This window comes from Polyodon spathula, chromosome 29 (assembly GCF_017654505.1).
Source record: "Polyodon spathula isolate WHYD16114869_AA chromosome 29, ASM1765450v1, whole genome shotgun sequence".
NCBI lineage: Eukaryota > Metazoa > Chordata > Actinopteri > Acipenseriformes > Polyodontidae > Polyodon > Polyodon spathula.
Genome location: NC_054562.1, coordinates 2722582 through 2794670, shown reverse-complemented (window position 1 = coordinate 2794670; position 72089 = coordinate 2722582). Strand labels below are relative to the sequence as shown.

General features: G+C 41.9%; 2 protein-coding genes across 6 annotated transcripts; one reads left to right on the top strand and one right to left on the bottom strand.

The window, feature by feature from the left end:
• The first annotated feature begins 12701 nt into the window (after positions 1 to 12701).
• On the top strand, positions 12702 to 40126 carry LOC121302147 (voltage-dependent calcium channel gamma-4 subunit-like). Its single transcript, XM_041231968.1, has 9 exons — positions 12702 to 12982; positions 13558 to 13654; positions 20386 to 20644; positions 29323 to 29586; positions 32938 to 33015; positions 33967 to 34107; positions 34321 to 35084; positions 35879 to 35975; positions 39993 to 40126. The coding sequence occupies exons 4-9, from the start codon at positions 29361 to 29363 to the stop codon at positions 40124 to 40126; spliced, it is 1440 nt and encodes a 479-aa protein (XP_041087902.1). The 5' UTR covers positions 12702 to 12982; positions 13558 to 13654; positions 20386 to 20644; positions 29323 to 29360.
• Positions 40127 to 45102: 4976 nt separating this feature from the next.
• On the bottom strand, positions 45103 to 67654 carry LOC121302388 (voltage-dependent calcium channel gamma-6 subunit-like). 5 transcript variants are annotated; one of them, XM_041232329.1, is made up of 7 exons: positions 61591 to 61787; positions 61383 to 61458; positions 57645 to 59104; positions 53110 to 53184; positions 52731 to 52868; positions 51914 to 52188; positions 45103 to 45189 (listed from the first exon to the last, which is right to left on the bottom strand). In XM_041232329.1, exons 3-6 carry the CDS (start codon positions 58000 to 58002, stop codon positions 51968 to 51970), a joined length of 792 nt encoding a protein of 263 aa, XP_041088263.1. In that variant the 5' UTR covers positions 58003 to 59104; positions 61383 to 61458; positions 61591 to 61787; the 3' UTR covers positions 45103 to 45189; positions 51914 to 51967. The 5 variants fall into 5 exon arrangements, with proteins under 5 accessions (XP_041088263.1, XP_041088262.1, XP_041088260.1 ...); XM_041232328.1 differs by lacking the exons at positions 61383 to 61458; positions 61591 to 61787 and adding an exon at positions 67453 to 67654; XM_041232326.1 differs by lacking the exon at positions 61383 to 61458.
• Positions 67655 to 72089: the final 4435 nt, after the last annotated feature.

Below are 72089 nucleotides of genomic sequence, written 5' to 3'. Positions count from 1 at the left end.
CTCTTTCAGAGCAAAATCAACACCATTGATTCTACACTCTCCTGCCACAAACCCAGTATAGTACCTGACCACCTTGACTCTCCTCTGATTGCCCCTCCTGCTCTCTCTTCCTTCTCTCCTCTCTCCATTACTGATGTCTCCAGCCTATTGTTGAAATGAACTACTGCCACGTGCCCCTTGGACCCCTGGCCCACAAATCTCGTCCGTCTGTGCTTCTGATCTTGCTCCTTCCATTATGTACATTCAAAACCTATCCCTAGTTTCAGGCCTGGTTCCTGCTGCCCTCAAGACTGCCCGAGTAACGCCAGTGCCCAAAAAACCCTCCCTTGAACCTTGGAAACTGTCTGCTGTTGCCTTCCCCAATAATATGAAGCCTTGTTGTACTTCTGGATAGTAACCTCTCCTTTGATGCCCAAATCTCCTCTGTGGTCAAATCCTCCTTCTACCACCTCCGAACCATCTCAAAGGTCAGCCCCTATCTTTCCCTCCTGGATGCAGAGATACTTTGTCATGCATTCATCTCCTCTCGACTCGACTACTGCAACTCTCTCTATGGTGGTCTTCCAACACATGCCAAAAACCAATTGCAGCTGGTTCAAAATGCCGCTGCTAAGATCCTTACCAGATGTAAAAAACATGATCACATCACTCCGTCTTGCCCAGCTGCACTGGCTACCTATAAAGTTCTGGATTACTTTCAAAATTCTCACAGGTCCAGAGTATCTCTCCAAGCTGCTGACCCGCTATGTCCCTGCCCGCAAGTTGAGGTCCTCTGACTCTGTCTTGCTTGTTATAACCAATGCATCCATGTTTAGAATTCACATCATAGCCTTGTATTTAATGTAATATGTCTATTTAATGTATTTGCATAGTTTTTTTATGGTTTGTATTTAATGTATTATGCCTGTATTTAATGTAATTTGCCCTGTATTTCACTGTATTTAATGTATTATGCATTGTTCCTCACTATCTTGTAAAGCAGTTTGTGATGGTGGTCCACTATGAAAGGCGCTATATAAAATAGATTGATTGATTTATTAATTGATAATAATCCATGTTACAAAATAAGTAATTTTCATTATTTTCAGCTAAAAAGAAAGGGTTCTTCATCACTAATATGTTTAAAAAAAATAGCAGAAATATTTCACACAGAACACATAGCACCATAAACCCTTCAGCCACCTATAATTAGTTATAAAATCCCAGCTGTTTGTCTAAATAAAATCATCAATATAGTTAAAATGCACATTTATACTAAGAGGTCAATTGTATTTTGAATAACCATAACCTAAAAGTTATTGTAGCTGCTGTTTCATAAACACATGCAAACAAACTTGATAATTGATCTGTTGTCCCTGTCAGAGAGTGATGTGTAGCCACAGGTAGATGTTAGCAGACAGGCAGGAAAAAGTCAACAGGCAAGATGTTGCAAATGAAAGAGTTTTTATTACCACCACACCTAGTGTGCAGCAGCAGAACACTTGACAGGAGCGTTCAATGACTGACAAGGACACAACTTGACAATTATAATACTATAGACACTACAAAACAATAAAAGTTGAGGAGGTATATTGTAATAACTGCTCCAGAAATACACAAACTAGTGTCCTCCTTTTTACTGCAGTCCCTAAACAACCTGTCTTAAACTAAATATTTTATTGCAAACATGGTTATTTGACTCAATGTCACCAGAACTAGAACACATAATAGTTAATTCCATTAATCATTTAAGGTAATGAATACATATATATATATATATATATATATATATATATATATATATATATATATATATATATATATATATATATTTTTTTTTTTTTTTTCTTTAAAATGTAGTCGTCTCCAATTTAGTGTGCCTAGTTATTATTTGTATCCCCGGCTCACCGCTTGCAACCCTCCCCACCAACTCGGGGACCAGAGGCTGGAGCACACGTCCTCCCAAACGTGCTCCTGCCAATCCCTCATTATTCGCACCGTCGATCCACTTCCTCCAACCTACAGTGTCGGAGGACAACACAGATCTGGAGGCTCCACTGCAGAACCACAGGCGCCCTATCGGCCACAGGGGTGCGCTGCTGCGTGGTGAGCTGTGGATTCCCCTGCCAACCTAAGCCAACCTCCCTACCCGGGCAGCGCTCGGCCAATTGTGCACCACCCCCTAGGAACTCCCAGTCATGGTCAGCTGTGACACAGCCTGGACTCGAACCTGAGCCATAATACTAATTCGAATTATATAACATCTGGTTATATTATTATGGAGTTTACTTCCCCATAGACTTGTATTATGCGTGCGCCCTTCTGCATAGTAACAGCGTTCTACACGCACCCCAAATTGGCGTACCCATCTTGCAGCAACATCCCATGCAATTCCAGTGCTCCAGGACATTGTACATGATATTTTAACCCCATTATATTTTAACAGTCTCCGTTAGATAAACATCAGCATCCTTTACTTGAATTAAATATAAAAATGTAACTGTCGTGATATAGCATTTAAATAAGCTTTAGTTTCACTTCTTCACTTTCAGGTTTTCCCTCCATATCTATCTCACCAACATACCTGTAGGTACATTAACGTTCCCTTTTCTCTGTGCACAGGTTAACATACATTATAAAACCGGAATGCTGAACCGGCACAAAGCAAAGTAGTAATCAACGGTCTCTGAATTGTTTATTTTAAGTGGTCCCAAGACGGGTTTTGTAGGTGATACAGTCTTTGCACTGTTTATTTTAGACAGTTCATCTAACGCAGGGGTGCCCAATCCTGGTCCTGGAGGGCCGTTGTCCTCCTGGCTTTTATTCCAACTGTCCTCTAAATTACTTAATTGGACGAATCAAGCACTAATTAGAAGCTTAATTGGTCCAATTAAGCAATTTAGTGCACAGATGGATTTAAAACCGGGAGGGACACCGGCCCTCCAGGACCAGGATTGGGCACCCCTGATCTAAGGGGTTCCTTCCATAAGGATGCATATTTGACTTCATCACACACCCACTATGACAAAATCCACAGACCACTTGTTAAAAATTCATTGAAAACAATGCAGTTCCGTCCTCAACCTCCTTTGGTCTGGCAATGATTGTGCCTATTCCCAAAACCATGCTGCTGTGATCTGGGCTGCCCATTTTCGTTTTTATGAATTTATTCTTTAAAAAAGAAAGAAAAAAAAAAATTTAACCAAACTAACTCTATCCAGCATGCAAATCTTGATTTATTAAATGAATTAAACACGTCTACAGCTGACTTGCTCAATTCGGGAATTCTGGAAAACAAAGACGATCGTGCAACAGCTTCATTGATCATTTGTGTCTTGTGCTGCCAGTGATTGTAGGAGGCTAGGGGAGTGTAAAGAAATAAATACAATTAGCTTCAGAGGGTCGTTTGTGTTCATTTCTTGTACAGTGCATTGTTATGTTAAAATGTGTGTTCTGATAAGATAGTAGAAATAATAACACAGGATTTGAAAAGATTCAGGTTATGTTTGATAGTATAAACACTATCCAATCGGACCAGGCAAACCTCATTACCACACGTTTTAACCCATGTGTACTGTCTGGCTTTGCCATTAAAATCCCTCCGTACATCAATCAGTTCGGAATGTTCTAAAATTCTTAAAAACTCTCTAGCAGGAGGCTTAATGTGATTTCTATCTAACCCAGTACTTACTACACTTTTAAAATTACCACCTAAATAAGAACTTCTTCTAGTCCACAGTCTGCTAAATACTTTCTAAACACTGGAGAAACAAAACTTGCTCCTACCATTAGTGGGTGCATAAGAATTGATTTAAGTAAAAACCCTGCCCTCACTACAAGCCTGAACTTTCAACAGCTGACCCGTCACTACTTCATCACAATCACTGAGCTGAAATTTTCTAAAACAGAATGGCCACCCCAGCACTTATATTTGTCTCATTACTAAAAATACATTTCCTCTCCAGTCTTTTTCCGAATCAATCTGATTTTCTGACTCAATATGCATTTGTTGTGAAAAAAAAAAAAAAGTGTTTATATAGTCTGATAGGGCAGCTTTCTTAATATTTCTACAATCATTAATGTTAAGACTCCCTGTTTGTATCTGAGTCACTGCAGAGATGGAAAGAAAAGAACAATGACACACAAGAAACTCCAGATTTGTTAAACCCCTTAGTCTACTCCCTCTCCCACTTCCGTCTGTGCATTTTCTGACACGCTGTTCTCTGCAACCACATTTTTATTTCCTGCCGCCTCTGCTGTCCCTGCTACTGCAGCATTATTTTTAAACTCTCTCAGCCTGCCTGGATTCAGCACTGATCAGCTGGTTGCATTCTGTCTGATACAGCGTTACCATCTGTAACCTCTCCTGTAACTTGATCTTCTCCTCACCTGCTGACTCTATATTCAATCCACTTTCATTATCAGCCTGCCTGTCGGCAGTAGAAGGACCTGCCTGTTGACCACTGTGACCCCCTTGTTTGCTCCCCATCAGTCTGTCTGTCAGCATTAGACTTTAATTTTTAATACTATGTCCCTCACTCCCACATTTAAAGCACTTCATCAAGTCTGAAGTGGCAAAAACAACATAATCAGTACCCCCAATCTTAAATTTAAGAACAAGATTTAACTCTTCATTTACGTCGATAAGCACCATAAGTACCTGTCTTCTAAATTTCACTACATGCTTAACCCTTAGTGGTCCATTTATTCAGCACTTGTCAGGCCCGTCAGGTCCAATTTATTTTCACACGCGCTGTTTATTTTACACACGCTGTTTAAAATATTTTTTTTCTGAGTAAAACAGGTTAAAAAGGCACTGCATGGCAAAAGGACATCAGTATTCCATTTCCAGCCAAGCCCCACCCCTTGTTCACTGTATTTTTCACATACCTCTTTATAGACGTGCATACTGGTAAATCCTTTCCCGATCACTCGTTTTATCACCAAACTCCTCAATAATGCGATCCTAGTCATTATTTTATTATTGTAACATCTCAAAAAGCTCTGCAGATGTCTGTGATATTCTTTGAGCGCTGGTGTGGAAGCAGCTATCTCCTTTGTTTGTGTCCGTGTTATCTCTGTGGTGCAGGGGCTATCTTCATTCATCTCCTATCGGTCTCACTGAGCCATTGAAAGGTTTTCTCGGCTTTTTCCGGAGAAAAAACGGCTTTACATCATTTTGATGATGTCGAACAGGGTCCGACATCGGACTGGAAAGAGAAAATTGTAATATCGGACCTGGGACGACACAAGACCGCAAAGGGTTAAGCTGGGGAGATTTACAGCCCAAAGGGATTCGCTTTACTTTCTTACTTACTTATTGTGACAAAGACGGCTATAATGGGGACGTCAGACCAGAGGAAACACACAGTACTGCGAGACGAAATGAAAACGTGGTTCATTATTATAAAATAAAACAGTATAAAAAACAGGACACGGCACTGGCAGCCAAAACAAAGAGACAAACAAAAACGAACTACACAGACAAACACAGTGAGCTGAAATTCTGATTTACATTTTGTTATTATTTTCTCCTCTCCACTCACCGAAAACACAACCCCGAGTGAGTGAAAACATGCTGCTTTTATGCAGCTGTACCAAGACTTGATTGCTAATCAGTCATTTAAGTGCAATTCCCCGTGCTCACATATTATTACATTTTACTTGCATGTGAAGTGCTGTGCAATCCTTGTGCCTAAATACAAATATACATTTTAAACACTCGTGTTACACAGATCCGTTTATATCCCATGTACCAATGACTATACACCAACATTAACACACTACACGTAACATACAACTCAAATAAATACCCCAGGAGCGGGGCGCTTTGCCACACTTATTTACTACCTATTACACCTCTGGCAGCGATGAAGTTCCTCCGCTCCTGTCTGTTTCTGGCAAGTCTTTCAATGGTTCCCCAGCTGTGCCCCAGGTTTTTCAGCTCAGCTTCGATTTGAGATTGTTCTGGGGCAAAAGATATGGAGGATTTTTCTAAGGCAGGTTGTATGGAATGAAAACGGTTTGGACATGTCATACTCTGTCACTGTCCAGCATTCGGCACCATAGAGTAGCGTTGAAGGTACGAAGCTCTGATAAATCTTGAGTTTAGTTTTAGTGTTATATTTTGATGATTTCCAAACTGCATTTAAGCTCTAAAGGTGTTTCTGGTTTTATTGATTCTGTTCCGGACATCCTGGCTGATGGTGCTGCCCAGGTATTTGAATGTTTCTGTGTTGGAAGTAACGTGATCTTCTATCCGTACTGGTGATGCATTAAGAGTCTTGTTTTGGTTGATTTTCAGTCCAATTTGCTGGCTGAATGTGTTGAGACGGGCTGTTTGTTCTTGTATGTGGTGTTGGGTATGTGACAGGAGAGCGCGATCACCTGCAAAGTCTTTGAGGGATGTGAAGGGTGTCCATCTGATGCCTCTTGGCATATCTTCTGTTGTATGCTGCATGACCCAGTCGATGGCAATGCTAAAGAGTATTACAGACATGACACACCCCTGACGCACTCCTGTTCTGACTTCAAAACTGAGCTCACTGTGATCAGCACTGCATGGAAACTTAGAGTAGAAGCTTTTGATGATGTTGATTATACAGAGAGGGATTCCTTATGCCCACGGAATATGCCATAGGCTGGTTCTGTGAATGCTGTCAAAAGCCTTCTCAAAGTCTATAAAGTTTATGTAGAGCTGCCCTTGCCATTCTGCCATTGTTCTATTATGCTACGTAGAGCCAAAATCTGGTCTTATGCATCCACTCCCTTTCTGAAAGCCAGCTTGCTCTTTTCTGAGAAGGTATTATCAACTGCCTTTGATATACGCTGGACTATGATCTTACACAGTACCTTGCTTGGCACAGACAGTGTGATACCACACCAATTATTACAATCACTGAGTGCTCTTTTCTTTGGTATCTTTACTATAAACCCATTGACTGATGTAAATAGGGGGGCAGGATCGATGTTGTTAACTCAAGATTTACTCTGAACAATTCTGCATTCAAGCTGTCCTTGCCAGGAGCTTTCCCATTTTTGAAGTATTTGATAGCTTGTATGATCTCTTCCTTTGTTGGGGTATCTGTATTGATATCAAGATCTTCTTCTGCCTCCCAGATGTTTGCTTCCTCTTTAGGTGGCTCCCTGTTCAGCAGATCTTTGAAGTGCTCTGTCCAGTGCATTTCTTATTTTTTGGTTGTCAGTAGGTGACCTTGTTTGTCCTTGATGAGTGTGTTTGTTGGTGTCTGCCATTTGCCACTAATAAGCTGCGTCATTTTTCAGACCTTTCCTTGTTTGCCATGGGCAGCTGCATCCTCTGCTTGTGTTGCCAGGTTATCAATATAGCATTATTTGTCCACTCTTACAAGACGCTTGACCTCCTGGTGTGCCTCGCTGTACTGCTCATGGTATTTGTCTTTTAACCTCTGGGATTTTGTGTTAGAACCTTTTTCTTCAGAGCTCGTCTGGTTTCTATGGCGTTCCATGTGCTGAGTGTGATCCACTCCTTTTTTCTCTTCTGCTTGTAGCCTAAACATGCTTCACTGCTCTGTTTATAGATTGTTGTTACTTTGCCTCACTTCTTGTTAATTTCCTCATCTGCATTCCCCTCCTCTTCATCAAGGTCTACCTGAAGTGCTTGAAACCTGTTCCTTTACTGCAGAAAGAAGGCTTTCTGTGTTTCAGGGGATTTAGCTTGTCAACTTCATAGCGTCTATGTTCCTTGTTTGGTGGACCCACACTTCTTAGCTTAATGGAGGTTGTCACAAGACGGTGGTCACTTCCAACATCTGCTGCCCTTCTAACTTGTGTATGTGTCAGTGAGCATTGCCATTAGCCATTTACATTCAGGGTGCTACAACCATGTCTGCCCATTGCTCTATCATTGTTTGTATTGCCGACCTTGGCATTCAGGTCTCCCATGACGATAGTTCAGTTGTGGCTTGGTACTCTCTCCAGCTCTGCCTGTAGTGTGAGGTAGAATTTTCTTCCCCATCACTGTCATTTGTTGGAGCATAGCACTGAATCACGGTGATGTTGTTATGTTTCCCTTTCAGTCTGACTCTCATAAGTCTGCTGCTGATGGGCTTCCACTCAAGCAGGGACCGCTCCACTCCCTTCTTCAAAAGGATGGCAACACCCTTGTGGTGTTGTCTATCCTCCCATCCAGAATACAGCAGAGCTTCTCCTGAGGCTCTTGTTAGTCTTCCTGATCCTGTCCATCTGCTCTCACTCACACCCAGGATGTGTAAGCTGTAGCGTCTCATCTCTCTATGACCTGAGCTAGCGTCTCATCTCTCTATGACCTGAGCTTTTTTTTTTTGGTGCCTTTCCATTTTTTTCAGGACCGAGCTTGTTTGTGTTCACAATGCAGTTTGCAAGCGCACTCGGACTGTTTATATGGTGTGTGACCTGGATGTTTACAATATCCTGCAAGACATATTGAAAAATGAAAGCTATTGCTCCAGTTTTTAATACAGCATATTTTAGATTCTTACATATTGCTGTGGAAGAAAGCACTGGGGAGCACTTCGCTAATTTAATGAATGCATTTCTTGAATGCCTACAGTACGAGAATGCAGTTTACACAGTTCTGCACTGTTGTCCTGATGTCATAAAAAAGTAATGTATGTAAAAGTAAAAGTAAGTATGTTTTACTATTTTTGTGAGTTTTGTCCAGTTCGGCAAGATTTTGGTGTCTGACCAAATGTTCTACCAGAGCTTCAGTTTCCCACACTGTCCATTAGGATTACCAGATTTCCACAGCGAAAAACAGGGATTTTTTTTTTAAATGTAATTTACTGACGCCGTAGCAACTCTGAAGCCAAAAATAACAGTATATAAAATCTATGAAAAAGACCTAGGAGTTTTTGTTGACTCCTAGGTCTTCATCTAGACAATGTGGGGAAGCTATAGAAAAGGCTAACAAGATGCTCGGATACATTGTGAAAAGTGTTGAATTTAAATCAAGGGAAGTAATGTTAAAACTGTACAATGCACTAGTAAGACCTCATCTTGAATACTGTGTTCAGTTCTGGTCACCTTACTACAAAAAGGATATTGTATAAAGAGTTCAAAGAAGAGCGACCAGAATTATCCCGGGTTTAAAAGGCATGTCATTTGCAGACAGACTAAAAGAACTGAATCTATTCAGTCTTGAACAAAGAAGACTACGTGGCGACCTGATTCAAGCATTCAAAATTCTAAAAGATATGGACACTGTCAACCCAAGGGACTTTTTCAACCTGAAAAAAGAAACAAGGACCAGGGGTCACAAATTGAGATTAGCAAAGGGACATTCAGAACAGAAAATAGGAGGCACTTTTTTACACAGAGAATCATGAGGGTCTGGAATCAACTCCCCAGTAATGGTGTTGAAGCCGACACCCTGGGATCCTTCAAGAAGCTGCTTGAAGAGATTCTGGGATCAATAAGCTACTAACAACTAAATGAGCAAGAATGGCCTCCTCTCGTTTGTAAATTTTCTTATGTTCTTATGTTCTAATAGTTTAAAAATTAAACATCGGGTGAATTTATTGCAGATGATAAAAACTTATTATTTTCTTTATATTGTCATCTAATTAAAACATGTTCAATGTACAAAAACGCAGATTGAAAAAAATAGATAAGCTATTGCCATTTAAACATATGGTATACACCTAATCAGAATGATTAAAGAAATAATCCAGAAGATTGTTTATCTTATTTTGAATGGTGCTAACACACAATCTAATACGTTACTCTGCTATTACAGCAGACAGTGGACAGTGAGAATGGTGTGCAGGAGGCTCCACTGCAGAGCTCCTGCTACAGCGGTGTAGAGATGTTATTCTGCATAAAGTATTAATAATGTATTTGCTTATAATTTTGTCATTTTTATTATAAAGTTTATATTCAAAGTTTTATGCTAAGCTATAGATTTGTGGCTTTCTTTACATAAGCAAATCAGACACCTGCATCCTGTCACAGTCTCAGAAGTCACAATAAGATGTCTGGGCAGACAGCCAAAAGCAACAGGTGTCTAGTTTAGATACAAAGACAGATAGGTAAGGTGTCATCAAGGTAGACAAGCACAAAGAGCAAACTTGTTTGAATTGGCTTTGACAGCAACAAAAGTAGAACAGTAGTTTAAATAAGTTTATGAAGTGTCTAAATGTGAGGCACTATGGAATGTTCTAGAAGCTTTGGGCAGATTCCCTCTGAACATGAGCTGTGTTAAAGGTGTGAGCTGACAGGGTGGGTACCTCAGCGATTGGATATTGAATAAGAAGATGGGAGGGGAATCACTCATGTTTGTGTAGAAATATATGTGTCCTTCCTGTTATAACTTGTTCTGTTCATTTCCTTGAACTGAACCCAGGGATATCTGTGTGCTAACACAAACATATACATTGTGTCCCCCTGGGTATTTTCATTTATTTATTTATTTACTTATTAACAGTTTTGAAAAAATAAAAAAAATGCAGTCCTGACTTGGAGGCTGTGGTTTATCCCACTCAGGACACCGTATGTGGCTGTCTGGCTGATGGTTGACGTCAGAACCAGGAAACACAACCCTAAAACATAAGAACATAAGAAAGTTTACAAACGAGAGGAGGCCATTCGGCCCATCTTGCTCGTTTGGTTGTTAGTAGCTTATTGATCCCAGAATCTCATCAAGCAGCTTCTTGAAGGAGCCCAGGGTGTCAGCAAAACAAAGGATGGTGGTGAAACTGAGGTGCTACAGTGCTCAGTAGTTTATTAAACAGAAAACAAAAGATTTATACGAACAAAACAAACACTTAAACAAAAGGGCACGTTGGCCAAACAAATAGAAACAAACAAAACCATGGATACGAGTACCTTCAGGATACTCAGAAAGTAAGTAGCATCAGTTCTTTTTATTTTTCACAGACTTACGTCTCTCCTGTGACACTCCCCGTCCACATTCCGAGAGAGAGATCTTATATAGCAGGTAGTCAGGAGCTAATGAGACAACTGCCAATCATTTATCTCCTGACTAGCTGCATTCCACATGTGAAGACAGGGAGAGGGAGTTAACCCACTCCTTGCTGAATCAACACAATATAAAATAGAAGACGGTTTTCGTCTACCTGCATACATTTAAACAATATAATAATAATAATAATAATAATAATAATAATAATAATAATAATAATAATAATAATAATAATGAAAAACATACAAAAATACCCAGGGGTGGGCACTTTGCCACCCTCCCCTCTTCCTATACTTTCTGTGTACTCGTGGCAGCTTTCCAATTCTGCCTCTGGAGGGTGTCAGGGAGTTCCAGCATTGTTATAGCCCATCCAGCACTTCCTTCTCCTTTTCAGGGATCCTCAGCAGAGCCTCCAGGAAATGCTGTGTCTCCTCAGACTGCCCTCCAGCCTCTGCTGTGAACAGTCCTGAGTAGAGATCCACAGCATATCGTCGGATCTCCCTGGGGCTGCCTCAACTCTTCTTCTGCCACTCAGTGGATAACTTTTCACTGTGCACTCTTTTTTTTTCAACCCCAAAAAAAGTGTAGGTGCATCGATCTCTTTGAGGTACTGCTCTCGGGACCTCACCAGCGCCCTGCACTTCGACATTCAGTAGCTCAGTCAGCTGCTGTTTTTTTTCTTTTTGAGGTCTTGAATCAACCTGCTATTGGGACTGGACTGTAGAGCTCCCTGAAGCTCCAACATATCCCTGTCCAGCGCTTGTCAGTGCTGCTGATAGAACAAAATCCCACCACTGAGCCAAGGAAGTTAAAGCAGGCAGCTGCTCTCTCCATCTTTCTCAGAAAAGAGCCGTGCATTTCTTAAAATGGATTCCTTTTAGTAAAATGCCAGGAGGACTGTCCTGGTTTTGGAGAGGGTATCAATACATTTGTGGTTGAAAGTGAATGGTCAGCTAAACCAGGTTTTTAAAAGTATAAAAACAGTCTAACCTGGCCAGAGACACTTAATTAATGTTATATTTAACCCATGTATGTTGTTTATTTGAGCCAATAAAAGTTTCCCACACATCAGTCATGTTTGTTTAAAATCAGTGAAATCTCTCTGGCAGACTGAGGGTGTGGCTCTGGATCGTTGTGATCCTCCAGCGGTTAAAGTACTGTTAAAATACCTACTAAAAACAGCCACTCATCCCCATTACAGCCATCTAGAACATGATCTAAAATCTTTAACAAAGTGAACCCACTCTCTGCCATCATCTGGGGCACATACATTAATAAAAACAAACAACTTTTCCACAATTTTCACTTTAACTTCGAGCAGTCGTCCTTTCATCACCTCAATAACAGAAGAATCTTGATTAAAACCTTCTGAAAATAACAGGGCCGCCCCAGCACTTGCATTGGAACCCTGAACACACAGCTCCCGACTGCTTACTTTTAGATGTGTTGCAAAAAAAACAACTTAACACTTAAGTATCACAAAAAATAAATATATACATAAACATAAAATAGTAAAAAAGACGTTGACCTAATGGCAGCAAACACCTCTCGCCTCTCCCAGCAGCACACACTCACTCCTCGCACTCTCATGACCGCTGCTGGACACGAAAGATTGACACATTCGTTCAATGTGGCATCTTGTCTCCCGACCAGAGACACCAAATCACATTCATTATGAATTCAGCCGAAATACAAGATCGACACTGAGCCGAGAGGGCACAGCTGACGGAAACAGCCGAAGTCGTTTGCTTGGCTCCTCGCTGGTCTGCCTGCCTGCATTGCATTCTGTTCGATCAAAGCGGAGAGCGGCGCTGCAGCGCGCATGCATTATACACACCACAGTCCTGCGATACTGAAGTGAACCGGACCGGACTGGGCTAGCCCCACCGAACACAGCAGCACTTGACAGAACGTAGGGCTGCAACGAAGCATACAGTTCTAGCTTATTATAATATATCGCCTCGTCAAGGTGTACGGGTATTTTCACAAGACACCGGTAAGACACAAGACAGACAGACAGATCGACAGACGCACTGCCGAATAGGTGATCCTATACATATATTGGTATGGTATATATACATACATATGTATATTTAAACACACACACACGCAATAGCGATGTGTGTTTGCAATAGCTGAATTAAACCCGGTATTGTTGTATAATATATTTTTTAGATGAAAAGACGCATTTTTCGTTCTTTTTTTTTTATTTTAAGGAAGTAAGCACGCTTGTGTATCATATAAGCGAACGCCATTGCTTTGTGTGATTTTACTGCAGAGCAGAGCCGGTATAGCGCTGCAATTAGAGGCTGGCATTTTATTCAAGGTATATATTGATCGCTATATTGTGTTTGACTTTAGACACACGCCGTCTATTTGATCATATATAGATTGGACTGCGAAACATATTTGAATGAGCTGTAATTTACATTTTGGCGTTATGATATATATATGGGGGGGGGGGCAGCGGTTTAGTATTTATTTCATAATGTATTTATTTGGTGCCCGATCTTGTTTACTTCCGAATTGGTATAAAAAAAAAAAAAAAACAGTTTGGACTGATATGTATGAGGATATCTGTGTTCGCTGTTTTACATGTATTTATTTATTTAGTTATTTATTTATTTATTTTCGTTAAGAATCTCAGGAATAAGGAAGCGCTCAACCGCGAGTCTCCGCACTCTGCGAGGACCGGACCTGCTACATGCCGCTGTGTGAAAACGAATAGATGCAGAGGTAAGGAGGCGAGGATCCACGATTATTATTATTATTATTACTATTATTATTAATATTATTATTATTATTATTATAGATGGACGCGATGTGTAGAATTATGTAGTTTCGCGATGGATATGTAAGCATGTATATCTATATATCTTTCTGCCTGTCTGTCTGTTTCGTTTTCGTTGTTTATTTTAATTTTCATTTCTTTTAATTTATAATCATAAGAAAACTTATGTAATATATATATATATAGATATATTAAATATATCTATATATATATATAATATATATATTATATATGTGTGTGTGTGTGTGTGTGTGTGTGTGTGTGTGTGTGTGTGTGTGTGTCTGTCGGTGGACACGTCTATTTAACAGATATGCCTACACACTGACATATACATGTATATAGGAGTAACGCAGTTATATACATAAATGTGTGTGTGTGTGTGTGTGTGTGTGTGTGTGTGTGTGTGTGTGTGTGTGTGTGTGCGCGCTCCTGTGTGTGTCCATATAGGAATTACTCTGTAAATGTAGTACAGTTATAGATACAGTATATTAAGAAGGAAAGTAATTAATAAACTGAAAACCCACTATTTCAATAATTTCAATAACACACACACACACAGAGTACATACTGGTACTGCAAATGTGTATAGGAGTATATTATAAAGTACTAGATAGATAGATAGATTTTTTGTTTTAAAAATGATCTTTATTGGTCAGTGTTGTTCAACAATCATATTCAGCAATCATAGTAAAATATTACATTTTAAAAACCAGAGCAATCTATCCATCAAAAAATAGATTGATAGATAGGTAGATAGATACTTTATACAAAGTGGATTGATTGATGGATGTATTTTATTTTAGAGCTGTAAATTCTTCATTTAAATGTGTTTGTGTGTGTGTGTGTGTGTGTGTGTGTGTGTGTGTGTGTGTGTGTGTGTGTGTGTCTGTGTGTTTCAGTGTGTGTGTCTCAGTGTGTGTATCTACCAATGTGCAGTGTGTGGGTGTGTCAGTGTGTGTGTGTGTCAGTGTGTGTGTCTCAGTGTGTGTATCTCACATGTGCAGTTACACGTCACACACACACAGTCACACAGTAGGAGTCATCTCCACAAGGTGGTTTGCAGTGTGTGTGTGTGTCAGTGTGTGTGTCTCAGTAGGTGTATCTCTCAATGTGCAGTGTGTGTGTGTCAGTGTGTGTGTGTCAGTGTGTGTGTGTGTGCCTGTGTGTTTGTGGTTGTTTGTGTGTGTCTCAGTGTGTGTGTGTGTGTGTGTGTCAGTGTCAGTGTGTGTATCTCTCAATGTGCTGTGTGTGGGTGTCAGTGTGTGTGTATCTCTCAATGTGCAGTGTGTGTGTGTCAGTGTGTGTGTCTCAGTATGTGTATCTCTCAATGTGCAGTGTGTGTGTCTCAGTGTGTGTGTGTGTGTGTGTCAGTGTCTCAGTGTGTGTATCTCTCAATGTGTAGTGTGTGGGTGTCAGTGTGTGTGTGTGTCAGTGTGTGTTTCAGTGTGTGTGTCAGTGTGTGTGTATCTCTCAATGTGCAGTATGTGGGTGTCAGTGTGTGTGTCTCAGTGTGTGTAACTCTCAATGAGCAGTGTGTGTGTGTCAGTGTGTGTGCCTCTCGATGTGCAGTGTGTGGGTGTCAGTGTGTGTGTCTCAATGTGTGTATCTCTCAGTGTGTAGTGTGTGGGTGTCAGTGTGTGTGTCTCAGTGTGTGTATCTCTCAATGTGCAGTGTATGGGTGTCAGTGTGTGTGTGTGTGTCAGTGTGTGTGTCTCAGTGTGTGTATCTCTCAATGTGCAGTGTGTGTGTGTGTGCCAGTGTGTTTGTGGTTGTCAGTGTGTGTGTCTCAGTGTGTGTGTGTGTGTGTGTGTGTCAGTGTCTCAGTGTGTGTGTCTCAGTGTGTGTATCTCTCAATGTGCAGTGTGTGGGTGTCAGTGTGTGTGTGTCTCAGTGTCAGAGAGTGTGAGCTGAGCGGGGAGCAGAGTGAGCCAATTCTATATGGAGCAGGGGAGCGGAGCGAGGTAGCTGCTGGAGCGGAGCGGACTTTTCCAGCCCGCTCATTCAAAACACTGAGAAGAACTGAGCACAGTTTGATTTTTCAAAAATACGTGTTCGACCATGGAGTTTGCCCAAAAAAAAATAAAGAAAGAAGGTGCCAAATCCAGGTGCAGTCACTGTACAGTATTTCCCATCATGCTTGTGCCTGGTAACTAACCATTCATTTTCCATTCAAACAAAAAAAAAAAAAGAGTTGCATTTTTTTAAAAGCTTTATAATTCACTATGGAGTGAAATATATATATTCTTCCAGTTGTGGAGCTGCATTTGTGCCATATAGAAATGTGAGAAACGTTATGTCCGTCTGTCTGCAGGTCATTACACAGCCTGTATTGTTCTTACATAGTTCTACGGTTATGCCCCAATACAGTGAACACGGGTTATATTTTCTCCACTCTTACACTCCAGGGTCGTCCGTTAGCCCCGGTGAGACTCACTCACATGTGTTCCTGGGTTGCTCTGAGCTCCCTGTGAGATATTCAGATACAAACAAGCCCAGTATGAAGCTAATTTGATATGAATCAGATGCAAAGTTTGAAATAGATGAGAACACCGTGCACAGTATCGTAGGAACCTGTTCATTGCAAGATGATATTTCCTAACTTTCACTTTATTTTCAATGTATGCTTTTTTCAGAACCAGTCAGTTATATTGAGAAAGCATCATTTAATTCAATTAGGTAACTTTTCTGAGCTCTTTATGTTGTTTTTTTCTTTGCTGATCACATGCCAGTGATAATAATTAAATCCCACTGTTGTTAATGATCATTTTAATTAACATTCAAACACCCGTGGGAATATGGAACACAAAATGATGCAATATGGATCACAGGCATAAAAAAAGCTTCAGTCCCAGGCAGTAAAGTAGAAAAGCTTTAGCAAGTGCAGAATATAACATCCACTGAGGTTAATGGGTCAGTGGTTTTGTTAGTTTACCAGAAAGTCCATCAGCTAATATATACAATAGCAGCAGAATTACATATATATATATATATATATATATATATATATATATATATATATATATATATATATTCCAAACTGTGTTTTGCTGATTGCTTCTATTGCATTCAATAGAACAAAACAATGTAATTCAACAAAAGAAGGGAAACTTGTCTGTCCTTTACTTCTTTTTGGGTTTGCTGTTGTATAGAGTGAAACTTTAGATTTAAAGCTTGCTGGCTGAAGACATCCCCATTCGAATGTCCTTCAGTCTCTCACATTGTACACATTTAATCTGTGTGTGTGTGTGTGTGTGTCAGTATGTGTGTGTCAGTATGTGTGTGTCAGTATGTGTCTGTCAGTGTGTGTGTGTGTGTGTGTGTGTGTGTGTGTGTCAGAAAACAGAAAGTACTGATTGAGGAGAAACCTCAGAATGGAGTGTGGTAACCAGTGGTGTACCACAGGGATCAGTATTAGGTCCTCTGCTATTCCTAATCTACATTAATGATTTAGATTCTGGTATAGTAAGCAAACTTGTTAAATTTGCAGACGACACAAAAGTAGGAGGAGTGGCAAACACTGTTTCAGCAGTAAAGGTCATTCAAAATGATCTAGACAAGATTCAGAACTGGGCAGACACATGGCAAATGACATTTAATAGAGAAAAGTGTCAGGTACTGCACGCAGGAAATAAAAATGTACATTATAAATATCATATGGGAGATACTGAAATTGGAGAAGGAATCTATGAAAAAGACCTAGGAGTTTTTGTTGACTCAGAAATGTCTTCATCTAGACAATGTGGGGAAGCTATAAAAAAGGCTAACAAGATGCTCGGATACATTGTGAAAAGTGTTGAATTTAAATCAAGGGAAGTAATGTTAAAACTGTACAATGCACTAGTAAGACCTCATTTTGAATATTGTGTGCAGTGCTGGTCACCTTGCTATAAAAAAGATATTGCTGCTCTAGAAAGAGTGCAAAGAAGAGCGACCAGAATTATTCCGGGCTTAAAAGGCATGTCATATGCAGACAGGCTAAAAGAATTTAATCTGTTCAGTCTTGAACAAAGAAGACTACGTAGCGACCTAATTCAAGCATTCAAAATTCTAAAAGGTATTGACATTGTCGACCCAAGGGACTTTTTCAGCCTGAAAAAAGAAACAAGGACCAGGGGTCACAAATGGAGATTAGACAAAGGGGCATTCAGAACAGAAAATAGGAGGCACTTTTTTACATAGAGAATTGTGAGGGTCTGGAACCAACTCCCCAGTAATGTTGTTGAAGCCGACACCCTGGGATCCTTCAAGAAGCTGCTTGATGAGATTTTGGGATCAATAAGCTACTAACAACCAAACGAGCAAGATGGGCCGAATGGCCTCCTCTCGTTTGTAAACTTTCTTATGTTCTTATGTTATGTTCTTATGTGTCTCAGTGTGTGTGTGTGTGTGAGTGGGTGTGTGTGTGTGAGTGTGTGTGTGTCAATGTCTGTTAGTGAGTGTGAGTGGGCGTGTCAGTGTCTGCCAGTGAGTGTGAGTGGGCGTGTCAGTGTCTGTCAGTGAGTGTGAGTGGGCGTGTCAGTGTCTGTCAGTGAGTGTGAGTGGGCGTTACAGTGTCTGTCAGTGAGTGTGAGTGGGCGTGTCAGTGTCTGTCAGTGAGTGTGAGCGGGCGTTACAGTGTCTGTCAGTGAGTGTGAGTGGGCGTGTCAGTGTCTGTCAGTGAGTGTGAGTGGGCGTGTCAGTGTCTGTCAGTGAGTGTGAGTGGGCGTGTCAGTGTCTGTCAGTGAGTGTGAGTGGGCGTGTCAGTGTCTGTCAGTGAGTATTGGCGCTGGTGCTCTGGTTGGTTCAGCGAGGGGACGAGTGTGAGACAGCACTCTGAATCACTGGAAATGAATTATGTCGCAATTAATATAATGCAGTGGAGTGTAGCGAGAGGAGTTCAACCTGAAATAATTTAACTAGAGAACAAATACAAGCTTCAGCATTATTATTATTATTATTATTATTATTATTATTATTATTATTATTAGTAGTAGTAGTAGTAGTAGTAAATCCATAGACAATGTACTTGCTTCTATTATTCCTAATACAAATCCTTCCCTCTTTATTTTGCTATCTGACTTAACCATCAGCAAATGTGAAATATATAAAACATTGAATTGGCAAAGAGCCCTTAGACAGAACGATACAGGAGTCGAGCAGTTTACTGTCAACATGGCGTCACAGTGACTTAACCAGACTAGTGATTTACCATACAGTGAAATATTGAGGGAGCGCTGTATTACTAAAATACACTGTCTGAGTCACTCTGCTCTATGCATCTCACACTCTCACAGTCACTCTGCCATCTCACGCTCTCACAGTCACTCTGCTATATGCATCTCACACTCTGTCACTCTGCTATATGCATCTCACACTCTCAGTCACTCTGCTATATGCATCTCACACTCTCACAGTCACTCTGCTATATGCATCTCACACTCTTAGTCACTCTGCTATATGCATCTCACACTCTCACACTCTGCCATCTCACACTCTCACAGTCACTCTGCTATGTGCATCTCACACTCTCACAGTCACTCTGCCATCTCACACTCACAGACACTCTGCTATATGCATCTCACACTCTCAGTCACTCTGCTATATGCATCTCACACTCTCACAGTTACTCTGCTATATGCATCTCACACTCTCAGTCACTCTGCTATATGCATCTCACACTCTCACAGACACTCTGCTATATGCATCTCACACTCTCAGTCACTCTGCTATATGCATCTCACACTCTCAGTCACTCTGCCATCTCACACTCTCACAGTCACTCTGCTATGTGCATCTCACACTCTCACAGTCACTCTGCCATCTCACACTCTCACACTCTGCCATCTCACTCTCACAGTCACTCTGCTATATGCATCTCACACTCTCACACACTCTGCTATATGCATCTCACACTCTCACAGACACTCTGCTATATGCATCTCACACTCTCACAGTCACTCTGCTATATGCATCTCACACTGTCAGTCACTCTGCTATATGCATCTCACACTGTATACTTCACTCTTGTTGTCTCTTTCTCTCCCTCCTCTTCCATATTCTCTTCCCTCTCCCCATTCTCCTCTCTATCTCTCTCATCCCCTCACTCATCTCTCTCCCCTTTCACTCTTCCCTCGCTCTGCTCCTTCTCTCTATTCCCCTTCACTTGCCTTCTTAACCTCTCACTCTCCTTCCTTTCTATGTCTCTCCCCCTCCCCCTCCTCTCCTCTCTCTCTGACTTGAATGTAATCAGGAGATTCAGCATTGCCATGGAGACTGCCGCATGAAAGAGAGGCAGCTGCAACTGCGCCTCTCTCTCTCTCTCTCTCTCCCTCTCTCACCTTCATCCCCATCACTCTCTCCTCTCCATTCTGACCTGTCCTGCACTCACCTTCACCACGCAGCTCGCAAATGCCCAGTTCTGAAATATGTTGGAGCAAAACATGAATTTCCATGTTGTTGCTACTACACTATAGGAGTACCACAATAAAAGCACAGCAAGGTGTAATAAAGCATGGTAATGCATCGGGTAGCACGGCACAGCAGAGACAGGCATGGTAAAGCATATTAAAATGAACAAACCATGGTAACTAGCCTTTATTAAAGTACGGTATGGTAAAGCATTGAAAAAATAGAAAAAAACAAAACATTGGTACGTTTACTGTGAACTCATTATTAAAAAACAGATTTTGGATTTCAGGAAACAAACTGGAGTCCGAAACGAGCAGCAAGAAAAACTGACAGAACGAGAAAGAGGGAGAGAGCGAGCGAGAGACACCTTAGATGGAAGGAGGTCGGACTGAAGGGAATAACAAAGTACCTGCCCGAGAGAAAGAGAGAGCGAGGGAGCAAGCAACACAGGTTGAAAGAGGAGAAGAGCTCCACTCCTCCATTGAGCGGCAACACGTTCTGTCCATCCCTTCTCCTCTGCTAGCATCCTTGTCGATCACTCTCTTCAGGTAAACAAAGGGAGTCAGTTTGTGTGTGTCTGTTTGAGTGTGTGGGGGTGTGTGTGTTTGAGTGTGTGTGTGCGAGTGTGTGTGTCTGTTTGAGTGTGTGGGGATGGGGGGGTGTGTTTGAGTGTGTGTGTGTCTGTTTGAGTGTGTGGGTGTGTGTGTGTGTGTGTGTGTTTGAGTGTATGTGTGAGTGTGTGTGTGTGTTTGAGTGTGTGGGGGGGGTGGGTGTTTGAGTGTGTGTGTGCGTGTGTGTGTGTGTGTGTGTGTGTGTGTGTGGGTGTGTGTTTGTGTGTGTGTTTGTGTGTGTGTGTGTGCGAGTGTGTGTGTGTGTTTGAGTGTGTGGGGGTGGGGGGTGTATTTGAGTATGTGTGTGTGTGTGTGTGTGTGTATGTGGTGTGTGTGTGTGTGTGTGTGGGGGTGGGGGTGTGTGTGTTTGAGTGTGTGTGTCTGTTTGAGTATGTGGGGGGGGGTGTGTGTGTGTTTGAACTCACACACCCACCCACCACACACTACAAACTCACACCCACACCACCCCACACACACAAATTCACACCACACACACACAAACTCATACACCCCCACCACACACACACCACAAAAACCCCACACAACCCCACCAAAACTCCACAACACACACAAACTCAGTACACCCCACCCACACACCACACAAAACACACACACACCAAACTCACACACCACCCCCACCCCCATGCACAAACTCACACAAAAACACAGGACAAACTAGTGTGTGTGTGTTTGTGTGTGTGTGTTTGGGTGTGTGGTGGTTTGTGTACAAACACACACAAACCACAGACACAAAACTCATACCGGTGTGTGTGTGTGTGTGTGTGTGTTTGAGTGTGTGGGGGTGTGTGGGGTGTGTTTGAGTGTGTGTGTGTCTGTTTGAGTATGTGGGGGTGTGTGTGTGTGTGGGGGTGGGGGTGTGTGTTTTGAGTGTGTGTGTGTCTGTTTGAGTATGTGGGGGTGGGTGTGTGTGTGTTTTGAGTGTGTGTGTTTGAGTGTGTGGGGGTGGGGGGGTCTGTCTGCAGACTAAGATTTGTTCAGCTTCTTCGATGTGGAACAGGAACAAGTTTTAGTTTTTTTCGCGAAAATCAGTTTGTTCTGTTTTTCTGTTCTAGCATCATGGGTGACAGCGATTTGAATTTGCTGTTGTTCGAGCTTTGTGATGATTTTTCTCAGTCAGAAAGTTCCAAGCAGTATTTATATCATAAGTACAGTAATAAACTGTAACATTAATAATACTGTTATATATGTTATATAATAATATAATAATACTGTTATATATGAAGAGTTGTGATCTCCGATAGAGCTTGGTGAAGTTTACAGTGTTATTACTACCATGTAAGTGTGTATAATAAGAATGTGATGTCACTGCCGTGGCATTGATGTCATCGCCCAGTCACAATTACAAACTAACTGAGACGCTCTGCAAAACAACAGTTTCTCAGAAAAAGGGGAAAGGGAAATGCTGTTCACCGGGCTCACTCTCACAGATAACGAATAAATTATCAGGAGCTCTCGAACTGGCAGACCCGGCAGCGGTCCTGAAAATTGTATTTTTTCAAAACGGTCTCCATTTCACGCCAAGGAGTCACACGATCTCAAGTGGGGAAACATGCCTCTGAATACCGACGAGAAAAACAAGTTTCTACACTATTCAGAGAGACTAACCAAGACGCAGTCTGGGGACAGCACAAGCAGATATCACCTGAAACCACGAATGTACAGCAACTCCAGGCAGCTTTGCAATGAGTGTTTGTTAAAAAAACAATTCTTTCAGCTTTACAGTATTTGTGTTCGGTCGATTACAACTCTCCATATATAATAAAGAAGACGTAGGGGTAAGAGTGTGTAATCAAGCCTGTTACGGGCTTCTCTGGGTTTTGAGTAGGGACTGTGATGGAGAGAATGCTGAGCATAACTTGTGCTCCATCACATATATGTGAACCCTGACTAAAGGACATTACTTTATCTCTGCTACTTGTTTATTGTTGAATATATTTTGTGTATCGCAAATAACTAATTATCAAAATAATCTTGCATGAATACATAAGTGTAACCATAACGGGTTAAAAATTAGAATATTTTTTACTTACTTAAAACGGGGGTGTTTCCAGCACGGAGTGGATAAAGAATGAAATGTGTATGCTGTTTTGAAGTTTAGCTGTGGCTGTGGGTGGTTATGGCCAAGAATAGACGCACATATTCATGGCAATTATACAGGCTGCTATAAACACATTTTTGTATTATTTCAGCTTTTTGCCGGTGTATGGGTTGCAGGGTGCCACCATCTTGCCACCAATCATTGCCTGAAAGAAGGGGCCCAAATTATATTTTTATTTTTAATATATTTGAGTCTTGAGCTAGTCCAGGGGAGTGGCTAGGTGGAGGAAAGTATATACAGCTCTGGAAAAAATTAAGAGACCACTGCAAAATTATCAGTTTCTCTGGTTTTACTATGTATAGGTATGTGTTTGGGTAAAATGAACATTTTTGTTTTATTCTATAAACTACTGACATTTCTCCCAAATTCCAAATAAAAATATTGTCATTTAGAGCATTTATTTGCAGAAAATGACAACTGGTAAAAATAACAAAAAAGATGCAGTGTTGTCAGACCTCGAATAATGCAAAGAAAATAAGTTCATATTCATTTTTAAACAACACAATACTAATGTTTTAACTTAGGAAGAGTTCAGAAATCAATATTTGGTGGAATAACCCTGATTTTCAATCACAGCTTTCATGTGTCTTGGCATGCTCTCCACCAGTCTTTCACATTGATGTTGGGTGACTTTATGCCACTCCTGGTGCAAAAATTCAAGCTGCTTGGCTTTGTTTGATGGCTTGTGACCATCCGTCTTCCTCTTGATCACATTCCAGAGGTTTTCAATGGGGTTCAGGTCTGGAGATTGGGCTGGCCATGACAGGGTCTTGATCTAGTGGTCCTCCATCCACACCTTGACTGACCTGGCTGTGTGGCATGGAGCACTGTCCTGCTGGAAAAACCAATCCTCAGAGTTGGGGAACATTGTCAGAGCAGAAGGAAGCAAGTTTTCTTCCAGGACAACCTTGTACTTGGCTTGATTCATGCATCCTTCACAAAGACAAATCTGCCCGATTCCAGCCTTGCTGAAGCGCTCCCAGATCATCACCGATCCTCCACCACATTTCACAGTGGGTGCGAGACACTGTGGCTTGTAGGCCTCTCCAGGTCTCCATCTAACCATTAGATGACCAGGTGTTGGGCAAAGCTGAAAATTGGACTCATCAGAGAAGATGACCTTACTCCAGTCCTCTACGGTCCAATCCTTATGGTCTTTTGCAAACCTCAGCCTGGCTCTTCTTTGCTTCTCATTGATGAAGGGCTTTTTTCTAGCTTTGCACGACTTCAGCCCTGCCCCTAGGAGCCTGTTTCGAACCGTCCTCACCGTGCACTTCACCCCAGCTGCCGTTTGCCATTCTTTTTGTAGGTCACTTGATGTCATCCTACGGTTGCTGAGTGACATTCGAATGAGTTGGCGGTCATCCCGGTCAGTGGAGAGTCGTTTTCGCCCTCTGCCGGTCTGTAGCTTTGTTGTCCCCAATGTGTGCTGCTTGACCTTGTTCTTATGAACCGCCGTCTTTGAAATTTTAAGGATGGAAGCAACCCGAAGCTCACTGTATCACTCTGCAACTAAAGCCAGAATTGAACCCTTCTTTTCCTCACTCAAAACTTTCCTTTTCAACTCTTTGGGCATGGTCAATAGTTATTTTTTTATTCCAATTACTTTTGAGGTACTACTAGCACTGTTTTGCCATCCAGCTGGTCCTATTGCAAGAGGATAGTGATGACCACAGGAGTGGTTTTTATACTTTTCCTCGTTAAATAAGATTTGGTTCAGGTGATCCCCTAATCAGTACCTCATTCAGTAGAATGAGGTGTGCCTGTGTTGGAATTCAACAGACACTGGAATGGAATGGCTGCCATACATGTAGAGATGCTGATTTAAGAAAAATTTGCAGTGGTCTCTTAATTTTTTCCAGAGCTGTATATATATATATATATATATATATATATATATATATATATATATATATATATATATATATATATATATATATGTGTGTGTGTGTGTGTGTGTGTGTGTGTATGTGTATATATATATATATATATATATATATATATATATATATATATATATATATATATATATATATATATACAGAGAGAGAGAGAGAGAGGTGGCAGGCTCTAGTTTTTTCGGAGTCTGGACAGTAGCTGTGTGTTCTGAAACTGTTTCTTTCTTGCTTAAGTTTTTTTTTTGCTTTCTGATTGAAGTTCAACAATAAATACTTGCATTTTATTACTCCTGTCTGTTTCCTGCATAACATCAGCCACTTGACCTCACTATCTTACATTTGGTGGCAGCAGTGGAATCAGTGGCCAGCAGGGGGCATTGCAGCTCAGAAGCGGAGTAAAATGCCACCCAAGAAAACACGAGATGACAGGCAAGAAGCCACAGAGGGTGATGCGGTGGTAGCTGGGGCAACCCAGGTAGTGCTCAGGTGTGAGTTTCAACTGGAAGAGGTGGCGAGAGTGACTGAACTCAGAGCCATGTTAAGACCTTCCTAATCACACAACGAGGTGGAACAGAGCAAGAGAGAGCAACAGCCAACACATACTACCTTTACTCCAAGCCCAGTCCAGACAAGGGAGCAGTCAGGAAGGGGACAGTCTATGGGATGGAAAGGCCCGAAGCTTCCAAAGTATGCTGAAGGTGAGGATATTGTAAATGGCCATATACTTGCTGCCATTCTTGACGGGCAAAGCCAGGATTGCCTATTTTTCCATGGATGTGAGCAATACATTAGAGAATGAAAAAGTCAAAGAGGCAATTCTGCAAAAATGTGAAATTTATATAGATTTATAGACAAAGTTTTCAGTCAGTCACTGTCCTTTCCAATGAAATGCCTAAAGAACTCTGCACTCTTAAGGACCTGTTTGAGAAATGGGTCAGACCAAAAGACCAAAGCAAAGAGAGCATAGCTGAGATGCTAACTATGGAACAATTCTTGTGGATGGTCAACCCAGAGGTTCGAGTGTGGATACGGGAGCATGGCCCAAGAAGCTGCCCAACTAGCTGGTGCATTCATCTCTGCCAGACGAGGCCCCAAGGGTTACCGCTTTACCAAGGAGTCTGGTACATTAGCCCATGGAAAGGTGGTGTTGGTCAGCATAATAGTCTAATGGTACAGAATGCCCCAGTAAAACAAGAGAAAGGAGAGGTCATTTGTTATAGTTGTGGTCATGAAGGGCATATAAAGTCAGGGTGTCCATTGAGAAAGTCTAGGGTGACTAACTTATGCTATGTTCCGAGGCCCAGTCAGCAGTGTGTTCGTGGAGGTCAGCTGGACTCCGTGATTACAGTAGGGATTAATGGGGGAAACTTGGAAGCCTTAATTTATACGGGTAGTGGTCAGACCTTGGTGCAGGACGGGGGTATGTCCAGGGGGTTATGGAACCCAGAGGAAAATGGGATGAGCAATTACACCCTACTGCAGACATATTTAGACATAGAGGGTCAATCTTACCTGGTCACTGTAGAGTTGGTGGATAAGTTGACATACCCAGTGGTGTTGGGTCAAGATATTCCAGTCTTAACAGACTTGCTACAAAATACCACAGCATGTAATGTAGTCATCACTAGGGCACAGGCTGCTGAGAGGCCAGAGCCAGAAGCTGATTGGTTGGGAGAGTTGCCGTTCGCAAGAGAGGAGAGAAAGGGTTAGAGAAGGTAGCCAAGAGAAAAAGTCAAAAGTAGAGGGACAAGTTTCGGGGAACCCCGAGAGTAGAAGAGGTAATAGAACCACCAGCATTGGAAGAGGGTGACTTTGCACCTAATAGGGGAGAGTCAGAAGGAGGACAGTAGTTTAGAGGGGCTGTTTAAAAAGGGTGAGCAATTGGAGGTGGTTTGGATGAGCAATATGTAATCAAGGGGGAAGTGCTGTATAGAGTGAGCTCAGAAGGGGAACAGCTCTTGTTTCTGTCTGCTTTGAAGACATGAGTATTGGAACTAGGACATTCATTACCATGGGCAGGCATTTAGGACAGAATAAAACATTAGCTAGAGTAGCCCAAAGGTTTTATTGGCCTAAAATGTACCAAGATGTATTACAATATTTAAGACATGCCCAGAGTGCCAACTTATAGCTCCAGGGAAGAAAGGCATGCAAGCCTCTCTCTCATATCTCTGCTGATTATAGACATTCCCTTTATGCATATAGTGATGGAGTGAAGTAGAATTGTCAATTGTCAATCATTTTATTTTGGTGGTCTGCTACTACACAATAAGGTACCCAGAGGCATTCCCATTAAGATATATAAAGGCCAGACATATTGCAGGGAGATTGTTTGTGTTATTTTCAAAAGTAGGGATTCCTGTTGAGATTCTTACTGACCAAGGTACATATTTTACCTGTCGACTGATAGCGCAGGTGTACCAGTTGTTGAGTAATAAAGGGATTAAAACCATACCATACCACCCCCAGACTGACAGGTTGGTGGAAAGGTTCAAACAAACCATTAAGAACATGCTGCAAAAGTTTGTTTCCGTTTTGGTTCAGACTGGGATCAATGGCTACCCTATATCTTGTTTGCCTATCAGGAGGTGCCCAAAGTGTTGAATGGATTCTCGAGTTGCTGTATGGAAGGCAAGTGACAGGGCCACTTGATGTTCTTAAAGAAGCATGGGAGGGAGAACATCCACAACAAAAACTGAATGTACTGTCCTATGTTCTCCAAATGAGAGACAGTTGGAGCACATGTGAAGAAAGCATAGCAAAGACAGAAAAGCTGGTATTGCCAGACAGCAAGACGAAGAACAATCTCAACATCTCAAAAAGTGTTGCTTTTGTTGCCTACAAGGAAAGCTGTCTGTTGGCTGTCTGTTGGCATACGAGGTGCTTCGGAAAATGAGGCCTGTCACCTACGAAATAGCCGTGCCAGAAAGGTCTAAGAAAAAGCAGCAGTACCATGTTAATCTGTTGAGAGAGTGGAACCCACAAAGCATGACAACTATAGAGCAGCTTTTCGCCAGAGTAATAGAGGAAGAAGAGCTAATGAAACAATATTTTCCCGTCCGGACAGATGTCCAAACAGTGGACCTTGCCCATCTCAATGAGAAACAGCAGCAGGAGCTGGCAGCTTCTATTCCACCAGGGTTGTTGTGGGAAGTACCAGGCTCTACTGACTTAACCCAGTATCATATCACTTTGAACTTTCCTGGGCCGGTAAGACAAGCAAATTACCGGGTACCAGCACGATTACTATCAGCACTTAAGCAAGACATGGAAGTGGTGAAAGACATGGGAGTAATTGGGCGTCATATGGGTCTATGACAATTTATCATCAACAATTTATCACCAACAATTCATCACCAGTAGTTCATCACCAGCACTTCATCACCAGGTACAATTCATCACCAGCGACATGTCATCATGGAGGATACCTTATCATATCACAGCTGTTTAAAACACTACAGGTGAAAACGACCGGTGTGGAGCTTGTAGGTAATTCAAAATTTCTGCGCTTCTAGTGTTAAAATAAAAGTTTGAAAAGCAAACTTGTTATTTTTGTTTTGCTTGTTTGTTAGTTGGGTGGTCATGAACTACTAAAGTTAGTACATTATGGGTTTTATTTATGTAATTTGTAAGTGAAAATGTACTGTATCTGTTATTTATGATTTATTACAGCTCGATTTGTTTTTAGCACAGCTTTTATGATATATTGTGGCCTTAATTGGTGAGTTATTGTCCATGATGAATTGTCGCTGGTGATTAATTGTTGGTGATGAGAAGTTTGTGATGAATTGCACTATGGAACACAATTTTTGTTCCTGGGTAGTAAGTGTTATTTCCTAATTGCTTATGCCTCAAAAGTATAGAAAATGGCCATTATTCCCCACAAACGTTGCTTTTGTGACCAGGACAGGTAAATTTCAAAATATCACTATTTCCAATGAGAAAACGGGCGAATTTGTATCTTTCCGTTCACATAAAGTCAGAAAAAAACAACATATGAATCCAAATTAACATGTATTTATACTAAAGTAATACAAAAATGACTACAAAAGATTTAGAAGTGAGTAATTTTTCGAGATTTACGATTATACTGTAAATTTAAATGGGTCTCAATCCTAAAATTGTAGTTGATTCAAAACTTTTTGCCACACTGTCCCATGCTTCACTGTGTGGCACTGCGCGTCGAGGAGACCGGGCTCTTCCTCCAAACAAGCAGAACACATTCCACGGCAGGAAGGTGGAACGCTTTCACCAAATCAGATTGACCAGTTCTGTTGGGTCTGTTCAGTTACACAAAATCTTGACAGCTACGCAAAAAACAGCTACAACTCTTAGTGCTTGAAACTCTATCTTCTCTCCATTTGATCTCTATTTCCATGTGGTGTGAGAGGGGGATTTAGATCTGAAACTGGCCACATTGTGGCTCTAACAAGGAGCCAGATCCCTATAGTAAGTAATTGAGTTTTTGAGTCAAGATGGCGGCACTGGAGCACAGTTTCTTAACTACTTCTAAACTGTCTCGTCTTGCTGTGTGCCGGATAATGAAACTGACCCCCTTTTTCTGTCTGAACTCTTGGTAACCCTCTCCCTCTCCCCAGTCTCGCTGTGCACCAGGGAATGGTGCTTCGTGCTCGCGATGGTCTGGTGTGAGAAGGGAATCCAGATCTTGCTCACCACAGTGGGAGCATTCGCCGCGTTCGGTCTGATGACGGTGGCGATCGGCACCGACTACTGGCTCTATGCAAGAGCCTTCATCTGCAACAGCACAGCCAACTCCAGCACTGACGACACCCACAGCAAAGACAAGAAGGACCCTGGCGCACTCACTCATTCTGGACTGTGGAGGATCTGCTGCTTAGAGGGTGAGGGAGAGCGTGTGAGTGTGTGAAAGTGAGTGTGAGTGAGTGACAGTGTGTGAGTGGTGTCTGTGTGTATGTGTGTGTGTGTCTACCAGCTTGTCTGTCTGTCTCTGTTAGCTTGTCTATCTGTCTCACACTCCAGGCTGTGGAGAATCTGCTGTTTTGATGGTGATGGAGAAAGTAGAAATATCTAACTTTGTATAATATCTGGGTGTGTGACTATCTATCTATCTATCTATCTATCTATCTATCTATCTATCTATCTATTTATTTAGTAATTATGTCTAGGACAGCTGTCTTAGTTATATATTGATGTCAGACCCACACAAACACGGACGGCGGACGGACGGCCTGCCTGTCTCTCTGCCTGTCTGTCTGTGTGTCTCCAGCTCTCTATCTCTCTACAGGCTCAGGGAGAAAGTGAAAATTCCTGCAGAGTTCCATCCATCCTCCATCTCTCACCACGTCCATCCCTCCGTCCATCATCCGGCTGTCCATCCCCAGTCCATCCCTCAGAGGTGTGCTACCGAACCCCTTCATTATTCTGTATGTTTTTGTCCTGAAAGCTGTTTATTATTTTTTATGTTTCAATGGTGTTGCTGACTCAATACAACAGACAGATTCAGTTTAATACTTGCAGAAAGACACAGCTAGCAGCATGCAGCTCTCTTCAATAGGAGAGACATAGCTACCAGCCCCAGAGACCAGCGTGCAGCTCTCTTCAATAGGAGAAACAGAGCTACCAGCCCCAGAGACCAGCGTGCAGCTCTCTTCAATAGGAGAGACACAGCTACCAGCCCCAGAGACCAGCGTGCAGCTCTCTTTAATAGGAGAGACATAGCTACCAGCCCCAGAGACCAGCGTGCAGCTCTCTTCAATAGGAGAGACACAGCTACCTGCCCCAGAGACCAGCGTGCAGCTCTCTTTAATAGGAGAGACATAGCTACCAGCCCCAGAGACCAGCGTGCAGCTCTCTTCAATAGGAGAGACACAGCTACCAGCCCCAGAGACCAGCGTGCAGCTCTCTTCAATAGGAGAGACACAGCTACCAGCCCCAGAGACCAGCGTGCAGCTCTCTTCAATAGGAGAGACATAGCTACCAGCCCCAGAGACTAGCATGCAGCTCTCTTCAATAGGAGAGACACAGCTACCAGCCCCAGAGACCAGCGTGCAGCTCTCTTCAATAGGAGAGACACAGCTACCAACCCCAGAGACCAGTGTGCAGCTCTCTTAATTTCTTTCTCTGATGTAACCACGAATCACATAGCCATGACTGCACTGCAGTAAGTGTACAAGAGGTGGTAAAAAGAACAGCAATGATGTCATCATAGATTCTTATCTGGCTCAAGGTTTTCACCCACAACTAATATTAATACTAACTCCTTCTGTCCCAGTTAGAAGTAGCAGAGTAGTAAAGTTTACATTGTGTATTATCAGCGTGCACGCTGAACATGATTACATCATGGTCTCGACCAGCCTTTAAGAGCAAGTAGCGGGGTTCCAAAATATATAGCGTTACATGCTCCCCCGTGTTACTACAACTGTTTAAATAACGTACATGTCATTTTTCTTTTCATTTTCATTACACTTGCAACTTCATTACACTTCTAACTTTAAAATCTGTTTCAAAGGTATTTTCAAAATGTCTGCTGCAGTGCACTTATCAGGATTATTGTCCACATTGTCAAACTGGTAACAGCGATAACGATCCATGATGTGGTACGGAACTGAAAAGCCAGAGCACTTGTTGTTATGTTTTGTGTTTTCTTTTAATCGCTCTTCCTGCAATGATTTAACAGACAGATCTCAAACCCTAGTGCACTAGGGCGGACATTCTGAAACGAGCTTTGAAACAGACTGTATTGTAAGTGTAAAAAATTGTCAGGATGTTAACAATGAAATGAAAAATGAAAGCTGTGTTATTTAAACAGTTGTAACAACATGTTTGGAGGTATGACGCTCTATTTATTGGAACCCCACTAATTACTGTTTAAGTTCAGACACACAGAATCATGCTGCACAGCAACACAGACAACGACAGTCTGTCTTCCATATTATAGCAGTCATGTGAGTATTATTATCTGCGGTTAATGTTGAATGCCAGAATTCCTTTTTTGAAAAAGAACTCCATAAACATCACATAAAAAAGTTTTCTTGTTCCATGAATTGAATGGCAAAACTGTACTGTACTGATATATTTTAGGATGCGTTGTGTCTGAATAAGATCACTACTATTTGTACAACCCTTACGATGCAACAGCAAAGAGCCAGCACTCTCGACAGCAGCAGTGTCGTCGCTTCTGTTCATCAGATGAGCCGCTTTGCCGCTGGTGTTGCTCAACAAGGCGAGGCAAAGGTGGGCAATGCAGCTCCCGACACCAACAAGGAGGCACTTGTCAATGGAGAGCTTCAAGCCACACTCTTCCAGTCTGCTCAGGACTTTGAGTAGCCTGGTTTCATGTTCCTCCAACGTCTTTCCAAAAACAATAAGGTCGTCAAGGTAACAAGGACCTCAAGTAAATTCATGTCTCCAACAGCTTTCTCCATGATTTGTTGAAAGGTTGAAAGAGCTCCTGTTATACCCTGGGACATGCACTCAAACTGGAAAAACCCCCGGGGACAGATAAATGCTGTTTTTCTCTATATTCTTCCCCCATCGGGCTCTGGTAATGTCCACTTGGAAGAGGGATAGCATTTTTGTTCTAGACATTGCTTTAAAGCAGCTCCTGTAACTGCTTCAGTCTGGTTGTGGATCTGGGGGGTTCTGTCTTATTGTTGGTGTCGGTATTGTTACAGTATAGTTTTGTTGTTCATTTCATGGAATAGGAAATTATTTTTTCCATGTTATGGCTCATCATTTTAAAAATGTACAATTCTTACCTGTCACCGAATCTGGATCCAGCATAAATGAACCGCTGCTTCTTAGTAACTTTCCTCTCTTATACTTAGACTGCAGTCCAACATGCTGCAGTGAAACCGCTCCACATGGCTGAAACAGACAGCCAGCTTCCTGCAGAAAACTGCAGAGTACTTCAGCCAACAAGGACGTTAGTTTCTAAATAACAAAAAGCAATTCTTTATTTGAATGAAAACGTGATTTGCATGTTTAGAAATGTCTGTCTGTCTGTCACACTCATATTTCCACACATCTCCAGAGAACCACTTGTCCAATTGTGAGGAAACCTACTAAGGACCTTTTTAGCGGAATTTATTGAGTGTCAGAATCTGGGGTGTATGGAGTCTGTTTGTCACACATTTTCCCATGTGTACACACTAGATGTTACTGACATCTATGGGTTTTTTTGTTTTGTTTTTTACAGGCTTGTTCATGTTTTCCTCTTTTTGTATTTGTAGGTTTGAAACGTGGCGTTTGTGCGCAGATTAATCACTTCCCCGACGACGCAGACTTTGACCAAAATGAATATGTCCTGCGTGAGTTACAACACAATGACATGTAAACCTGTCTACAGCACAGCAGGCAATGCCAGCGCACTAGATTCCAGCTTTATATAGACACCATGTTGGGTAGCTGCTGTAGTTCTGTGCAGGGTTGTGTATCAGGGTTATACAGTGTGGTCCTGCTTGCATTGCCCTGTGTACAGTACAGCACAGCCAGGCTCTGCCCAGCACACAGCAGGCAATGCCAGCGCACTAGATTCCAGCTTTATATGGACACCATGTTGGGTAGCTGCTGTAGTTCTGTGCAGGGTTGTGTATCAGGGTTATACAGTGTGGTCCTGCTTGCATTGCCCTGTGTACAGTACAGCACAGCCAGGCTCTGCCCAGCACACAGCAGGCAATGCCAGCGCACTAGATTCCAGCTTTATATGGACACCATGTTGGGTAGCTGCTGTAGTTCTGTGCAGGGTTGTGTATCAGGGTTATACAGTGTGGTCCTGCTTGCATTGTCCTGTGTACAGTACAGCACAGCCAGGCTCTGCCCAGCACACAGCAGGCAATGCCAGCGCACTAGATTCCAGCTTTATATGGACACCATGTTGGGTAGCTGCTGTAGTTCTGTGCAGGGTTGTGTATCAGGGTTATACAGTGTGGTCCTGCTTGCATTGCCCTGTGTACAGTACAGCACAGCCAGGCTCTGCCCAGCACACAGCAGGCAATGCCAGCGCACTAGATTCCAGCTTTATATGGACACCATGTTGGGTAACTGCTGTAGTTCTGTGCAGGGTTTTATATTAGTGTTATATAGTGTGGTCACACTAGCATTGCCTTGTTATAACAAACATAGATATTCTTATCTGTTACTAAACTAAACTAAAGAAATCCCTGTTTGCACAAGCTTGGCTGCTTTCAGATAATGTTACACTTCCTTGGTGAACAAAAAGCAAAGTATTTCTAAATCCTCTCTCCTCCCCCCTTCTCTAGGAGTGGTCCGGGCCTCCAGTCTCTTCCCTATCCTCAGCGCTATACTGCTCCTGCTGGGGGGAGTGTGTATTGCAGCAAGTCGTTTCTACAAGAGCAAAAGAAACATCATCCTGGGGGCAGGGATACTGTTTGTAGCAGCAGGTGAGAAAGTGTGAGTGTGAGAGTGAGTGTGAGAGAGTGTGTGTGTGAGTGATAGTGAGTGTGTGTTTGTGTATGTGTGTGAGAGTGAGTGTGTGTGAGAGTGAGAGGGAGAGTGAGTGTGTGTGTGTGTGTATGAGTGAGTGTGTGTGACACACACACACACAGATACACACACAGAGACACACTGTTTCACTCTTTCTTTCTCCTCTCCAGGCCTCAGTAACATCATTGGGGTGATCGTGTACATCTCAGCCAGTGCAGGAGACATCTCCATGAAGAAGGATGAGGATAAGAAGTGGCACTACTCCTACGGCTGGTCCTTCTACTTCGGGGGGCTGAGCTTCATCCTGGCGGAGATGATCGGGGTGCTGGCTGTGAACATCTACATTGAGAAGAACAAGGAGGCACGCTGCCGCTCGCGGACTGACCTCCTCAAGAGCACCTCTGCCATCCTGCGCCTGCCCAGCTACCGCTTCCGCCCTCGCTCCCGCTCCAGCTCCCGCTCCAGCGAGCCCTCCCCATCCCGGGACCCCTCCCCCGTCAGGGTGAAGAACTTCGGGGGGCTACCCCCCTCGCAGGGCCCCCTGTCAGTGTCCACTCTGCCCAACCCCCACTCCTCCTCCTCCGGCGGGGCGGACATCACCATGTACACGCTGTCTCGGGACGCCAAGCTGGCGGGGCTGGGCGGGCTGGGTGCTCCTCTCTACGGGACAGTAGACAGGGCAGCGTTCTTTCAGGTCCACAACTGCTTCCCGAAAGACTCCCACCAGGGCATCTCCTCCTCCTCCCAGCAGCTGATCGACAGGCAGGGCGGGGGCCATTGTGTAACACCCCTCCCCCCCCTCCCTCGCCCCACCCCTGGGGTGGGGATAGCACTATCCGACCGCTTCCTGTCGAAGGTTAAGTTCCAATTCAAACACCCTGAATTGGTGTGGTACACCAGTCCTGAGGAGAGGAGGGGTCCTTCAGGAAGGAAGGTGGGGGGGGAGGGGGGGGGGGGGGGGGGGGCAGGGGGGATGGGGAGGAGGGGAGGGGCAGGGTTCCGTCGATTCTCAGTGTCCAGGCGAGAGGGTGTATGGGGATAGCGGTTAGGGCGAATGGATGAAGGGGGTGAGAGGGGGAAGGGAATAGGGTGTGCCAATTCTAATTTTGAAGGAGAGACGGGGTAAGGGTTTAGGGGTTAGCGGGTAGAGGACGGGTGTAAGGATAGAGGAGAGGGTGACAGCACCAAATCCAATACTAGGAAGACAATGCCATTGTGAAGAGAAGAGTGAGAAAGGCTAGGTGATAGGGGAGTGTCTGATGCCACTGCTGTATAATATATTAAACTATGGAGATTGAAACTTAGGAGGGCTGTCTAAATCATGTTTGGAGCCACTGCTGTATAATATATTAAACTATGGAGATTGAAACTTTGGGGGGCTGTTTGAATCATGTTTGGAGCCATTGCTAAATAATAATAATAATAATGCATTAGGGCAGAGTCTGTGCTGCAGTCTCAGTAAGATTGCCCTGGTCTGTCGTATTCTATAAAGATCTTTGGAAAATTGACACAGTTTACCCTCAGCGGTCAGTACACAGCACCATTTCCTTCTTTACTTCTCTCCCCTTGCCTTTGTATTAAGTTTACAAACCCTAAATGAAATGATGTTGTTACACAGCTCTCAAATATGCAGCATTGAAAGATGTTACAGCAAACCTGGGTTTCAGTTGGATCTGCTGCTGCTACACTGGGTTAAGGAAGTTCTCAGTTTGCATGCCTTCCTTTCAGGTAGCCTCGCACTTCCTAGATCACATTATCAGTGTCTTCGGGGGGAAAGCATATCACTGTGTGAAAAGGTGGCAGTCGAAAGGGAAAGAGGCCGCTGGTTGGTTAATGAAAGAAGCCGTTGAAGGAGCAATTGCACTTTCCAGGTGATCGAGGAAGTGCTACACTATTCAAAAACAGCAAGGTTTGTGCAAACAACGATTTCTTTACCCTGGTGTAGCAGATATTTTAAAATGACATAAAAGATGTTCATAAGAAATAATGGCAGCAGAGATGTTATATTAAATCTGTTTTATGTTTTGGTTTCTTTGTATTTGGTTTCAAAATGATTTGAAAAATAAAACACAATTAAAAATGAATAGAGATTTTAAAAAAAAAGTAAAAAAAAAAAAGTAGGAGTTAGTTTCCTATAATAAACAAATAAGTTGTGAAATGTATTGAGTTTATTGAAATGAAATGAATAAGGACAACCGAGGATTCAAATATTAAAACAATATGAAAACATAAATTAAAGGTGATTTATTGTATTGCATGAATTTATACAAGAAATGCTTTGTTTCAAAATAAATGTCTGTAAAAATGTAATTCAGCTGTGTGTTTCTGTTCTTATATCTTTAAAACTACTTCCACACTCACCCTCCGTCCTCCTTTCCCCTCTCTTCTCTCCTGAACTACACTGGGTACAGCAGAATGGAACCATATTAGCATCCCTCTGCAATTGTATCAGTAAGAAATATATCAGACCTAAATTCAGCAGTCCTGTAACACTAACCTGACCCCCTGTAAAGAGGTTCTATGTGGTATTTCTTATCAATGTGTTTATTTTTTTCCACCTGATTCCCACCACTAACCTTCGACCAGACATTGTCTTGTGGTTTGGATCAACACGCTGGTAGAGTTAACAGTGCCATGGGAAGATGCTGTGGATGAGGCGTATGAGAGGAAGAAACTTCGTTATGCTCAACTAGCTGCTGAAGCGGAACAGCGAGGATGGAGATTCCGAGTTTACCCAGTGGAGGTGGGTTGTTGAGCATTTGTGGCACACTCTACAACCCGGTTTCTCAGAGACGTCGGGTTCAGTGGCCAAGAGTTGTGTCACACAGTGAAGAACTTATCTGAAGCAGCAGAAAGGAGCAGCAACTGGCTGTGGTTGAAATGGAAATATTCTGGATGGGGATCTCAAGCACAATAGAAAGAAAGCAACGCTGATGTACAGGTAAGTAAGCTGGGCTGAGCTGAGTGGGGGATAGAGGGGGTGATGCTGGGACGCCAGAATCACTGTCGAGCCCTCTTGAGGTGTCGTGGGCTAGTCAACGAAACACAGAAGATGGAAGGTGCCCACTTGAAGACCCCAAAGATATACCCTACTTAGTTCAATCCAAATGGTTGTCATGCTGATGCGCTGGGGAGACTGCACTGGGTTGATCCCCGGAGCCAGCATCGCAGTCGTTGTGTGTGCTGATGCGCTGGAGAGGCAAAATGAGCTCATCCCTGGAGCCAGCATTACACTTCAGCAATCAACACCAGACAGAAGGATATCTACATCATCAGATGGAAAGCAATGCAAATGGATGGAGATGCAGATGGATCACATTAGTTTACTGTAAAGCTACGTCTTAGTTTGGTGCTTATCTTGGCGAGAGCAGAGTTCAAATCAGCATGAAGTTTTAACATCTACTCTCATGTAATGGAAATCATTCATCCACTAGGGGGGGGGGTAGTGTTGCAGGGGGCAGGTTAATAATGGTAGAAGACTGCTGGATTTGGGTCTTCCTTTCTATCTGAAGTGACATGTGGTGTCCCCCAGGATTCTGCTCTCAGACCAATTCTGCTTTCCTATACATGCTGCCCTTGGGTGATACTGTCCGTAGACATGAGGTCAATTTTCATTGTTATGTTTGTGATACTCAGTTATATTTGTCTCTAAAACCAGGTGATACTTTACCTTCATATATTCTGACTACCTGCCTCGCTGATATTAAGCTGTGGATGTCAGAATATTTTTATTGTTAAATTCAGATAAAACAGGAGGTAATGCTTTGGGATCAAAACAATACAAATCTGTGTGTTTTTCGCATGCCGTTGTGTTGTCTAGGCTTGATTATTGCAACGCCCTGTTTTCAAGTATCACAAGCTGTGTTCTATCCTGACTGCAGCTTGTACAAAGAACAAGAACAAAAAAATGTGAACATATTTCCCCTGTGCTAGCAGCCCTACATTGGCTTCCCCTGCAGTCTAGGATTGATTTGAAGGTCCTATTCTTAACCTATAAATGGACTGGCCCCATCAGAGTTAAGGGATCTTTCAGTCCCTTATATTCCTGGGCGGCCTCTCCTGGGCTGCTTACTGTCCCAAGGGCTTTTAAGAAAAGCACAGGTGGCAGAGCGCTCAGTTGTGGGTCTCTGCTGTGGAACGCTCTCCCTACCTCTGTAAGAGAGACCTCAACAGGTTCAATTTCTAAAAACGTTTTTAGAACCCCGGATCCCTGAAATTGAAACGTAACCTTTACCGAATGGGTATCTAACTCCTAAAGACCCCAATCCTGAATATTGTATACCAAAGCTGCTCGCCGAGCCTGTGATGCAGTCGTGACTCCTCCCCTGCAGTATCAAAAGGACTGCGCTCACAGAACTCAGCGTCATTTTTTTCTTCAAACCTGCTGCAATCATGAACACAGTGGCCTTGAGGGTTAACCCTTTGCAGTCCTATGTTGAACCTGGTAGTGAGACTGACAGGAGCCGAATGAAGCTGAAAAAAAAGGGCTCCGCTGCATTGCATATGTCTTTGACAGATGCACCCTGGAATAAAGCCCACGAAGTTGCCATGCCCGTGGTGGAATGGGCAGTGAGCTTTTTTGGAGGGGTGGGGGGGGGGGGATGGGGGGTTGGGGTTGCAAGTTGGCCCCCTACCTCCTGCTACCTCCTGAGACACCACAGTGGTGTCCTGTGGGTAAGTGACTGATGTCGTCCGTCACACCCTGAAAGGGAGGGGGACCGTGCTTGAATTGCAGTTAATAGCCAGTCTGAATGGTAGTAAACACTGAGATGTCTGTGGTTCAAGATGGCTCCCTGAGAAGTGGCTCTGGGACTGTGGCTTCTATCTCTGCACAGGGCAGTGGAACCTATTATAGCTACCATGGTGAGCAGCCGCTGGCATTGCCTCTGGCAGCGGTCGAGGCTGGCTGTTCTGGTCTTTGAGGCTGCTGGGGCTTAGGGTGCCAGATTGCCACTGGTTCCCGTACTGGAGGTGATCGCTTGGAAAGCAGACAAACCAGCTCCTTAGTGGATTCCCGCACTGCTACATCTCTTCCACCAGGGGACCAAACGCTGCCCTGAAGCGATCGGGGTGTCAAACAGCTGTGCTTTGTTCCCATCTGGCACACGTGCCTCGAAAGCCCAAGTTGCATGCGAGAAGATATCAATGAAGCCATTCCATTGAGTTTGGACAAACGGAGCAGGATTTTGTTTACCAGGTGCAGATCATCCAGCTGTTGTGGAGTTGTGGTTCTCAGAGAGGGACTGCAGCAAATGTGACTGGTAAGCTACCAGGATGCTACTGTAGTTCCCTAACCATGCAGCGAACGGCCCGGCTGAATAGGATCTTTTAAGGATCACCTCAGAAACCCGGCACTGCTTGTTGGGGCAGTTAGCATTCTTAGATAGGAGCACCAAAGGAGGCGCCTGGACCAAGGCAGCAATGGAAGCCTCAACCAGTGGAAAATTGTCCAGACCCAGCTTTTCCGCATCATGCACCCTACATATCGTGTCCATCGAATGGGAAACAGCAGGACCTGTTGCCAGATGGTCCCAGGAAAAGAATGGATTTCATGTAGAAGTGGCCCTCTTGATTAGCAGTATGAGTGCTGCCAATAGGGAGAGCTGAACGTAAGGGAGGTGCCGTCCCACTCCATGTCCTCAGATGGGAAAGCCAGCTCCTGTTCACTCACATCCTCGATGGATGATGGACAGTATGTCCTCCTGGGGCCAATCTGCACTTGCAGCCTCAAGGGGCCCCAAGGAGGCAAACAGGGCAGGTGGCTGCAAATGTTCCAGCAGCAATTCAGCAAGAACAGTTCCTTGGTGGGAAATAGCCGTCCAGATATTTTCCATCTGCTCAGAGTCTACCGATCGCCAGGAATGGCGACTCTTCTTCCTCTTCTGTGGAGGAGGGGAAGGAGAGTTAGAGCTCGAGGAGGATGAGGAAGACCATGGGCTACTTTCCCGGATGAAGAGCCGTGGCGTGAGGACGTAGCCACCTTGCTAAGAGAGGGTGATGGGGAAGAGCACTGAACAGGAGTAAAGGATTCTGACAGAAAGACAATGATCGCTGGTGGTAAATCTCCCTGCCGACCTGTGAGGGCGCTATGTAACAGGAACAGAGAACCCTGGACTGTTTGGCTTAGGATTAAAAGGAAGTCGGTCATTTAGAAAGGGGTCGGAGCTTTGGTGCATTAACTCATCGAAAATGATGTGGCAGCCGCAGATTGGACGAGCGTCTGCAATCGTTTACCAAGGGGTCACGCGTGACAGTATAAATAGAGGACGAAGCGACGTAATCTGTTCCTTCAGTTATGGTTAAGGGACACCCCGGAAGGACCATTGTTTTGAAATATATCGTGAGTGGTTTGTTTGTTTTGTCTGAAAATACGGTTTGTTATTATTTAGACCACCAACATAATCTGGAGCTGTCGGCAAACGCCAGCACCAACCCGGGCAAGGCAAATCCAAAAAGACTTACACAACAATTACATAAATAATAGAAATCATCTCATCTGGTGCTAAAAAACAAAAACAAGAAAGAAAAGAAGTTCCAGATGGGGCTATGCAGCCTGGGGGAAGAGCACAAAGGCTTACGTTGCTGGATCCCTGGGAAGGAGAGACTCCTGCCGCTGGCTTCACACGGGGCACAAGGCTGCAGCAGCAAGTAGTTCACACAATGCGCACAATAGAAAATGATTACAGCAATTAATTTAACTATCACACAGAATTTGAGTAAAACACAAAAAATGCTAAAAATGTACAGACAGAAGCAACAAATTGCTTATCTGAACAAGACTCTCCGATCAGGTCAGTCTTGAAATGAAAAATGAAGCTGCGATCTGTGAGCGCAGTCCTTTTGATACCCCGGGGGCGGAGTCACGACTGCGTCACAGGCTCGGCGAGCAGGTTTGGTATACAATATTCAGGATTCAGGTCTTTAGGAGATAAATACCCATCTGGTTACATTTCATACTTAAAAGGGATACTCATTTCCAATCTGACCGTATTTTTTATTGTAATGTTTTGATCTTTTTATGTACTAGAGTTTTATTACTCTTTATGTTTTATTGTTGATGTTTAAACTTTTGTCTTCTGTTAAGCGCCTTGTTAATAACACCGTGTAACAAATTTTTTTTTTTTTTTTTTGGTTCCTGGGTAGTAAGTGTTATTTCCTAATTGCTTATGCCTCAAAAGTATAGAAAATGGCTATTATTCCCCACAGACTTTGCTTTTGTGACCAGGACAGTGATTTTTTGAAATTTGCCTATTTTCCAGAACATTCCAGATAGATTCAGTGCTGAGTAAACTTGGAGTAACTTCTAGAACTTTCCAGTAATATAAATAGTAGTTTAAATATAAAGATTATATAAGATAAAGAAGATCCTGGAGTGCAATGAATTCCCCAAGAAGCTCACTAGTAAGGAGAAAGCAGCTTGGAACAGCTTTGTCGCAGTGGTTCGGGGCTTCCTGGGCAATCACAAGGCCGAAAACTATGTGGAGCTGGTTGAGACTCTGGTGAAGAACTACAGCACAATGGGCTGTAGGATGTCCCTCAAAGTCTATATCCTTGATGCTCATCTTGATAAATTCAAGGAGAACATGGGAGCGTACTTGGAGGAGCAAGGCGAGCGCTTCCACCAGGATATACTGGACTTTGAACGCCACTACCAAGGACAGTATAACGAGAACATGATGGGAGACTACATTTGGGGGCTGATTCGTGAAAGTGATTTACAGTATAATCGTAAATCTCGAAAAACTACTCACTTCTAAATCTTTTGTAGTCATTTTTGTATTACTTTAGTATAAATACATGTTAATTTGGATTCATATGTTGTTTTTTTCTGACTTTATGTGAACAAAGACACAAATTCGACCGTTTTCTCATTGGAAATAGATAAATTTCAAAATATCACTGTCCTGGTCACAAAAGCAAAGTTTGTGGGGAATAACACAGGGATCAGTATTAGGTCATCTGCTATTCCTAATTTACATTAATGATTTAGATTCTGGTATAGTAAGCAAACTTGTTAAATTTGCAGACGACACAAAAATAGGAGGAGTGGCAAACACTGTTGCAGCAGCAAAGGTCATTCAAAATGATCTAGACAAGATTCAGAACTGGGCAGACACATGGCAAATGACATTTAATAGAGAAAAGTGTAAGGTACTGCACGCAGGAAATAAAAATGTACATTATAAATATCATATGGGAGATACTGAAATTGGAGAAGGAATCTATGAAAAAGACCTAGGAGTTTTTGTTGACTCAGAAATGTCTTCATCTAGACAATGTGGGGAAGCTATAAAAAAGGCTAACAAGATGCTCAGATACATTGTGAAAAGTGTTGAATTTAAATCAAGGGAAGTAATGTTAAAACGGTTCAATGCACTAGTAAGACCTCATCTTGAATATTGTGTGCAGTTCTGGTCACCTCGCTATAAAAAAGATATTGCTGCTCTAGAAAGAGTGCAAAGAAGAGCGACCAGAATTATTCCAGGCTTAAAAGGCATGTCATATGCAGACAGGCTAAAATAATTGAATCTGTTCAGTCTTGAACAAAGAAAACTACGTGGCGACCTAATTCAAGCATTCAAAATTCTAAAAGGTATTGACAATGTCGACCCAAGGGACTTTTTCAGCCTGAAAAAAGAAACAAGGACCAGGGGTCACAAATGGAGTTTAGACAAAGGGGCATTCAGAACAGAAAATTGGAAGCACTTTTTTACACAGAGAATTGTGAGGGTCTGGAATCAACTCCCCAGTAATGTTGTTGAAGCTGACACCCTGGGATCCTTCAAGAAGCTGCTTGATGAGATTTTGGGATCAATAAGCTACTAACAACCAAACGAGCAAGATGGGCCGAATGGCCTCCTCTCGTTTGTAAACTTTCTTATGTTCTTATGTTCTTAATAGCGATTTTCTATACTTTTTATGCATAAGCAATTAGGAAATAACACTTACTACCCAGGAACAAAAATTGTGTCACATAGTGTAATGGTTCCACTCTGGTGAATGTGCTGTAGTTCAGACATGATTCTGAGAGCTCTATGGAGGCCACAGGGTTTACTTTAAACTTTTTAAAAAGGCTCCAGGATGTGAGTGAAACAGGATATGATACAAAGTGAACTAGAAGAGGAAGAGGATTAGTTCATATAACTCTGATGCTCTTCTCCTGTATCAAGTTGCTTTTTCAAATCTAGATTCACTTATCAAAATGCAAATGTCATACACATCATAATCAATAACACCAATAGCATTATATATATATATACACACACACATTCAAATCCATACGATAATCTATATCATACTTCTAAATATATATGTATATTAAAATCTACAAATGTATGTAAAACTCACACTAGTTCATACTCTAACTAACTAAAAGAAACAAGGACCAGGGGTCACAAATTGAGATTAGACAAAGGGGCATTCAGAACAGAAAATAGGAGGCACTTTTTTACACAGAGAATCGTGAGGGTCTGGAATCAACTCCCCAGTAATGTTGTTGAAGCTGACACCCTGGGATCCTTCAAGAAGCTGCTTGATGAGATTCTGGGATCAATAAGCTACTAACAACCAAACGAGCAAGATGGGCCGAATGGCCTCCTCTCGTTTGTAAACTTTCTTATGTTCTTATGTTCTTATATTATCAATGTAAATCCAGCACTTGGAATAGGACCTTATATAAATCTTTTTAATTTTTTATTTTTGTAGGAAATGATCCTACTCAGGCTTTGTGGTCTTCAAGAGAAGTTGCCCAATATTTTCTGAGGCTGTTCTCACACCGATGCTGGTAACCTGTATAATTCCTCTAGATTGTAAACCAGCATTAGATGATATGTGGACTAAACGGCTCCCGTGTCAGTTTGCACAGTGCTGCAGTCCGTCCCGTCCGCGGAGAGCACAATAGAGTGCTGAACCGAACCCGATCTTGTTTAAAAGCCTGACGGCTGTGTCAGCAGAGAGCAGGAGAGATTGTTGAGTGGTTTAAATGCTGTTTCATGTTGATATTTTTACCCACAGAAACGCTGTTTAGATAACCGTTACTATTAAGGCGTAGTAATAATAATAGATCTGGTAAGGAAGTTGGTCTATGATGTCATAGCCACATGATAAGACAATTATTACTGTATGGTCATGTGATCTTCTTCAGCCAATAGCACTTAATTTATCCAAGCCATTTTATGATAATGGTTCCACTCTGTAGTTCAGACATGATTCTGAGAGCTCTATGGAGGCCACAGGGTTTACTTTAAACTTTTTAAAAAGTCGCCAGGATGTGATGAGTTAAACAGAAATCATATAAAGTGAATCACTAGAAGATGAAGATTATAAGACATAAACAGAGAGACACTTTCAGTTTTGAAAGAGGATACATGTTTTATTTCATAATTCAATCACTTTTCTCACACCAGCAGTGTACAGTCCTGTAATTCCATTTCAGATACACATCACTCCAACAGTAAGACTCAATGAAGCCACGTTATTAAACAAACTGTAAAGGTCACAAATAAATACATTAATAAATGAGCATTCGGTCCACACAAAATCACACTATTTCATTTTTACACAAACCTTTTTTTTCATGCAGGCTCAACCACAACAATACAACCCAACAACTCAAAATGAGTTTAATATATATTATATATATCATATATATATAGATTTTTATTATATATATATATCTATATATATATATATATATATAATATATATATATAAACAATTTTTTTTTTTTTTTTTTTTTTTACAAGAAAAATATATACTAGATGTTAGCCACTGGTGGGATGAAATTCATTGACAAACGTAATGGGACTTAGCTGACAGGACGAGAATCGGACCTGTCGATGTAGTCGATTCGTCACATTGTCTCTCCAAAGTTTCTTCAACCTCGTTGGAGCAAACAGGATATTTTGCTCCTTATTTATAAAACAGACATCTGGTACTAAACTAAGTTCTCAGTTTGCTTGCTTCGCCTTCCTAGGTCACCTCGGCAGTGTCTTCGGGTCGCTGTCTGCCAGCGTGTCAGTCAATAGGGAAAGCAGCAGCTGATTGGTTAATGAAATAAACTGTTCAAGGGGTGTCATTACAGGTCAGATTCAGGGAATGTGAGTTAGGTACAACTTCTGCAAAGCAGGGCTAACTATAAGACTCATTTTACTTGTATCTAACTGTACTTAATTATACTTTTTCTTTTGGTTTGTTTAAATCTTGTAAAGTGCCTTGGGATACTTGCTATGAAAGGTGCTATATAACTAAAATGTTGTTGTTAATCTACCTAAAGCCAATGAAATAATTCCAGTAATACCTTAGCTATAAATGATAAAGTTTTAACACCCTGGTCAGCACTTCTTTAAATGGGGCCAGCGATTAATAAATCTAATGAGAGGTGAGAGAATGGATTTTAAAGATGGTCAGCGCTCCTTTAAAGGGAGGGGGCCAGTGATCATGTTAATTAAGCTAATAAGAGGTGAGAGAATGGATTTTAAAGATGGTCAGCGCTCCTTTAAAGGGAGGGGCCAGTGATCATGTTAATTAAGCTAATAAGAGGTGAGAGAATGGATTTTAAAGATGGTCAGCGCTCCTTTAAAGGGAGGGGCCAGTGATCATGTTAATTAAGCTAATAAGAGGTGAGAGAATGGATTTTAAAGATGGTCAGCGCTCCTTTAAAGGGAGGAGCCAGTGATGTTAATTAAGCTAATAAGAAGTGAGAGAATGGATTTTAAAGATGGTCAGCGCTCCTTTAAAGGGAGGGGGCCAGTGATCATGTTAATTAAGCTAATAAGAGGTGAGAGAATGGATTTTAAAGATAGTTAGCTCTCTTTTAAAAGGGGCAGTGATAATGTTAATAAAGCTAGTGAGAGGTAAGTGCAGTGTATGCTATTTGATTTAAAAAATGTATACAGCTTGACATATTACCATGCCTTCCTGCAAAACTCCTATAGCCCCCAGAGATGTCATTTTTGTCACAGTTCAAGCCATTCTAATTTCGGTTGATAAAAAGAGGAGGTGAAAAAGTGCACACTGTGTAGGCTTGCTGTGATTGACAATAATCTTGAACAAGCCCTCAAATACTCAGGTCAGTGTGCACTATCTACGTGACCCAGCCAAAAGAAGACTACAGCTCCCAGCATGCCTTGCACCAGTAACAACAGTGAGCAGTTCAGCTAGCTTCAGTTCATAAAGGTTTGTACTCAACTAGAAACAGATGCAGACTATAAACTACAGCTCCCAGCACACCTACACACCAGTACTAACCGCGAGGGGTGATGGGAAATTGTTACAAATTAAATCTTGGTTATAAATCTCCCTCTCGACCCGTGAGGGCGCTGTGTAAAGGGAACAGGGTGCCCCAGACTGGATGGTCTGAAAACTCATTCCAGGCAAAGGTGGAAGTCAGCTACCTAGAAAGGGGGCGGAACCACAGAACACCAAGTCATCGCCCAGGTGATGTGGCAATCGCGGATTGGAGGAAAAACGATCGCACTCACTAACCAAGGGGGTGTGGCTGAAGGTACAAAAGAGGATGCGGCTGAGTGAACTGCTCCTTTTGTTATGGTTGCAAGAAAACCGCTGAAGGACTGTGACATAACCGTGAGTGTTTAGTGTTTGTTTTGTCGTACTAATTGAAAACGTTTGTTCTTGTTAGATGGCTAACACGTACTGACAGCTTTTGCTAGGCCAGCATGACACTTCTGTTCATTAATAACTTGTATTTTACCACTCGCAAGTCAGCACTCAATCTGGACTGGTGACCGTGTTTGTGTTCATACTGTGTTGATTATTTGAGGGCTGAACCCTGAGGTTTCACTGTGCACTACACATTGCCAGAGATTATTATTTACCGACACCAAACGACCCGGATTATAAAACAAATAAAGGATTGTTTGGACCATGAACTCTGCCATCTGTTTAAGCATTGCATCACATCTACACCTGCACACTGCAAACCACTTTGCACCAGAAATGCAGTTAATTTCCCAGTGTAAATATGAACACATTTATACGGACGAGAAAAAAAAAAAACCTCTTGCCTATCTAGAGAACTACAGTTCCCAGCACCCATTATTGCTGGAGCAAATGCATACTGGGATCTGTAGATTTTATTCTGATTCTTCATGCCTAATCATTTTAGCAATACTCAAGAACATAAGAAAGTTTACAAACGAGAGGAGGCCATTCGGCCCATCTTGCTCGTTTGGTTGTTAGTAGCTTATTGATCCTCGAATCTCATCAAGCAGCTTCTTGAAGGATCCCAGGGTGTCGGCTTCAACAACATTACAGATATATAAAAGTTCTCTGTGTAAAAAAGTGCCTCCTATTTTCTGTTCTGAATGTCCCTTTGCTAATCTCCATTTGTGACCCCTGGTCCTTGTTTCTTTTTTCAAGTTGAAAAAGTCCCTTGGGTCGACGTTGTCAATACCTTTTAGAATTTTGAATGCTTGAATTAGGTCACCACGTAGTCTTCTTTTTTCAAGACTGAACAGGTTCAACTCTTTTAGCCTGTCTGCATATGACATGCCTTTCAAACCCGGAATAATTCTGGCTCTTTGCACTCTTTCTAGAGAAGCAATATCCTTTTTGTAGCGAGGTGACCAGAACTGAACACAATATTCAAGATGAGGTCTTACTAGTGCATTGTACACTTTTAACATTACTTCCCTTGATTTATTCAACACTTTTCACAATGTATCCGAGCATCTTGTTAGCCTTTTTTATAGCTTCCCCACATTGTCTAGATGAAGACATTTCTGAGTCAACAAAAACTCCTAGGTCTTTTTCATAGATTCCTTCTCCAATTTCAGTATCTCCCATATGATATTCATAATGCACATTTTTATTTCCTGCGTGCAGTACCTTACACTTTTCCTATTAAATGTCATTTGCCATGTGTCTGCCCAGTTCTGAATCTTGTCTCGATCATTTTGAATGACCTTTGCTGCTGCAACAGTGTTTGCCACTCCTCCCATTTTTGTGTCGTCTGAAAATTTAACAAGTTTGCTTACTATACCAGAATCTAAATCATTAATGTAGATTAGGAATAGCAGAGGACCTAATACTGATCTCTGTGGTACACCGCTGGTTACCACACTCCATTCTGAGGTTTCTCCTCTAATCAGTACTTTCTATTTTCTACATGTTAACCACTCCCTAATCCATGTACATGTGTTTCCTTGAAACCCTACTGCGTTCAGTTTGAGAATTAATCTTTTGTGCGGGACTTTGTCAAAAGCTTTCTGGAAATCTAAATAAACCATGTCATATGCGTCATTATTCACTTGCTTGCATGAAGAAGTACAGCTGCCATCACCCCGCACTGTGTTCATCCTGATTCTGTCTCCAGCAGTTTAACAACTTCACCATCTGCATAACAACGTATTCATATCTGTCTCTTTTGCTGTTCAGCAAGTACATTAACTCATATAAATCACAAAGAAACGCTCAATTTGGGATCCGTCCACAAAGTGATTTGTTTTTTGTTGATAAACAAGTCTTTAAAATCTTAAAAGGAGCTGACAACCCCTATAGCTGATAGTTCAAGCACAGAAACCAGGACCAGAGGAACACAGTGTGGAAATGAACTGAGGCGACACAGAAGGAATGAGACACTTCTTCACACAGAGTGGCGAGGGGATGGGACGGGTTACCTAGTCTTGTTGATGCTGAACCACTGGGATCACTTCTGACCTGACTTGTCAAAAGTTTTAGGATCAATCACTGCCAGGAACCAGGAGAGCAATGACAGGCTGAACGGCCTCCTCTCATTCGTCTCTCCCCCTCTCTTTTACACGTTTAAACAGGTGTCACCCAATCCTTGGCAGTTAGCCAGTAAAAACAGACACTGCTAATTTAAGCCCAAAGTCTTGGCATAGCTCAGGCAGAGCCTTATTAAACCAGCAATACAGTTACCGACTCTCCCTCTCTCCCTCTCTCTCTCTCTCAACCTCCCCAAGTGAAATCTGAACTATTCCACCCCCCTCCCCCAAAGAAGTATTTTTATAGACCACCCCCTGCCTCCCTCCCCCTATCTCAGTCTGTCTGTCTATTAAACCATTTAGCTTCTCTATAATGAGCAGAACAATTAGAATGCTTTATTTTGTATTGATCTGTGTGTGTGTGTTTGTGTGTGTCTTTTTGTCTGTCTCCTCACTAAACTAATAGCAGTGTCCAGCCAACTCCCCTCTCTCTGTCTCTTACGGCACAGCTTGTAGATACATTACTTTTTTGTTGCAGTCCAACTGCTGTTACTTTTGACAGGCCTGTTTTGTGGGCTGGGAGTCTGTGTCTCTATTTCTGCTCATTTGGGAAGATTAAATTCAAGCTTTCCAACACACACTTAGATTGGGTTACAAGAGAGAGGGGAGAGAGAGAGAAGAGAGAGAGCAGATATAAGAGGGAAGATGATGAGAGAAGAGCGAGAGCAGGGCGGTATTTCTTTAAACTTACACCTATATATATTATATATAGCGGCTTGCAAAAGTATTCAGACCCCTGACCAATTCTCTCATATTACTGAATTACAAATGGTACATTGAAATTTCGTTCTGTTTGATATTTTATTTTTAAACACTGAAACTCAGAATCAATTATTGTAAGGTGACATTGGTTTCATGTTGGGAAATATTTTTAAGAAAAATAAAAAACTGAAACATCTTGCTTGCATAAGTATTCAACCCCTGTGCTGTGGAAGCTCCCAGTTTGAACCGATGAAAGAAATTGCCCTAACGAGGACACAATTACCTTACCCTTGGCCTCTGAACCATTAAAGTTGCCGTCACATTTTTTGGATAAAAACCCCATTGTTGAAGGATCATTGGTAAGGCTGTGAATCTGAAGGAAAATGAAGACCAAAGAGCATTCTACAGAAGTTAGAGATAAAGTAATACAAATGCATAGATTAGGGAAAGGGTACAAAATAATATCCAAGTGTTTGGATATCCCAGTGAGCACAGTTGGAAATCATAAATCAGGAAGTGGTGGCTGCATCACACCACCCAGGCACTGCCAAGAAAAGGCCGTCCCTCAAAACTCAGCGCTCAAACAAGAAGGAGACTTGTGCAAGAAGCCACAGAGAGGCCAACAATCACTTTGAAGGAGCTACAGAGTTCAGTGGCTGGGAGTGGAGTAATGGTGCACCAGTCAACCATATCAAGAGCTCTGCATAACACTGGCCTGTATGGGAGGGTGGCAAGAAAGAAGCCGTTACTCAAAAAGTACCATCTGAAAGCACGTCTGGAGTTTGCCAGAAAGCATAAGAGTGACCCAGCTGCGATGTGGGAAAAGGTTTTGTGGTCAGATGAGACCAAGATAGAGCTTTTTGGCCAAAACTCAAAGCGCTATGTGTGGCTCAAACCTAACACTGCCCATGCCTCAAGACACACCATCCCTACAGTGAAGTATGGTGGTGGCAGCATCATGCTGTGGGGATGCTTCTCATCAGCAGGGACTGGGCATCTTGTTACAATTGAAGGAAGAATGGATGGAGCAAAATACAGGGAAATACTGCAAGAGAATCTACTTCAATCCGCTAAAAAACTGAAGCTTGGGAGGAAATTCACCTTTCAGCAGGACAATGATCCCAAACACAAGGCCAAAGCAACACTGGAGTGGTTCAAGAACAAAAAGGTGAATGTCCTACAGTGGTCCAGTCAAAGTCCTGATCTCAATCCCATTGAGAATCTGTGGCACTATTTGAAAATTGCGGTCCTCAAGCGTCGTCCAACCTGAACAACCCGGAGCAAATCTGCCAAGAAGAATGGGCCAAAATCACTCCCACACTGTGTGCAAAGCTGGTACATACTTACCCCAAAAGACTTAAAGCTGTTATTGCAGCGAAAGGTGGCTCTACCAAATATTAAGGTGTGGGGGTTGAATACTTATGCAAGCAAGATATTTCAGTTTTTAATTTTTCTTAAAAATATTTCCCAACATAAAACCAATGTCACCTTACAATAATTGCTTTTGAGTTTAAGTGTTTTAAAATATTGAACAGAACGAAATTTCAATGTACCATTTGTAATTCAGTAATATGAGAGAATTGGTCAGGGGTCTGAATACTTTTGCAAGCCACTGTGTGTGTAGATTATATATATATATATATAGCCATCATATACACACAGAGATAGATAGAGACAGATAGATATATAGACAGAGAGATACCGCTGCAGATGTTTCTCCCGCTGATTCTCGCACACAGAGAACTCATACAGAAAAAAGCAGAATTCCTGGCATGTCCCAAAGCTAATATTCCCTGAGCTCAATTCCAGATGTTGAAAAAATCCAGAGATTCCTTTTCTAGAACCTGAATTCCAGAGCCCAGGTTGTAGTAACATTTCCAGTTTCATTTTCTTCCTCAATTCTTGATCTTGTTAGATGTCCGCATGAAAATAACTGCAACTTACTTCAAAGCAGCAAAGCTGCACTTCCTTCCAGTTAAAAGTTAATTTCAAGTCAAAATCCGAAGGGTCAAGGAGCGAATTATAACTTGGTTTCCAGAAAAACTAAAAATTAAAATTCACCGTTTTTAAATCCATCCACTTACCTCTTATTAGCTTTATTAACATAAAGAATCCATGGTATGCAAGGTCTAATATATATATAATAAAGTTTACAAACGAGAGGAGGCCATTCGGCCCATCTTGCTCGTTTGGATGTTAGTAGCTTATTGATCCCAGAATCTCATCAAGCAGCTTCTTGAAGGATCCCAGGCTGTCAGCTTCAACAACATTACAGATATATAAAAGTTTAAGTACCCTTTCACAGCCTCCTTACTTCAATATCTAATTGCTTTTCCTTGGCAGTCACTCATATCTCACAATTCATCTCTTAGGTCTCTGGTCTGTCTTTGTTGAGGCACTTGTCCCAGGGGCTTGTGGGTAAGGAGAGGATGACGAAGCACACACCCCCGAAAATGAGGACCGCCCCGGCCGCCCCCACACAGGCGACAGACCAGGAGAACTCGTGATGGAGCGGGACAGTGTGATCAGAGGAGAGGAGAGCGTAGACTGACTGTCTGAACACCTCAAGAGAGATGAGGACCAGCACACCTGAGACAAGAAGAGTAGAGAGAGAGGGAGAGGAGAAAGAGAGCAATGAGGAGAGTGCAACAGAGAGAGGAGAGGAGAGAAGAGTAGAGAGGGAGGGAGAGGAGAGAGAGAGCAATGAGGACAGTGCGATAGAGAGAGGAGAGAAGAGTAGAGAGGGAGGGAGAGGAGAGAGAGAGAGCAATGAGGACAGTGCGATAGAGGAGAGAGAAGAAAAGGAGAGAGGAGAGAGCAATGAGGAGAGTGTGAAAGAAAGGAGAGTGAGGAGAGAAGAGTTGAGAGAGAAGTCAGAGGACAGAAGAGTGGAGAGAGGACAGAGAGCAACAGAGGAGAGAAGAGTGGAGACAGAGAGAGAGAGAGAGAGGAAGGAGCGGGCAAAAGCAGGAATTACTTTCTCAGCATCAGACAATAATGGAAATTACCTGAGTTTAGCAATGTTTCACAGATGGTGAAAAGAGACTTGGGTGACCTTGCAAATAGACAGACAAGCATGCAGACAGACAGACAGACAGACAGACAGGCAGGCGGATGTGTTTCTTGTTTACCTGCCAGGATGAAGAAGAAGGAGGCCGGCTTGAGGAGGAACTCGACCCCTTTACTGAGCGCCATGGTGATGCACATCGAACCCAAGATCATCAGCGCGATACTGAGCAAACACAGCACTGCAGCAGCAATACTGAGCTCTGAGAGAGAGGGAGAGAGAAGAGGGGGTGAGAGTGAGAAGAGAGGGTAAGAGAGGGGGAGGGAGAGAGAAGAGTGGGGGAGAAAGAGAGAGGGGAAGAAGAGAGGGATGTAGGGAGATGGGATAGAGTGAGAGAGGGGCATGTGAGAGAGTGGGTGAGACAGCAAGAGAGAGGGGCTGAGAGGAGATGGGAGGATAAGAGGGGGTGAGAGTGAATATTTTAAATCCATATTTCTGCTTGCCTTTCTTGGTAGTCTTCTGAAATATGACTGCATTTTCTCCTGTTGTGAAGAATCTGAAATAGGTGCAGTTCACCTCTGTGAAAGAAAAAAGAGAGATGAGGCATTATTCAACACCATTAAAACAGTGAAATATCTTCCATTACATCATTTTGAATTATCAAAATTAGTAAAAGACTGGTAGCACAGAGGTATGGTGAAATATTGAAAAAGAAACCAGGATAAATTAATGCATAGTATAACCATGGGAAAAGCATGGGAGGGGCTTCACCATGCAAATCTACTGTGATGAGCTTTCAGAAGAACAGATATCAGACTTGGGATCAATTATAAATACAATTACAGCAGCATTGCTTGCGGAAATTACTGTTCTAGTTCCAATGCTGTGTTGTTCAATTCCGATCACGCTACAGTCATTCCAAATATAATTATAACTTTACTAAACAGCAACAAACAACTCCCCACCTTAACAGGTCTACTCTATTCTAACATGTCAGCAGTAATCGCAGATACAAATACACAAACACACTATCACTTATTTTGTCAAACAAATGGGATCACTAGCAGTGATTGAAAATACAGGAATGACGAATGATCGCTCAGTGAAAAAACGCATGGAAATGTGAATGATTAAGCTTGGAAAGGGGAGTCCTTACAGAGAGCTCACAGCTAGCCATTCACATATCTTTCAATTCAAGTGCAATCAGTGCGGACCGCTGGCCTCTGATCAAGGTTCAGTTCTTCTTGTGTTTGATAAACGCAATTGGATTTGATTTGCTTGAGCTGCTTCTAATATCAAGGGAATAATGCTGCTGTGACAGCGATTGTCATTCTGGTCCTGATGTGCAGTGCATCACATGTTTATCAAATTAGGAAATTCTGAGAAAATAAGAATGAGATAAAAGTGTATTTAAAGTGTTACTGACCAATGACGTGGTATACTTACAATTACAATTACACAGGTGTGCCAATGTTCAGTACAGTTACAATTGCATTAAATAAGAATTACACAATTAGAATTGCAACAGACCCCAGAGCTGGTGTTTATTATCAATATCTAACCCAGCAGCCTGTAATCAGCTGTCCTCTACCCCTCCCTTATAGCTCCTGTTTGGCTGTGCAGAGAGAGGATAGGTGTCTAGGCCAGGAAGCCGTTGCACATTCTTTGCAGATTTGAACTTGCAGACACAGCTGGGCTGTTGAAAGAGAGACATTAGCCTGTATTCAATTCAGAATAACGAAATAATCACAGCTAAGCTGGGGTTTAAAAACTTGGAAGGAGGAGGAGGGGGTTGAGGGGCTTCAACCGAGACTCAATTTTTTGTTTATAGACAACTGTCCAAAAATAGAGCAACATCCAGCCCCATTCCTTACAAAGGGTTTACCACAGTGCATCTGCACTGTCATTTAGCAGCTTTCCCCCCTGCTTTCCCCATGGATATACTCTGCATTTACCAGTTTACCCTGGTTTGTTTTCAATATGCTTTACCATACCTCTCTGAGCTTTGCCATACTTTCGTTGTGCTGTATACACATTGCTGTGCTTTCACTGTGGGACACTTCTAAGGGAATTAACCCAATTCACAATCAGAGCTATCTGTGTGATGAAAAAGCAGATTACCATGATGAATACCAACAGCATGTGCAGAACAGGGGAGAGCAAGAAATAGCAATGAAGAATCTAATGGGAATTGGATGAGTGGTGCTGAAGACCTTTGTTAGGTAAGCGAATGAGGCATCCTGGTACAGTCTATTAAAATGATTTACAGGGTGTCTTGTCTTCAAGGTGTAGAAGTGTGACAGACAGACACCCCCTATATCCCCAGTATCTGATACTCAGTAACTCATGCCAAATAATATTAATACCAAGTTTCATGACAATTTGATAAGCAGTTATCCAGATATATGGAAATGTGTGACGTGTGAGAGACAGATGAGCAGACAGAGAGAAACGCCATATATCCCTCAAGAAGCAAACAAACGTTTCAATGCCTTCATTATCCAGAACTTCAATCAGAAACTCAAAACCAGAAGAAACCAAGGCAGTCAAGTAGCACACAAACATGTATTTGATGTACGGGCTTCAATCATTCTTCAAAGTGTTCCAATAGTTTGTCATTTAACCCTTTATGTAGGTACAGCGTTAGAGCACAACACTACAGCAGATCTCTGTGCAAGGATAGTAATTCTCTGGAATTGTTCGTTCAGGTTTATAAACAGTCTTTTCCACATGTCGTGAAATCTCCTTCAGTCATGACTTTTTAAATTACATTTTTAGAAGTCTGTGTGAACTCTATGGGGTTTGAGAAGCTGCCCTGCCAAAACTTTGGAAAAAAAAAAAAAAAAAAAACAAAAAAAAAAAACAAAACACAAGCATTATAAAATAGATACATGGATAGGAAGCTTAACGTGGTACAATTATATACACACTACAGGACCGCAGGATCGCTCAGGAGTACCCCTCTATTAGAGTAACTACAGGACCGCAGGATCGCTCAGGGGTACCCCTCTATCAGAATAACTACAGGACCGCAGGATCGCTCAGGGGTACCCCTCTATCAGAATAACTACAGGACCGCAGGATCGCTCAGGAGTACCCCTCTATTAGAATAACTACAGCACTGCAGGATCGCTCAGGGGTACCCCTCTATCAGAATAACTACAGGACCGCAGGATCGCTCAGGGGTACCCCTCTATTAGAATAACTACAGCACTGCAGGATCGCTCAGGGGTACCCCTCTATCAGAATAACTACAGGCAGGATCGCTCAGGGGTACCCCTCTATCAGAATAACTACAGCACTGCAGGATCGCTCAGGGGTACCCCTCTATTAGAATAACTACAGGACCGCAGGATCGCTCAGGGGTACCCCTCTATTAGAATAACTACAGGACCGCAGGATCGCTCAGGGGTACCCCTCTATTAGAATAACTACAGGACCGCAGGATCGCTCAGGGGTACCCCTCTATTAGAATAACTACAGGACCGCAGGATCGCTCAGGGGTACCCCTCTATTAGAATAACTACAGGACCGCAGGATCGCTCAGGGGTACCCCTCTATTAGAATAACTACAGGACAGCAGGATCGCTCAGGGGTACCCCTCTATTAGAATAACTACAGGACCGCAGGATCGCTCAGGGGTACCCCTCTATTAGAATAACTACAGGACCGCAGGATCGCTCAGGGTGTATCCTCGATATCAATGGTTTACCAGTGCTGGCTCGTGACAGTCTTGAAGCTGGTACACACTGGCAGCTGTTCTTAATGATGATGATTCCTTAACCACAATACTCCCTCAATCGCACCCTCGTAATGTATCTGTGCGCACCACTGAATCACAGAGAAATGAGAAATGATCACGAGAGGTACTTGTTGTGAACTTTCAAAGTTACTGATGGGGAACCAATTCAATCACTCTGAGTTGTTGATTGTGGTGAACTCTTGTCAATTAGAAAATGATCGAGTGCGAACAGCCAATCAGCTTCCAGATCTAGCAGGCTTCTATTTTGCATAGATACCTGCCGGAACGTTGAAGTGCTTAACTGTGAATTATATTTTAAAATCAATCCGCGCACAAATACCGGCTTGTTCCCTTAACATTCAAATCTACAACTAATCTGATAAAATAAAAAGCTACTGAAACATACTTTCTGACGCTGGTCTAGAGACAAGGGGAATCATGTCTGTGACAGGACACCGTAATGAAGGCTCAATTCACAGCTACTGGACAGCAAATCAACAGGGAAGACACTATTGGTCCACACTTCTGTCGGCTGGATCCAAACAACACCCTCCCTCAAATCCAGCCAGTCAAAACTGCCAACCCTGTTTCAGATCTTTCAGCACCAGCCAATCCACTCCCTGCCTGCTTGAATGACGCCCCGCCTCCAGCAACAAGTTTCGAGTCAGACTCAATACTGCACGGACTACTCAACAATTGTACATGTTCAGATAAATTATAACAAGAAAGAGTAAGACCCCAATAAATAAATATGTTAGCAATAATAATAATAATAATAATAATAATAATAATAATAACAACGTTTTCTCTACGTGTTGTCGTTTTTCTATTCTAATCATGTTAGGGACTATATTCCTCAGCGGAATGTTGCCTGGCGAAATATCACAAATTCAAGGTAAATATAGGTTTTAAAAGAGAAAATAAAGAAATAAATTGTTTCCTAATAGTGTTAGAGCCCTCTCGATGCGGGCTCTACTGTGTGGTAGATGACCTTGACTTTCATTAGTGCCCTCACCTATGGCTCGGGACGCATAACTCCAGTCATGGTCATCTACCTCACAGTAGAGCCGGGATAGACTGGTTCGATCGCTTAAATAATTAGATGATGCCGTCACATTCAGTGAGAAAAAAACAGCTGTAATGGGGTAGGTCTCTGTTTTAAGATTGCACAGAGTTACTGGTACACCTGGTGGTCCCTGCAGGAAACACTGGTACTCGAGATGAACAGGTTGAAAAGCACTGCTCTGTATAAGTGAGCTGCCTGCCTCTTGATAAGTGACACCGAGAGACTCTCACCTCCAGGCAGCTCGGCTGGCCCGCAGCTCTCCCTCTCCGGGTCGATGTCGGACACCAAGAGCAGCTTGAAGCACTTCTTCCAGAGCCCAAAGTGTGCGGCGGGGCAGGTGTGGTTGTTGTAGAGGGATTTGGGGGGGTTGAGCTCCACCCAGAACTCCGTCCCCACAGCGAGCATGGTGAGGGTGACCCCCACGATCGCCACGAAGAACGCCAGCTTCACCTTCCCCTCCTGGCTGTCGCTCCAGCCTGCCCCCCTGGCCCCTCTCTTCACCCCGCCCCTGGCCCCGCCCCTGGCTCCGCCAGCCACGCCACGCAACCCTCCAGAGTCCTCCTCCTGCATGAAGTAGTTGGACCACATCGCCACTTCAACAAAGTTCGCCAACGGGACACAGAGATGGGGGGGCAGAAGATGGGATCCGTGAGGGGGAGAGGGGAAAGGGGGGGTCTGTGAGGGGGAGTGGAAAGGAGGTTTTGTGAGGGAGAGTGGAAAGGAGGGGTCTGTGAGGGGGAGCGGAAAAGAGGTCTGTGGAGGGGGCTGAGGGGGAGCAAGGGTAGTAGAAGAGATTGTGAGGGCAGAAGGGGTAATCTTGAAAAGAGGGATTTGTAACAACTGATCTTAAGCTCTGTTTTTAAAACAGAATAAAAAATATATATAGAAAGTGAACCAAAAAAAATTGATTAAAACAAATTATAAAAACGCATGAAGAAAAGTCAAAACTCGGCTTTAAAACACATTTTACAGCCTAAAAAAAAAAATTGTTGACTTTTTCATGCTTCGAATTTTGCTGTCAAATTTTTGCATTTCAGTCAAAAAAAAAAAATTGACGCATCTACTAATTTTCTAGTGTTGATAAACCAGGAACTTTTATTAATTTAAATAAATATTACATCAACTGGCCTTTGTCTTAATGTTTGAGACACAGTTAAAGATCTAATATACATAATGCCTCCTTTACGTTTTTAAAGTATTCATTCAATCAACCCCCCCTCCTCAAACTTAACTAAAACAATCAGTCTTCCTAAATTAATTCAACTATACTAATCGTCTCCTTGTAATAAAAAGTTACAGATTTACCCACCAACAATTCCGAAAAAAGTGTAAAGGGTTAAAAAAAAAAAAAAAAAAAAAAAAAAAAAAATCCAATTAGAGTTTTTTGTTAAGATGCTCCCAAAAATGTGTTCAACAATATACTGAAGAACTGACTCAAAAAAAAAAAAAAAATCTTCAGTTTCCCAAACAGACAGAAATGTTTTTTGTCCCTTTGTCTCAAATACGTTCAGGAGAACGCTGCGTTTTTTTTTTTTTGGTTTTTTTTTTTAAATAAGTATAACCAGGTTCACTAAATGTCCAACTGTCCCCCTTTGTGGAAATGTGTCTCTCTGAAGTCCAGAAATCTCTCAGGTTCCAAATTTCTCCCACAAAAAAGTTTAGACTTCCATGCCTCTTCCTTTCTGCAGAGCTGAAAATGAAACAAATTGCAAAAAAAATAAAAACATTTTACTATAAAGGACTCATCCCGAGTGGTTCTGAGTTCTGTCGCTCCTCAAATATATGGAGTTAATGTCATTTTAAAATCTGCCTTTACCTAGTTTTGAGCTGCTTTGAGCTTGTCTGGAAAGTCCAAACAGCCCGGTCACTCATTCCAGTGTGACCTTTCAACTCTGCCAGCCCCGCCTACTCTACATCAGTACAGACAGAGAGTAGGAGGGGCTGCGGTCACGCTGTTAATGAAATCTCTGTTTGCAGAAGACATGTTTCAGATCGTGTCACACTTCCTTGGTCACCAGGAGGGTGAAATTACACCCCTTCAACGGCTTCTTTCATTGACCAATCAGCTGCTGCGTCCCCTATTGACTGACATGCAGCCAGAGAGTGACTCGGAAAACACTGCTGCAGTGACCTGGAAGTGCGAGAGCAAGGCATGGAGATTGAGAACTGTGATTGGCAGTTTGGTCTGGGCTCTTTAGTCACGCTCAGTACAAACCGTTAAAATGTGTGTCTCTCACATTGCAGGGATGTTGTCATGAGTTTCACTGGATTTGAGTATGAAATCCCACCTGCACAGGGAAAAGGCGTCTGTTGTAAGTGAAGGCAGCAGCAAGGACTGTGTTTTAGATGTAGGATGAAAGCGGCATTCAAAAAATTGAAAATGCAAAAAACAAAGGAATGTGAAGCAGGAGCGCAGAGGAAAGTTATTGATCGTTTTGCCAAATCTAAAACAGACGAAGACTTAAATATCACTGCCAGGGATCGGCTTTCAAGAGCATGTGAGCTGTGAGCTTGCCTGGACAATGGTTACAACCAGGAAAGAAATGAAAGAAATGCAGAGCTGAGTGCAAATCTAACATCTGTGTAATTCATGATGACAGAATTGCTGTGTGCCTGAAGCTGTCCAGAAGATGTGAAATACAGATCAGTGTATTATGAAAACTTTTTTTTTTTTACATTGTTAAAATTGTATTACTTTCAGCATAAAATATAAAACTATGAACTAAAATCGCACGTCCTTTTGTAAGTGTTACTTTGAAATGTGTAATACTGGAGTTACTCACTGTTGAAATGATCATTGTGTAATAAAATGGTATTTACTTTTCTGTCCAATTGTTGAAGCGGACACCCTGGGATCCTTCAAGAAGCTGCTTGATGAGATTCTGGGATCAATAAGCTGCTAACTAATCTGATACAAGCATTCAAAATTCTGATAGGTATTGACAATGTCGAGCTAAGGGACTTTTTCAACCTGAAAAAAAGAAACAAGGACCAGGGGTCACACATAGAGATTAGATAAAGGGGCATTCAGAACAGAAAATAGGAGGCACTTTTTTACATAGAGAATTGTGAGGGTCTGGAACCAACTCCCCAGTAATGTTGTTGAAGCCGACACCCTGGGATCCTTCAAGAGGCTGCTTGATGAGATTCTGGGGTCAATAAGCTACTAACAACCAAACGAGCAAGATGGGACAGAGCGGGCTCCTCTCGTCTGTAAACTTTCTCGTGACTTACGCATTGACAGCGTATTACACCACGACGTGATATATATCCTTCTTACACGTATTTCTTCTCTCTTCTCGTCTGTATTTATTTATTGCATTTATATAGCGATTTTTATATAAAAGTATCGCACAGCATAAATGAACTGTATCTCCCTGCATGACAGCAACCTTCGTTAATCAACAAGGTATCAGCCCCGCATTCCCGTTCTCTTCAAAGCCGCACTGCCATATTTAGTTAAGATTCGTGGGATTGAGCAAAGGGTCCAAGAGCGACGTAACAGAAATGCTTTAAAAACAATTAAACGTTGTTTAATAATATTGAATAGATAATATTGTAACCGTTAAAACACAGAGGTGTGGTAAAGCATGCAAAACAAATAAACCAACTCTTACAAAGTCTCCCACAAGCTCAGCAAAGCGGAATAAAGCGCAGTGAAAGCATCGGGAGAGAGGGGTCTGGTAAAGCACAGTACAAAGAAAAAAACATGGTAAACTAACTCTTATAAAAGTTTCCCATAGTAAAAACACAGCAGCGTGTAATAAAGCATGGTAAAGCAGGGAGAGGTATGGTCAAACGTATTACAAATCAAACCATGGTAAACTAACCCTTAGGCTATAAATGTTTCCTACAGTAAACGCACAAGCAGTGACCGCACGGTAAGCATTGTAAAGAATATTTTACAATTAGCGAGGGGGGATTTAAGAATTACATTTCATTTAACAAGTAAACACATTAATACATACGTATATAAACAGGAATCCAAGTTCAGCTTTTTTAATCAGGCACCGATGAGGACGCGGGTATGTTAAGGGCACCGCCCTGCAAATGTACGAAACGCGTCTAGTATCAATAAGCGTTTGTGTTTTATTATAACTCTCATATTGTACGAGTATTTAGATATACAAAGCTGCAACTTAGATACAGTATTTTTTTTTTAATCATTGTACTCACCTGAATTCTTCAGATTTTTTTCACCCAAGTTTAGTTGTTATTGTTTTTTGTTTAACTTCCTAAGTTCCCAAAAGTCGTTCCAAACTAATTTCAATGTAGTTTACAACGAGCCGCGCCGAAGAAGCGGTAGAGAGAAGAGCCAGACACCCCCTCACAGAAGCATGTGGCACCTGTTAAGAGAATCAGTTTCTATCTGCTGCCAGCTATAAGATAGGCGGAGAGGGGGGAGGAGAGAGAGGGAGTGGAATTCGGTGAGAAACAGGGAGAGAGGGCGCCCGTCGCTCTGTACATTAAATTTAGACGCACTAATTTGGGCGATAATGTTTTGGCTGCTACATTCATTTTTAATTTTAATGAGAGAGCGGGGAATTGATGAGGGTGTGTTTCCCTACTAAAATAAACATCCATTATAAGTATTTCTCAATATCTTCAATGTAAATCCAGTGACAAACGTTTTGACTGAAATTATTTCTGTGTCTACAATGTAATGAAAGACTTAACGTCGAAAAGTGTATGCTGTTGTCTAATGTCCGGCCTTAAGGCAGGCGAGCGTGGCGGCCGCCTAGCACCCCTACCCTTTAGGGGGCCCCGCGCTCAGCAGGACTATCATTAAATTCAATGTTCCATGAGATTTAATGCGCTCTTTACCTGTGCGCAAAACGCCAAGGTGCGCAAATTTGGGTTACCACATATAGCGCCAGCAACATTAGATTCTGGCGCCAGGAGATATATTAAAAATATATTTTTTTTTATTACTTAGCAACCATACATGATTATAGTTTCTCATTGGGTCTACTCACATGACTCCCCCCCCCATCCACACGCACAGGAGAGAAGGTTCGTGTCGTGTGGGAAAGTGATAGCAAGCACGTCACAGCGCACTTTTACACAGTTATCAATCAAATCTTTGTCAAAAAGATATGTTGGCAACAGCAGACTTAATAACAGGTAACAATACTGACGCATTCTAAACATGAAGACACAAGCCCGGTAGCATCTCCTGCAGGAGCCGGTGTTACAGGCTAACCTCACCCCACGATTAACCTTGTTGTTACGTTAATTAAATTAAGATTTATTATTGTTATTGCTTTAATTTAATTTAATTGGTCTCCTTAATTTTAGTCAAGGAGTGAGATTCACGTTTATATGTGTGTGTTATTTTTTCTATTGACAGTTACGTTTAAAATGTTATATTTTAATGAGTAACACACACATACACACACACACATACACACACACATATATATATACACATATATATATATATATAATATATATATATATATATAGTGTGGTGTGTGTATAATTACATGTGATAGATATGTAACACCACCACAAATGTGTGTACAGTATTCAACTTTTTCAATTTGAATTTGATATTCCTTTTATATCCTCTAATGAACTGAAGCGTGCTTTCCCGTTATTTAGGAATTATATAATTTGTGCACAGCTAATTTTATACAAGTCCTTTAAACTGAGGTGTTACTCATAAGGAAATAAAATGCAGTAAAAGATGTCTTCTACACAGCGTTCTTTACTAGAGTTTTCAAACTCTTGTCAAAAAGCCGCAGAGACGGCTTTGTAAGCACACTCGTCAGAAACGTATTGTTACATGGTCATCTTACAATTAAAGAAATTGATCCACTCCATTTTTCAATTAGAATAAAAATTTTATATCTTGAGGATTATAAATTTTGTAAAAAACATGAGTTGGGATATATATTAACATATATAATATATATAGATATATCATTATATATATATATATATATATATAATATATATATATCTATAATATAGATATATATATATATATATATATTAAATACATATATATATATATATATATATATATATATATATATATATATATATATATATATATACAGTGCCTTGCAAAAGTATTCAGACCCCTGACCAATTCTCTCATATTACTGAATTACAAATGGTACATTGAAATTTCGTTCTGTTCAATTTTATTTTAAAACACTTAAACTCAAAAGCAATTATTGTAAGGTGACATTGGTTTTATGTTGGGAAATGTTAAAAAAAAATAATAAAAAACTGAAATATCTTGCTTGCATAAGTATTCAACCCCCACACATTAATATTTGGTAGAGCCACCTTTCACTGCAATAACAGCTTTAAGTCTTTTGGGGTAAGTATGTACCAGCTTTGCACACAGTGTGGGAGTGATTTTGGCCCATACTTCTTAGCAGATTTGCTCCAGGTTGTTCAGGTTGGTTGGACGACGCTTGAGGACCGCAATTTTCAAATAGTGCCACAGATTCTCAATGGGATTGAGATCAGGACTTTGACTGGGCCACTGTAGGACATTCACCCTTTTGTTCTTGAGCCATTCCAATGTTGCTTTGGCCTTGTGTTTGGGATCATTGTCCTGCTGAAAGGTGAATTTCCTCCCAAGCTTCAGTTTTTTAGCAGACTGAAGCAGATTCTCTTGCAGTATTTTCCTGTATTTTGCTCCATCCATTCTTCCTTCAATTGTAACAAGATGCCCAGTCCCTGCTGATGAGAAGCATCCCCACAGCATGATGCTGCCACCACCATACTTCACTGTAGGGATGGTGTATCTTGAGGCATGGGCAGTGTTAGGTTTGCGCCAAAAATAGCTCTATCTTGGTCTCATTACAAACCGCTAACCAAGATCATGCAGCAGTCTCTTGACACAGGGGTGGTACCGACAGACTGGAAAATTGCAAACGTAATACCGATCCACAAAAAGGGAAACAAAACTGAACCAGGTAACTACAGACCAGTAAGCCTGACTTCTATTATATGCAAACTTATGGAAACTATAATAAGATCCAAAATGGAAAATTACCTATATGGTAACAGTATCCTGGGAGACAGTCAACATGGTTTTAGGAAAGGGAGATCGTGCCTAACTAACTTGCTTGATTTTTTTGAGGATGCAACATCGATAATGGATAATTGCAAAGCATATGACATGGTTTATTTAGATTTCCAGAAAGCTTTTGACAAAGTCCCGCACAAAAGATTAATTCTCAAACTGAACGCAGTTGGGATTCAAGGAAACACATGTACATGGATTAGGGAGTGGTTAACATGTAGAAAACAGAAAGTACTGATTAGAGGAAAAACCTCAGAATGGAGTGTGGTAACCAGCGGTGTACCACAGGGATCAGTATTAGGTCCTCTGCTATTCCTAATCTACATTAATGATTTAGATTCTGGTATAGTAAGCAAACTTGTTAAATTTGCAGACGACACAAAAGTAGGAGGAGTGGCAAACACTGTTGCAGCAGCAAAGGTCATTCAAAATGATCTAGACAAGATTCAGAACTGGGCAGATACATGGCAAATGACATTTAATAGAGAAAAGTGTAAGGTACTGCACGCAGGAAATAAAAATGTACATTATAAATATCATATGGGAGATACTGAAATTGGAGAAGGAATCTATGAAAAAGACCTAGGAGTTTTTGTTGACTCAGAAATGTCTTCATCTAGGCAATGTGGGGAAGCTATAAAAAAGGCTAACAAGATACTCGGATACATTGTGAAAAGTGTTGAATTTAAATCAAGGGAAGTAATGTTAAAACTGTACAATGCACTTGTAAGACCTCATCTTGAATATTGTGTGCAGTTCTGGTCACCTCGATATAAAAAAGATATTGCTGCTCTAGAAAGAGTGCAAAGAAGAGCGACCAGAATTATTCCGGGCTTAAAAGGCATGTCATATGCAGACAGGCTAAAAAAATTGAATCTGTTCAGTCTTGAACAAAGAAGACTACGTGGCGACCTAATTCAAGCATTCAAAATTCTAAAAGGTATTGACAGTGTCGACGCAAGGGACTTTTTCAGCCTGAAAAAAGAAACAAGGACCAGGGGTCACAAATGGAGATTAGATAAAGGGGCATTCAGAACAGAAAATAGGAGACACTTTTTTACACAGAGAATTGTGAGGGTCTGGAATCAACTCCCCAGTAATGTTGTTGAAGCTGACACCCTGGGATCCTTCAAGAAGCTGCTTGATGAGATTTTGGGATCAATAAGCTACTAACAACCAAACGAGCAAGATGGGCCGAATGGCCTCCTCTCGTTTGTAAACTTTCTTATGTTCTTATGTTCTTATGTTCTTATCTGACCACAAAACCTTTTCCCACATCGCAGCTGGGTCACTCTCATGCTTTCTGGCAAACTCCAGATGTGCTTTCAGATGGTACTTTTTGAGTAACGGCTTCTTTCTTGCCACCCTCCCATACAGGCCAGTGTTATGAAGAGCTCTTGATATGGTTGACTGGTGCACCATTACTCCACTCCCAGCCACTGAACTCTGTAGCTCCTTCAAAGTGATTGTTGGCCTCTCTGTGGCTTCTCTTCTTGTTTGAGCGCTGAGTTTTGAGGGACGGCCTTTTCTGGGCAGTGCCTGGGTGGTGTGATGCAGCTTCCACTTCTTGATTATTGATCCAACTGTGCTCACTGGGATATCCAAACACTTGGATATTATTTTGTACCCTTTCCCTAATCTATGCATTTGTATTACTTTATCTCTAACTTCTGTAGAATGCTCTTTGGTCTTCATTTTCCTTCAGATTCACAGCCTTACCAATATCCTTCAACAATGGGGTTTTTATCCAAAAAATGTGACCGCAACTTTAATGGTTCACAGGTGGAGGCCAATGGTAAGGTAATTGTGTCCTCGTTAGGGCAATTTCTTTCATCGGTGCAAACTGGGAGCTTCCACAGCACAGGGGTTGAATACTTATGCAAGCAAGATATTTCTGTTTTTTATTTTTCTTAAAAATATTTCCCAACATAAAACCAATGTCACCTTACAATAATTGATTCTGAGTTTCAGTGTTTAAAAATAAAATATCAAACAGAACGAAATTTCAATGTACCATTTGTAATTCGTTAATATGAGAGAATTGGTCAGGGGTCTGAATACTTTTGCAAGGCACTGTATGTGTGTGTGTGTGTGTGTGTGTGTGTGTGTGTGTGTGTGTGTGTGTGTATATATATATATATATATATATATATATATATATATATATATATATATATATATATACATAGACACACACGCACAACACGCACACTGCTGTGTAAACACAGACGTATTTTGAAGAAGGAATCTATGAAAAAGATCTAGGAGCTGTTGACTCCGAAATGTCTTCATAGACAATGTAGATTCAAGCATTCAAAATGCTAAAAGGTATTGACAGTGTCGACCTAAGGGATTTTTTCAACCTGAAAAAAGAAACAAGGGCCAGGGGTCACAAATTGAGATTAGACAAAGGGGCATTCAGAACAGAAAATAGGAGGCACTTTTTTACACAGAGAATCGTGAGGGTCTGGAATCAACTCCCCAGTAATGTTGTTGAAGCCGACACCCTGGGATCCTTCAAGAAGCTGCTTGATGAGATTCTGGGATCAATAAGCTACTAACAACCAAACGAGCAATGCATCCTCGGATACATTATGAGCTTCAACAATTTACTCAAAGCCTCCATTAGTGTTTTCTACTATTATAACAACCTTGACTATTATAACACACTGAGTGAAATCGCTCGCATCACTCGATTTTCAAGGTGTGGAACCGAAGCATAATCAACAAGTGCAGAGAAGCATCATCTGTGATTGACACACCAGGACTGGAAAGCACAGAAAGCTGTCTAACAAGGATGAGCGAGACTTGAAGATAATATCCTTAACACTAGAGCTACCGGGCGTATTGCAGACCTGGAACTACCGCAGCGCTCTTTCTCACGTTATATCAAATGCGTATAAAACTACCGCAGCGCCGCACGAAACTGTTCTGTGTGAAATGCAGTCAAAACAGCGGGTTTATTTTAACATATCAAACACAGTGCTTACCTTTAACTCCGATTTGCTCACTTGTATTTTCTCGTCATTTCTTTGTAAATCGGACGTTTTGTTGTTATTGTTTGTTTTCCTTCAGGATATTGTCTGTGACACACGAGCACTTCTGATTGCAACCGCTGGGCTGGAAAACAGAGAGGTCTTAGCAGCTCAGAGACCGCATGCAGCGGGAGCATACGACACTGTGAAGCAATAGAGAATAGTGCCCGAGATTTGTTTGTTTGACTGTTTTATACAAATGCTTTCTGCTTACCCTTTTATTTTGTGCCTGAGTACGACTCTGTTAGCTAATAGCTGGTTTAGTACACTATTTAAAAAAAATATAAAAGTTCTCAATATAATCACGCCTAGACTTGCTGTGCAGTCCTGCATTGTATTAGTCTATTCATTTTAACAAGAAAACAAGTATTTTTACATAGAAAATCAGTATTTTTACAGCTGTTAATAAATCAGTCAGGGCTGAAAATGTCTCCTGTAGCTATTCAAAACAAGCGGAAAGCTCTCAAGTTATGCAGCATTAAGCCAAACCCATTGTTTTTACTATGACAGTCAAAGCTGTAGTTCTCGGTTCCCACAGGCAGACGCCTCACACAGGGCGAGGCGGGCTTGAACCCGGGACCTCTCGCTGAACGAAACAGCCGGCCTATATCGGGCTTATGTCTTCGTATATGTGATTACATCACCTACCAACCCTGCTGCTGCCTTCCCCCCTTCACGCTACAGTATTATATCTCCATACGTTTCTGCAACCCAAGGTCTATTGATGGTTTGAGATGTTATATATATATATATATATATATATATATATATATATATATATATATATATATATATATATATATATATATATATTAGGAAAAGTCAAAAAAGCACAGGCAGCCTAGCTGCCAAATCAGTGGAGAAAAATGCATGTAAAAAAAGAATAGAAAGAAGACAAGTGTTGAATTGGGAACAGAGCTGGCAGAAGCCACAGGAGTCGTTGTCCATCCATCAACAGTCCAAAGCACCTTTGACCATCGTTCCACAGTCCAATTTCTGTGCTGTTGTGCATATTTCAGCCTTTTAGTCTTGTTCCCCTTTAACAGAGGTATTCCTACTGCAACACATCTTTTAAGTCCTGATTTCAAGAGTGACCTTCGTACTGTTGATTTGATGGACAACGACACCTGTGCCTTCTGCCAGCTCTGTTCCCAATTCAACACTTGTCTTCTTTCTATTCTTTAAGGATATTATCTTCAAGTCTCGCTCATCCTTGTTAGACAGCTTGTTGGGTCTTCCAGTCCTGGGTTTGTCAATTACTGATGATGTTTCTCTGTACTTGTTGGTTATGCTTCGGTTCCACACCTTGAAAATCAAGTGATGCGAGCGATTTCACTCAATGTGTTTCCTTCTATGAAATTCAAGGTTGTTATAATAGTAGAAAACACCAGTGGAGGCTTTGAGTAAATTGTTGATGCTCAGAGTAGAACAATTCGAACATGTCTGAGACTTTTGCACAGCAGTGTTTGAAATAATATTATAGGATGCTATGAGTCTTGCCGTGGATGAGAGAGATGTGGCAGAATTTTCTTTTTACAAAATATTACAAATATGGGTGTGATTATATATGAGTTATAAATATTGAAATTTGTTATAAACATTTACAGGAACACAAAACACGATTTTTCATTATAGGGAGGAGGGTTGGGGGGGGGTTTTGTAGGATTTAAAATTGACAAACAGTTTTTAGTTGTCAAACTGTTTCAAAAACAAAAGATTTACAAAACAGTCGGAACTACGAGATCGACGTCGAGAGTACTTGTCAGGATACTTTCACAGACACGTTTTTGTAGTTACTACATGTCTAACCGTCCTTGTCTGGTAAATGGATGGAAACAGATTGGACGACAGATCCTCAGTCGAAAAAGTCCGACTTAACTAGGAGTCTGTATAAACAGGCTGAAATGCTACTGTAGTTTTTTCGACAACCAGTATAACAAAAAAATGTATATGACAGTTCATTGACTCGCTTAAAGGGTTAGCGAACAAAGTCATGATGAATATTATTTACAGTGTCTTAACGTTTGTATATGTAGGTGCATATGATTACATGATGCACCTAAACACTCACTTTAAGATGCAATCGCTACTGTAGCATTGATTTGATATTCTGGACTCCGGACGTAATCATCACTGCCTGGTCTAATAATATTGAGTTTATCTTGATATTTCTAAATTCAGCACGACTGAGTGTCTAGTTATGAAAGATGAATTTTAATTTAGACGCACTAACTTTGGCAATATTTTCTGACTGATACATTTCAAATCGTAATGGAGACAGATAGGGGGAGAGGTGTGAATACTGTGTTACATATTTAAAGGAATGCATCACTCAACCACGTGTGAATACAAGTCTGTTGGGTTCACGGAAGAAAGTAAGAAAGCTGAGCGCCCCTTTTTAAATGTCTGTTTTAGTTTTGCTTCCTGAGCTGTAGCAGAGCTGGAAGATGTCATTTCTAACCTCTTATAGTACGCTGCCAGTAAGCAGGAGCCTGTCCTGTCCTGTCCTGTCCTGTCCTGTCCTGTCCTGTCCTGTTCTGTTCTGTTCCGTTCTGTTCTGTTCTGTTCTGTCCTAATCTGTTCTATTTCAGTCTATTCTAGTCTATTGTTAAATTGTATTCTGTGTGTATGTCAGTGTGTATCTAAGTGTGTTAGTGTGTGTATATCTCAGTGCGTGTGTGTCTCAGTGTGTTTGTGTGTGTGTGTTAGTGTGTGTGTCTCAGTGTGTGTGTCTCAGTGTGTTAGTGTGTGTCAGTGTGTGTATCTCAGTGTTAGTGTGTGTGTCTCAATGTGTTAGTGTGTGTGTCTCAGTGTGTGTCTCAATGTGTTAGTGTGTGTGTCTCAGTGTGTTAGTCTCAGTGTGTGTGTCTCAGTGTGTTAGTGTGTGTATCTCAGTGTGTGTGTCTCAGTGTGTTAATCTCAGTGTGTGTGTGTCTCGGTGTGTGTGTGTCTTGAAGGGACCGAAAAGGATATCAAAGCAACAAACACCCCCGTAGTTTGCAGCTTGTAACTTATCAATGCACAGCTAGTGAAAAGAGGAGGAAAGCACAGAATGTTCCAGCACACAAATAGGTTGGGCCAGATGTCTGGGGCATAGGGAAGTTAAGTAAGAATGTGCAATGCTTACTTAATCATAAAAACCAGTATTAACTAGTTTCTGAAATGGACATAACAAACAAACAGGGAGGGGACAATTGAGCCCCAAAGCCTTTACTGATTGATTGAACGAAGGGTAAAGAGATCATTTAGGAAGCAGGTACTAATGAATTGTTTGCTGCGTGCTAAATCCTGATAGGAGTAAAGGATTTTATGTAAAAACTATATAACCCATGTACATGCTTTACCCAGGTAGAATACACTAGTTACTGATGAAGTGACTGTTATTCTCCAGAGCGCTCTGTTGTTTGATGACCACTGCAATAAACCTTTGATGCAATGATCGGTGTGATTGATTGTCTCTGATCATCTTTGAGCTTCATTAAACGACCCTATATATTGGCGTAGTCGGCAGGATTCCAGAATGTTCATTGTGCTCCTGTTGGTGTGCGGACTCGTGACTAGATGTCTGGGGTAAGCGATACCTTTTGGGGGGTGCATAGTGGGTGAACTGGAATCCAAAAACCTGTGGGTTGTGAAGCTGCATGGGTGTAACGAGTAAAAGGCATTGAGTGTGTTCATCTTGTTGTAACTAGGTAGGAGTGTATGTTCGAAAGGCATCTTCACTACATAGTTAGTACTGTACGGCAGAAAACTAAGTAGCAGGGAGTGTCCCTGTGGCCAAGTGAGTGAGTAAACTGGTACAGTAGAGTGTATCTAAGAAGCGTGCGCAGACGATATAGCTTAGTGTGGATAGTAACCACGGGAAAGGCAGTAATTAAGATGGCAAGTTCAAAGTCCCAGCCGGGAGTGCGAGAGTACTTAACCGAAAAGTGGGCGGGCAGCAGGAAGAAAGCGCTTAAGAAAGGTTGGCAACCTGACAGCCCCGACCACAAGCAAACCAAGTAGTTTCTAAAAATGCAGAATTAAATCAACGTTTTATTTTCAAGAGTCTGCATATTGATGATTGTTTAATTTGTGTTGAACTCTAGAAAGAGTGCAAAGAAGAGCGACCAGACCGGGCTTAAAAGGCATGTCATATGCAGACAGGCTAAAAGAATTGAATCTGTTCAGTCTTGAACAAAGAAGACTACGTGGCGACCTAATTCAAGCATTCAAAATTCTAAAAGGTATTGACAGTGTCGACCGAAGGGACCTTTTCAACCTGAAAAAAGAAACAAGGACCAGGGGTCACAAATGGAGTTTAGAAAAAGGGGCATTCAGAACAGAAAATAGGAGACACTTTTTTACACAGAGAATTGTGAGGGTCTGGAATCAACTCCCCAGAAATGCTGTTGAAGCTGACACCCTGGGATCCTTCAAGAAGCTGCTTGATGAGATTTTGGGATCAATAAGCTACTAACAACCAAACGAGCAAGATGGGCCGAATGGCCTCCTCTCGTTTGTAAACTTTCTTATGTTCTTATGTTCTTAACTAAACGGGGAGATAACATTTTCTTGAATGGAGAACACTTGGTTTAATGAAGCACCAAAGT

Bases quoted from the DNA above. Each gene is read 5' to 3' on its own strand.
- LOC121302147 (XM_041231968.1), top strand. From the start codon at position 29,361: ATGGTCTGGTGTGAGAAGGGAATCCAGATCTTGCTCACCACAGTGGGA. The intron at 35,085-35,878 runs GTGGGGGGGGAG...CCTTCCTTTCAG, and splicing joins GGGGTCCTTCAGGAAGGAAG to GTAGCCTCGCACTTCCTAGA. The intron at 35,976-39,992 runs GTTGGTTAATGA...CCATCTGCTCAG, and splicing joins GAAAGGGAAAGAGGCCGCTG to AGTCTACCGATCGCCAGGAA.
- LOC121302388 (XM_041232328.1), bottom strand. From the start codon at position 58,002: ATGTGGTCCAACTACTTCATGCAGGAGGAGGACTCTGGAGGGTTGCGT. The intron at 53,185-57,644 runs GTGAGAGTCTCT...TTTCTTTCACAG, and splicing joins GCCAGCCGAGCTGCCTGGAG to AGGTGAACTGCACCTATTTC. The intron at 52,869-53,109 runs GCAAGCAGAAAT...CCTCTCTCTCAG, and splicing joins TCAGAAGACTACCAAGAAAG to AGCTCAGTATTGCTGCTGCA.